Raw genomic sequence first — 72,089 nt, 5'->3', positions numbered from 1 at the left:
GTAGATTTCCTCTACACACAAAAAAACAAAAACAAAACAAAAAACAAAAATAACAAGTTGAGGAAGAAATTAGGGAAATGAAAACATTCATAATAGTCCCAAATAATATAAAATACCTCAGTGTGACTTTAAGCAAGCAAGTGAAAGATCTGTATGATAAGAACTTCAAGTCTCTGAAGAAAGAAATTGAAGACGGTCTCAGGAGATGGAATGATCTCTTCTGCTCAAGGATTGGCAGGATTAATACAGTGAAAATGGCCATTTTATGAAAAGCAATCTACAGATGCAATGCAATACCCATCAAAATTCCAATCTAATTCTTCATAGAGTTAGCAAGAAAAATTTGCAAATTCATCTGGAATAACAAAAATCCCAGGATAGCTAAAACTATCCTCAACTATAAAAGGAATTCTGGGGGAATCACTATTCCTGAACTCAAGCAGTATTACAGAGCAGTAGTGTTAAAAACTGTATGGTATTGGTACCGAGACTGGCAGATAGACCAGTGGAATAGAAGTGAAGACACAAAAATGACCCCACACACCTATGGTCACTTGATTTTTGACAAAGGAGCCAAAACCATCCAATGAAAAAAAGATTTGCATTTTCAACAATGGTGCAGATTCAGCAATGGAGATCAGCATGTAGAAGAATGGATATCGATCCATTCTTATTACCCTGTACAAAGCTTAAGTTCAAGTAGATTAAGGATCTCCACATCAAAGCAGATACACTCAAACTAATAGACGTATAAGTGGGGAAGAATCTCTAACACATGGGCACTGGAGAAAATTTCCTGAACAAAACACCGATGGCTTATGTTCTAAGATCAAGAATTGACAAATGTGACCTCATAAAGCTACAAAGTTTCTGTAAGGCAAAGGACACTGATGTTAGGGCGAAACAGCAACCAACAGATTGGGAAAAGATCTTGACCAATCCTTCAAATGATAAAGGGCTTTTATCCGAAATATACAAAGAACTCACAAAGTTAGAGTCTAGGGAGACAAATAACCGTATTAAAAAATGGGATTCAGAGGTAAACAAAGAATTCACATCTGAGGAATATCAAATGGCTGAGAAGTACCTAAAGAAATGTCCAACATCTTTAGTCATAAGGGAAATGCAAATAAAAACAACCCCGAGATTCCACCTCACACCAGTCAGAATGACTAAGATAAAAATCTCTGACAACAGCAGATGCTGGTGTGGATGTGGAGAAAGAGGAACACTGCTCCATTGCTGGTGGGATTGCAGACTGGTACAACCGTTTTGAAAATCAGTCTGCAGGTTCCTCAGAAAATTGGACATTACACTACCTGAGGATGCAGCTATACCTCTTTTAAGCATATGCCCAAAAAATGCTCCAACATACAACAAAGACACATGCTCCACTATATTCACAACAGCCTTATTTATAATGGCCAGAAGCTGGAAAGACCCCATCTGCCCTTCAACAGAGGAATGGATACAGAATATGTGGTACATCTACACAATGGAATACTACACAGCTATCAAAAACAATGGCTTCATGAAATTCATAGCCAAATGGATGGAACTGAAAAATATAATCCTGAGTGAGGTAACCCAAACACATAAAACCACACATGGTATGCACTCATTGGTATACGGATATTAGCCCAAATGCTCAAATTACTGAAGATTCACAGAACACATGAAGCTCAAGAAGGGTGACCAAAATGTGGATGCTTCACTCCTCCTTTAAAAGGGGAACAAGAATACTCTTAGGATGGTATAGGGAGGCAAATTTTAGTACAGAGACTGAAGGAACACCCATTCAGAGCCTGCCCCATATGTGGTCCTACATATACAGCCACCAAACTAGATCAGATGGATAAAGCAAAGAGGTGCAGGCTGACAGGAACTGGATGTATATATCTCCTGAGAGACACATACAGACTATAGCAAATACATAGATGAATGCCAGCCGCAAACCATTGAACTGAGAACGGCCGCCCTGTTGAAGGAATCAGAAAAAGGACTGAAAGAGCTGAATGGGCTTGAGACCCCATATGAACAACAATGCCAACCAACCAGATCCTCCAGGGATTAAGGCACTACCAAAAGACTATACATGGACTGACTCTGGGCTCTGAATTCATAGGTATCAAGGAATAGCCTAGTAGGGGCACCAGTGGAAGGGGAATTCATGTCCCTGCCATGGCCGGACCCTCAGTGAAAGGGATTGTTATGGGGATGGCGGTAGTGGGAGGATGATGGGGAGGGGACAGTCACCTATAAGGGGAGGGGAGGAGTGAGCGGAATGTTTGCCTATAAACAGGGAAAAGTAATATCTTTTGAAATGTAAATAAGAAATATATAATTTAATAAAGATGGTGGAAAAACTTAAATTTCAATATTGTTTCATTATATTAATCCCACACGAGAGATCTTTTTCCAGCACATTACATGAGTCATTTGGAGATGGAAATTTCTTCTTATCATATGTCCCATCCCTAATTTGTGACAAATAAAGGAAACCTAATTCTCATATGAATAAACAGTGGGGGACTTATTGACCACTATATACTTCCATTGATCTGAATCACGGAACCCGAATAGTCAGTATACTAGTATCGTATTTCATACTGATACTGGAATTATAAAGGAACTTGAGTCAAGTATCATTATATCAGAAAACACAATTATGTTAGCACAAAGCATTTAGATAATGCATAACATACCTTTGAAAATATTTCTGGCCGTTGAATCATCTGTTCAGATAAAGACAACTGTTGACCCTTGGGAGCATTTGAAAAAAAAGGATCCCATTTTCACTTCTAGTCCAAGACCCTTTGCTAAATCCAAAGGTTAAGAATATCATATTCTGCATCTATTGTCTGTCTCCAATCTAAACTCCTATTGTCTCTTACCTCAAGGTCCTTCAGGAAATTGTTAAGCTGAAGATAAACATAATTTTATATTACATTGTACCCAAGGGGCATAACGAGATGTGGGTTTTGGAATGTGCCTTACTGTTTTTAACTTCTGATGTGACCATCAACAATAATGAAGCTTCAAGTATTGTTGAGTAAGTGACAACCTGAGTGTATAGAATATCACTTTGCTTCTAGATTATTGATCTTTAAGTGAAAATTTTGAACCAAGCTCAAGTAAGCAATTGGTGACAAATGACCCATGAAAAGCTCAAATTTCTTGAAACCTACCCACGAACATTTGCTTTCAGAATACCTTCAGAGGTTCAGTGTCTAAAATTAGAGTGGTGATATTTAGAAATTAATTAAGGGCATCATTTAAGTATAAACCAACAGTGTTTCACATAAATGTTTCTGTTTCTATTTTACTTGTAAGAAATATATAAAGTGTTATTTTTATTGTAACCATTATCATGATTAAATTATAGAGTAATAATTGATGAAATGAACTTAAGGTTGAATAAGGAGATTTGCTTCTAGTAAATACACATCTTTTCACAGCAATGTATTATTGAAGCTGCATTGATGTCTAAATAAGGTTAGAAACACAAAATTTTCTGTAACTGTGGAGAACATAAACTGATTTTTTAAGACATAATTTAGTGTCATTGAAAATCTCATATGTTAGTGTGGTGCCAATAAAATACATAGCAGTTATTACCTGCCATAGGGGAAAAACATCCCTTCTCCATTTTCATATAGTTGCATTTGAACTTGATGAAGTCTCATATCATGGAGGCTGTGCACTACAGCATACACACCATTGTAAATACTAATGCTCTCTTCCCTCATGGCTACATCAAATATATGACTAGGTAACACATCCAAAGAAGCGTTGACTTAACAGTTGTCCAAGAGATGAAAATTAATATCAGAAAATGAGCACTTGAAGAACAAATTCCAAACTTCAGAAGACAAATTTCTTCTGGGTATCTATTAAGATTAACTGTTTGAATGAATTTGGTAAACTCAAATTTTCTCTACAATTGTGCTTAAAAATTAGGTTTCCATGGAATGAGTCAAACATGGAATAATCAGTAACTTCAGTAGCATGGTGATCAATGCTCATGTCCCAGACTTTCCATGGCAATAATTTTTGCCAATGGGACATGCTTATATGGGTGTACTTTTCTTGATATAGCAACATTTTAACGAACAGAATCTAAGTACATTGGTGAATTCAGTGGGTTCCTAATTGGATTCGCATGTAATAAGGGTACTATTCAACATACAGCAACTTTTTAACGAACTGAAACACTGTTTCTTTGTGAATTCAGGTAGTTCCCATTAGCAGGCTCTAGTAATATGTGTACTTTTAAAGATTTATCAAAATTTCGTGAGCCAAATCTAAGTAACTTGGTGAATTCAACTAGTTCCCAATAGGCCGCAATAGTAACAAGTGGACAGTTCGGGATATAGAAAAAAATTCAAGAATGGAATCAACATATCTAGGCAAACTCAGTGAGTTCCCACTGGGACATGCTTGTATGAGTGTACTTTTCAGGATATAGCAACATTTTAACGAAGGGAATCTAATATCATGGTGAATTCATTAGGTTTCCAATAGGATTCGCATGTAATAAGGGTACTATTCAAGATACTGCAACATTTTAACGAACTGAAACACTGATTCTTTGTGAATTCAGGTAGTTCCCATTAGCAAGCTCTAGTAATATGTGTACTTTAAAAGATTTATCAAAATTACGTGAGACGAATCTAAGTAACTTGGTGAACTCATTTAGTTCCCTATAGGCAGCAATAGTAACAAGTGGACTGTTCGGGATATAGAAACATTTTCACGAATGGAATCAAAATTTCTTGGTGAATTCAGTAAGTTCCCAATGGGACGTGCTGGTATGGGTGTACTTTTCAACATATAGCAACATTTTAACGAACGTAAAATAATTATCATGGTGAATTCAGTGGGTTCCCAAAAGGATTCACATGTATTAAGGGTACTATTCAAGATACAGCAACATTTTAATGAACTGAAACATTGTTTCTTTGTGAATTTAGGTAGCTTCCATTAGCACGTTCTAGTAATATGTGTACTTTTAATGATTTATCATAATTACCTGAGCCAAATCTAAGTAACTTGGTGAATTCAGTTAGTTCCCAATAGGCTACAATAGTAATGAGTGGATTGTATGGGATATAGAAAAATTTTCACGAATGGAATCAAAATTTCTAGGCGATTTTAATGAGATCCCAATATGACATGCTTGTATGAGTGTACTTTTCAAGATATAGCAACATTTTAACGAACAGAATCTAAGTATCATGTGAATTCAGTAGGTTCCCAATAGGATTCGCAAGTAATAAGGGTACTATTCAAGATACAGCAACATTTTAACGAACTGAAACATTGTTTCTTTGTTAATTCAGATAGTTCCCATTAGCAGGCTCTAGTGATATGTGTACTTTTAAAGATTTATCAAAATTTCCTGACCCGAATGTAAGTAACTTGGTGAATTCAGTTAGTTCCCAATAGGCCAAAATAGTAAGAAGTGGACTGTTCGTGATATAGAAAAATTTTCACGAATTGAATCAAAATTTCTAGTCGATTTTAATAAGAAACCCAATATGACATGCCTCTATGAGTGTATTTTCAAGACAAAGCAACATTTTAACGAAGAGAATCTAAGTATCATGGTGAATTCAGTGGGTTCCTACTTGGATTCACATGTAATAAGGGTACTATTCAAGATACAGCAACTTTTTAACGAACTGAAACACTGTATCTTTGTGAATTCAGGTAGTTCCCATTAGCAGGCTCTAGTAATATGTGTACTTTTAAAATTTATGAAAATTTCGTGAGCCGAATCTAAGTAACTTGGTGAATTCAGTTAGTTCCCAATATGCCGCAATAGGAACAAGTGGACTGTTCAGGATATAGAAAAATTTTCACGAATGGAATCATAATTTCTAGGCGCATTCAATTAGTTCCCTATGGGACATGCTTTTATGAGTGTACTTTGCAAGATATAGCAACAGTTTAACGAACAGAATCTAAGTATCATGGTGAATTCAGTAGGTTCCCAATAGGATTCACTGGTAATAAGGGTACTATTCAAGATACAGCAACATTTTAATGAACTGAAACATTGTTTCTTTGTGAATTTAGGTAGTTCCCATTAGCAGGCTCTAGTAATATGTGTACTTTTAAAGATTTATCATAACTATGTGAGCCGAATCTAAGTAACTTTGTGAATTCAGTTAGTTCCCAATAGGCTGCAATATTAATAAGATTACTGTTTGGGATATAGAAAAATTTTCACGAATGGAATCAAAAGTTCGAGGCGATTTTAATGAGTTCCCAATATGACATGCTTGTATGAGTGTACTTTTCAAGATATAGCAACATTTTAACGAACAGATTCTAAGTATCATGGTGAATTCAGTGGGTTCCCAATAGGTTTCGCTTGCATTAAGGGTACTATTCAAGATACAGCAACATTTTAACGAACTGAAACACTGTTTCTTTCTGAATTCAGGTAGTTCCCATTAGCAGGCTCTAGTAATATGTGTACTTTTAAAGATTTATCAAAATTTTGTGAGACAAATCTAAGTAACTTGGTGAATTCATTTAGTTCCCAATACGCCGCAATAATAACAAGTGGATTGTTCGGGACATATAAATATTTTCAGGAATGGAATCAAAATTTCTAGACGAATTCAGTGAGTTACCAATGGGACATGCTTGTATGGGTGTGCTTTTCAAGATATAGCAACATTTTAACGAACAGATTCTAAGTATAATAGTGAATTCAGTGGGTTCCCAATAGGATTCACATGTATTTAGGGTACTATTCAAGATACAGCAACATTTTAAAGAACTGAAACACTGTTTCTTTGTGAATTCAGGTAGTTCCCATTAGCAGGCTCTAGTAATATGTGTAATTTTAAAGATTTGATAAAATTACTTGAGCCGAATGTTAGTAACTTGGTGAATTCGGTTAGCTCCCAGTAGGCCGCAATAGTAATAAGTGGACTGATTGGGATATAGAAAAATTTTCACTAATGAAATCAAAATTTCTAGGCGAATGCAGTGACTTCCCAATGGGACATGCTTGTATGAGTATACTTTTCAAGATATAGCCACATTTTATCGAAGGAATCTAAGTATCATGGTTAATTCAGTCGGTTCCCAATAGGATTCCCATGTATTAATGGTACTATTCATGATATGGTAACATTTTAACGAACTGGAACATTGTATCTTTGTGAATTCAGGTAGTTCCCATTAGCTGGCTCTAGTAATATGTGTACTTTTAAAGATTTATCAAAATTTCTTGAACCGATTGTAAGTAACTTGGTGAATTCAGTTAGTTCCCAGTAGGATGTAATAGTAATAAGTGGACCGTTCAGGATATAGAAAAATTTTCTCGAATTTAAACAAAATTTCTAGGCGAATTCAGTGAGTTCCCAATATGACATGCTTGCATGAGTGTCCTTTTCAAGATATAGCAACATTTTAACGGACGGAATCCAAGAATCATGGTGAATTCAGTAGTTTCCCAATAGGATTCGTGTGTAATAAGGGTGCTATTCAAGATACAGCAATATTTTAACGAACTGAAACACTGTTTCTTTGTGATTTCTCCTAGGCCCTTATAGCAGGCTCTAGTAATATGTGTACTTTTAAAGATTTTCCAAATATCGTGAGCCAAATATAAGTAACTTGGTGAATTCAGTTAGTTCCTAAGAGGCCACAATAGAAACATTTGGACTCTTCGGGATGTAGAAAAATTTTCACGAATGGAGTCAAAATTTCTAGGCGAATTCAGTGAGTTCCCAATGGCACATACTTGTATGAGTGTTCTTTTCAAGATATAGCAACATTTTAACGAAGGGAATCTAAGCATCATGGTGAATTCAGTAGGTTCCCAATAGGATTCGCATGTAATAAGGGTACTATTCAAGGTACAGCAACATTTTAACGAACTGGAACATTATATCTTTTTGAATTCAGATAGTTCCCATTAGCAGGATCTTGTAATATGTGTACTTTTAAAGATTTATCATAATTACGTGAGCCGAATCTAAGTAAATTGGTGAATTCAGTTAGTTCCCAATAGGCCGCCTTAGTAATAAGTGGACTGTTGAGAATATAGAAAAATTTTCACGAATGGATCAAAATTTCTAGGCGAATTTAAGGAGTTCCCAATGGGACATGCTTGTATGAGTGTACTTTTCAAGATATAGCAACAGTTTAACCAACGGAATCTAATCATCATGGTGAATTCAGTAGGTTCCCAGTAGGATTCGCAGGTAATAAGGGTACTATTCATAATACAGCAACATGTTAACGAACTGAAACTCTGTTTCTTTGCGAATTCAGGTAGTTCCCATTAGCAGGCTCTAGTAATATGTGTACTTTTAAAGATTTATCAAAATTTCGTGAGCCTAATCTAAGTAACTCGTTGATTTCAGTTAGTTCCCAATAGGCCGCAATAGTAACAATTGGACTGTTCGGGATATAGAAAAATTTTCACAAATGGAATCAAGCGCATCTCATAGGGAACCTACTGAATTCACCGTGATACTTAGATTCGTTTCGTAAAAATGATGCTATATGTTGTAAAGTACACTTATACAAGCAGGTCCCATTTGGAAATCACTGAATTCGCCTAGAAATTTGATTCCATTTGTGAAAATTTTTCTATATTCAGAAAAGACGACTTTTTACTATCCCGGCCTATTGGGAACTAACTGAATTCACCAAGCAAATGAGATTCGGCTATTGAAAATTTGATCAGTCTTTAGAATTACACTTCTTACGAGATCCTGCTACTTGGATCTACCTGAACTCACAGAGAAATATGTTTCAGTTCGTGAAAATGTTGCTGAATCTTGGATGGTAAAAGCACATTATTACAAGCGCATTATTACAAGCACATCCTATTGGGAACCTACTGAATTCACCATGATACTTAGATTCGGTCCGTCAAAATGTTGCTATATCTTGAAAAGTACACACATACAAGCATGTCTTATTGATAACTCAATGAATTCGCCTAGAAATTTTGATTCCATTTGTGAAAATTGTTTTATATCCCCAAAAGTCCACTTATTAATATTACGACCTATTGGAAACTAAGTGATTCTATCAAGTAACCTAGATTCGGCTCGCGAAATTCTGATAAATCTTTAAAAGTACACATATTACTAGAACCTGCTAAAGGAAACTACCTGAATTCATCAACAAACTGTGTTTCAGTTCATTAAAATTTTGCTGTATTTGAATAGTACCCTTATTACAAGCGCATCCTATTGGGAACCTACTGTATTCACCATGACACTTATATTCGGTTCGTGAAAATGATGCTATATCTTGAAACATACACTTATACAAGCAAGTCCTATTGGAACTGAATAAATTCGCGTAGAAATTTTGATTCCATTTGTGAAAATTTTTCTATATCCCGAAAAGTTCACTTATTACTATCTTGGCCTTGAGTGAACTGAGTTCGCCAAATAACTGAGATTCGGCTCATGAAAATTTTGATAAATCTTTAATGTACACTTCTTACTATAGCCTGCTAATAGGAACGGCCTGAATTCACAAAGAAACTGTATTTCCGTTCGTCACAATTTTGCTGTATCTATATAGTACCCTTATTAGAAGCACATCCTATTGGGAATTCACTGAATTCACCATGATACTTAGATTCGGTTCCTTAAAATGATGCTATATCTTGAAAAGTACACTTATAGAAGCATGTCCCATTTGGAAGTCACTGAATTTGCCTAGAAATTTTGATTCCATTTTTGAAAATTTTTCTATATCCCGAAAAGACCACTTTTTACTATCGCGGCCTATTGGGAACTAACTGAATTCACCAAGCAAATGAGATTTGGCTAGTGAAAATTTGATCAATCTTTTGAAGTACACTTCTTATGAGAGGCTGCTAATAGGAACTACCTGAATTCACAGAGACACTGTGTTTCAGTTCGTTAAAATGTTGCTGTATCTTGAATGGTACCATTATTACAAGCGCATCCTATTGGGAACCTACTGAATTCACCACGATACTTAGATTCGGTTTGTGAAAATGATGCTATATCTTAAAAAGTACACTTATACAAGCATGTCTTATTGGGAACTGAGTAAATTCGCATAAAATTCTGATTCCATTTGTGAAAAATTTCCTATATCCTGAAAAGTCACTTATTTCTATCGTGGCCTATTGGGAACTAACTGAGTTCGCCAAATAACTGAGATTCAGCTCGTGAAAATTTTGATAAATCTTTAAATGTACACTAATTACTAGAGCCTGCTAATGGGAACTACCTTAATTCACAAAGAAACTGTGTTTCCGTTCATTCAAATATTTCTATATCTAAATAGTACCCTTATTACAAGCGCATCCTATTGGGAACCTACAGAATTCACCATGATACTTAGATTCGGTTTGTGAAAATGATGCTATATCTTGAAAAGTACACTTATACAAGCATGTCCCATTGGAAAGTCACTGAATTCGCCTAGATTTTTTGATTCCATTAGTGAAAATTTTTCTAATCCCGAAAAGAACACTTTTTATTTTCGCGGCCTATTGGGAACTAACTGAATTCACCAAGAAAATGAGATTCGGCTAGTGAAAATTTGATAAATCTTGAAAAGTACACTTCTAACTAGAGACTGCTAATGGGGAACTTTTTCTATTAAAAGTGTTTTATTTTATTTTAATAATATGCATGTGTATGTAGTAGCTGCTTGGAGGTAATGGTGGGTATGCACACATGTGAATGAAGTTGCTGGCATCCAGAGAGTGTGTCTGAGCTCTTGGAGCTGAGTCAATTGGTTGTTAGCTGCTAGATGTGTTTGCTTTGGCCAAACTCTGATCCTCTGCAAGAGTATTGTGTTCTCTTCTCTAGTGAAGCATCTCTTCAGTCCTGGAAAAAACTTTTTTGTTTATTTGCTTGTTTGTTATTTTTTTGTTTGTTTGTTTGTTTTTTCTTGGAAACAGGTTCTCACTATGTGTTAGTTTTCTGTCTAAGCTCCACCCCCGCAGTTAATGGTAACAGCCAGGTATGCCAGGCACTATAAAAGGAGCCGCTTGTCCCCTCCTCATTCTCTTACTCTCTTCCTTTCTTGCTTCTTGTTCTTGCCCTGCTTCCCCTCTTCCCCTTTGTCCCTTCTCTCCCCATTCTCCTTCCCCCTTCCCTCCACATGCTCATGGCCGGTCTTTACTCCTCTCCTCTTCTACTCTTCTCTCATTAAACATTTCTACAGGGAACCTTGTCCTGTTGTGGTTTGTCTGGACGTGAAATGAGATTTCTACCCCAATATTATGTAGTCCTGGCTGGCCTGAAACACTCTTTGCTACCCAATCACATGTACCGTTAATGGCAATTTAATATATTTTCATGATAATATTTGAGTATGTGAAACAAGATTCTTGTTGGTTTCAATGAAATATGAACGTGTACATATGAATATGCTCTCCATGTTTATGTCAGCTCAATCTAGGCTATAGTCATCATAAAGGAGGGAACCTCGATTAAGAAAATGACTCCCCATAAGATCAGGTTGTAATCAAACTTATAGGGTGTTATTTCAGTGATTTATACAGGAGGGCCCAGGCTGTTGTGGGTGTGGCCACCTCTGGCCTGTTGGTCCTGGGCTGTATAAGAAAGCAAGGTGAGGAAGGCAGTAAGCAGCACCACTGGTTGACCACTGTACCAGTTCCTGCTTCTAGGTTGCTACCATGTTTGGGTTCCTTTTCCAAGTTCTTTCAGTGATGGATTACCAAGTGGAAGTATAAGGCAAATACTCTCTTTCCTCTGCAACTTGCTTCAGTGTTTCATCACAGTGATAATAACCCTAACTAGGGCAATGAGTATCAATGCAAGTGTGGAGAAATGTATCACTTGCCTTGTATTTGGCCTTTTAGTAGAAATTTTCGGGGGTTTAATTTCCAGAAAACATGATTTGTTTACTTCTAGTTTGTTATTTCTTTTTTAAAATTAATTTATTTATCTTATGTATGTGATTATACCGTCACTCTCTTCAGACACACCAGAAGAGGGCATCAGATCTCATTACAGATCTGATCTGAGCTACCATGTGATTGCTGGGAATTGAACTCAGGACCTCTGGAAGAGCAGTCAGGGCTCTTACACACTGAGACATCTCTCCAGCCTCAGTTCTCATTGGTAATATAGAGATCAGTATATTTGGAAGATTCTTCAACTCCAGTTCTCATTCCTTTCATGAGGTGTTTGTTAAAATTATGGCTGCTCTTCAGCCACTCCTCTGGAGTTGACAGATTATTCTCAGAGAGAAAAGAATCCCATTGGGGAGAAGTAGCAGGTATTTGTAAATTTTGTTGTCTTCGGATATTTATTTCACTAATTTCCACTTCTTGGGAAGTGACTTTGCCTTGGGACAATTTTATATAGAAAACACAGTTTTAGTTTCTTGTGGGGCTTGCACGGTTTTGCATTTTTCATTAATTATTGACACCATACCCACAGCCTCTTCAATGACAGGCAAGTGCTGCACCCCTGATGCATATCCATAGCCTTAGCATCTCTCTCAGTGTCAGACTTGATACCCTCCTTTTTATAACATCAATAAGGATTTTCTCACTGGCTTTTCACAGCAGAAACTTTGGTGAGCATACCGTGCTCTTAAATGAATAATCAAATGAATTCTTACTATTTTTTATTTCTCACTTATTTTTCTTTTATTTGTTCATATTTTTAAGAAATGAGACTAGGGTTCTGTAGTTGAGGCTGGTCCTGAGTTCATTATATAGATGGGGCTGGCCTTGAAATTCTGATTCTTCTCATTGTACCTCCCAGACACTGAAATTAAAGGTGTAATACACCATACCTGACTTTAAGTTTGAAGATATTCTATTATTTGTAGACAAATGGCAGAACACTGTTCCCAGCTTGTCAGCTTGCAGGCAACCTAGGGTATATATCATCTAAGCAAACTGAGACAAAGTAAGCAGACTTTCTCAAGCAGAGAATCCTGGTGCTCTGCCAAGTAAGCTGCGAACCTGAGGAAGAGACCTTCCTGTTGCTTTTCCCATGAGAAAGTAACTTTGTTCATATTTTAATAGTCATCTTGATGGGAAGCATGGTGGTGAGCAGAAGCAGAGAGAGCAGACTGGATAAACAACATTCTTTACCTCTCAAATCTTCCCTCCTGGGACATCCTTCTTCCAGCAAGGCCATACCTCTTAATGCCTTCCAAACAGCACCACCAGCTAAGTTTCTAAATATCTGAGTCTGTGAGGACATTCTCATGCATATGACTACATGTTGTTACATTTAATGACTGCCACATACACATTAGCAGAATGTTCAAATCATTTGCTGATAAAAGTACGTGTATAGATTCAGAGTTTCTTTGAACCAGTCATTATGCAATAGGGAATTCTTTGGCTCTTAAGGGATGAAGACTAGCAAATAAACCTCTTAAGGAGAATTTATGAGATACATCTGGCAATTCTGGGCTTGATGAGGAACACACCATGGAACACCCTGTTATCTGCCTAGAGCAAATTTAAGAGCAAAGTCCACAGAATTAGTAATTTATTCTCAGGGCCTTTTACATATGCCCCTAAAACATTTAAATTGTCTTTCTCACTCCTAGGACTTAGGTGACAACGTCCATGTGTCTTTAGCCATTTTTCATGTATATAATATGTTGTTAATACAAATGTCAGAAAGAGAAACCAAGTCAAAAGGCATTTCAAAAACTAGGAGTCATGTGTGTGGGTAAAATATGTTTTAACATTAAAGATTCGTACAAATCTTACCAAACCTAGTTTGACTTTGATAGTGAAGGCTTCATATAATAGTCTTTGATATATTCTTAGAGAATTACAGAACGCAATGTAAGTGTTGCATTAATTTACGAAAGTTAACGCAGTGGTGGCCTAACTTGTACCTAGAAAAATTAAATGTGCCTCTTTTGATCCAACAATGACTTAACTAGCTGACTAGTTAGTCCCAAAGCTGGAAGCTTGAGACATGCAAGGATCTGGTAATCTTGGTGTTGTATAGTAGAGTTAAGTGTTGCATTAAGAATGCCAGTGTTTTCTGTCCTCTGACCTTGTCTTCCCTTCTCTGCCCTCATGGCTCTGCTCTTGTCTGCCTGCTTCTACCCAGTCTCCAGGCCCTCACCCCTCCCCAATCCTTCTTACCCCTGATCACTTGCATGTAATCATTTCTCAAGAGCACATCTTGGCATGGGTCTGCAGTAAGTAATACTCTCTTTATGTATTTTGTTTCAACCTCATGTATTAAATTTGTTATCACACTAACAAGTCCTTTATGTAGATCATTTAATGAACTTCTTGGGGGTGCATTTTATTTAGCAGATGTGTTATACTATGTGTGTTTTCTTCAGTGGCTTGTATGACACAGTTTAAGAGTCATTTTAGATCAGATGACAAAGGGAATATTTTAGTAGATTGTTTAACTACTTAATGGTAACAAGTAAGTGACAGTTGGATTTATTGATGTTTTATGCAAAGAGGATATTAAGTGTTATTCAGGAGCGCATACATTCCCCATTGACACCTCTTACAAGTAGAAAGTTGGAAAGTGTTTAAATATGAGACTAAAAGTGTAGGGAGAATGTTCTCTGGACAGACTGCACTGATAAAGCAACCTGAAAACAACACATTTTGATAAGGTTTACTTGGGATTATACTTTGGTCTTTCATTAATTGGACATTAGAGTTTTCAAATTTCCCATTTCCCTTGATAAAATATCAATGAAGAGTACGTTATGGTATAAAATTGACTTTTTTTTTCTCTCTCCATACAGAATCTCTGCCTACCATGAGGCAGTGCTGTTGGAGGATGAAATCTGAAAATCATGGATGGGGAAAAGGCTGTGTTTTTATGAATAAAGATATTTACATATCCAGATAATTTTTGTTCATTTTAGTTTACAATATGGCTTCAGGTAGAATATATTTTCACTGTTCAAAAATTCTAACCTTTATAGTTAATTTTACTCTCAAAAATTTGTTCAGAGGAAGTAGATATTCTTGCACAGAACAATTCAATATATTTTTGTTTAGCTCAGCATTGCTAGTAATTCTGAGAATTAGGAAAAACATATAAGTATCTAGTACATAGTGTTATTAGTTAATCTTCTGTACATAGTAAAACATATTCTTTTTATGTTTCTAATTTTTGAAAAATACAAAGAACAGATAAAATTTACTAATCAGTAAAAGTAAGTTGTTTGCAGTTTGGACAAAGTATACCACTAGTTGTCACCTATAACTTCACTTTAAAGGCAAACTATATTAATTACTATATTAATCCTGCCAATCCATGAGTTTGGGAGATCTTTCCATCTTCTGAGATCTTCTTCAATTTCTTTCTTCAGAGGCTTGAAGTTCTTATCATACAGGTCTTTCTCTTGCTTGGTTAGAGTCACACCAAGGTATTTTATATTATTTGGGACTATTATGAAGGGTGTCATATCCCTAATTTCTATCTCTGCTTGTTTCTCTTTTGTGTAGAGAAAGGCTACTGATTTGTTTGAGTTAATTTCATACCCAGCCACTTTGCTGAAGGTGATTATCAGGTTTAGTAGTTCTCTGGTGCAACTTTTGGGATCACTCAAGTATACAATCATATTGTCGGCAAATCATGATAGTTTGACTTCTTCCTTTCCAAACTGTATCCCTTTGATCTCCTTTTGTTGTCTGATTGCTCTGGCTAGAACTTCAAGAACTATATTGAATAAGTAGGGAGAGAGTGGGCAGCCTTGTCTAGTCCCCGATTTTAGTGGGATTGCTTCACGTTTCTCTCCATTTAGTTAAATACTAGCCACTGGTTTGCTGTATATGGCTTTTACTATCTTTAGGTATGGGCCTTGAATTCCTGTTCTTTCCAAGAACTTTATCACGAAGGGGTGTTGTATTTTGTCAAATGCTTTCTCAGCTTCTAATGAAATGATCATGTGTTTTTATCTTTCAGTTTGTTTATATAGTGGATTATGTTGATGCTTTTTCGTGTGTAAAATCATCCCTGCATCCCTGGATTGAAGCCTATTTGATCATGATGGATGATTGTTTTGATATGCTCCTGGATTCGGTTTGCAAGAATTTTATTGAGTATTTTGTGTTGATATTCATAAGGGAAATTGGTCTGAAGTTCTTTTTCTTTCTTAGGTCTTTGTATGGTATATGTATAAGAGTAATTGTGGCTTCATTGAAGGAATTCTGTAGTCCTCCATCTGTTTCAATTTCATGGAATAGTTTGGATAGTATTGGTATGAGGTCTTCTATGAAGGTCTGATAGAATTCTGCACTGAACCAATCTGGACCTGGGCTCTTTTTGATTGGGAGACTTTTAATGACTGCTTCAGATTCAATGAAATCCCCATCAAAATTCCAAGCCAATTCTTCATGTAGATAAAACAACTTTCAAATTCGTCCGGAATAACAAAAAAGCCCAGGGGAGCTAAAACTATCCTTAACAATAAAAAGACTTCCGGGGAAATCACTATCCCTGAACTCAAGCAGTATCACAGAGCAATAGTGATAAAAATTGTATGGTATTGGTACAGAGACAGACAGATAGACCAGTGGAATAGAATTGAAGGGCCAGAAGTGAACCCATACACCTATGGTCACTTAGTTTTTGACAAAGGAGGCAAGGAAAAAAGATAACATTTTCAGAAAATGGTGCTGGTTCAAATGGAGGTAAGCATGTAGAACAATGCAGATCTATCCATTCTTATCACCCTGTACAAAGCTTAAGTCGAAGTGGATCAAGGACCTCCACAACAAACCAGATACACCCAAACTTACAGAAGAAGAAGTGTGGGAAAACCTCGAACACATAGGCACTGGAGAAAATTTCCTGAACAAAACACCAATAGTTTATGCTCTAAGATCAAGAATCGACAAATGGGATCTCATAAATCTGCAAAGCTTCTGTAAGGCAAAGGATACTGTGTTGAGGACAAAATGACAGCCAACAGACTAGGAAAAGATCTTAATAATCCTACGACCAACAGAGGGCTTGTATCCAAAATATACAATGTACTCATGAAATTAGACTGCAGGAAGACAAATAACCGTATTGAAAAATAGAGTTCAGAGCTAAACAAAGAATTCACAGCTGAGGAATGCTGAATGGCTGAGAACCACCTAAAGAAATGTTCAACATCTTTAGTCATAAGGGAAATGCAAATCAAAACAACCCTGAGATTCCACCTCACACCAGTGACTGGCTAAGATCAAAAACTCAGGTGACAGCAGATGCTGGCGAGGATATGGAGAAGAAGGAACACTCCTCCATTGTTGGTGGGATTACAGACTGGTACAACCATTCTGGAAATCAGTCTGGAGGTTCGTCAGAAAATTGGATATTAAACTACCTGAGGACCCAGTTATACCCCTCTTGGGCAGATACCCAAAAGATGCCCTAACATATAACAAAGACACATGCTCCACTCTGTTTAAAGCAGCCTTATTTATAATAGTCAGAAGCTGGAATGAACCCACATGCCCTTCAATAGAGGAATGGATACAAAAAATGTGGTACATCTACACAATGGAATATTACTCGGCGATCAAAAACAATGACTTTATGAAATTCATAGACAAATGGATGGAACTGGAAAATATCATCCTGAGTGAGGTAAGCCAATCACAGAAAAACACACACATGGTATGTACTCATTGATAAGTGGATATTATCCCAAATGTTTGAATTACCCTATATGCACAGAACACATGAAACCTAAGAAGGATGACCAAAATACGAATGCTTCACTCTTTCTTAAAAGGGGAACAAGATAACCCTTGGGAGGGAATAAGGGAGGCAAAGTTTAGAATAGAAACTGAAGAAACACCCATTCAGAGCCTGCCCCACATGTGGCCCATATATATACAGCCACCAAACTAGATAAGATGGATGAAGCAAAGAAGTGCAGGCTGACAGGAACTGGATGTAGATCTCTGCTGAGAGATACACCCAGAATACAGCAAATACATAGGCGAATGCCAGGAGCAAACCACTGAACTGAGAATGGGACCCCCATTTCAGGAATCTTAGAAAGACTTAAAAAGCTTGAAGTGGCTTGAGATCCCATGTGAACAATAATGCCAACCAACCAGAACTTCCAGGGACTAAGTCTGTACCCAAAGAGTATACATGGACTGACCCTGTGCTCCAACGGCATAGGTAGCAATGAATAGTCTCGTAAGAGCACCAGTGGAAGGGGAAGCCCTTGGTCCTGCCAAGGCTGAATTCCCAGTGAATGTGATTGTTGGGGGGAGGGTCGTAATGGGGGGGAGGATGGGAAGGGGAACACCCATATGAAAGGTGAGTGGAAGGGGTTAGGGGGATTTTGTCCTGGAAACCAGGAAAGGGAATAACAATTGAAATGTAAATAAGAAATACCCAAGTTAATAAAGATGGAGAAAAAAAAAGCAAACTAATCAAAATAGTGTAAAAAAACATGAAATTTTATTTGTAAGTGTGCTGGGATTTTAAAGTTATTTTTGTGGCAGGGAGTTGTACCTACTGTTTATTGGAATGTTTTTTCTTGGTTGTAGGATGAGCACCTGACTGCCTTGTTCTAGAAGCTGGAGGAACCATTTGTTCTGTTAAGCAGGAGGATGGAACACTGCAATGTTTAGAGGAAGTGCTATCTATATTAATGGTTAGAAATGTTGAGTGCTTTTTACTGGTTTTGTGCCCAATTTTATCATGAACTTTTTAAGATTAAGAACATTTTATTTTAATCTTCAATAACTTATAATCTGACTTATTTGCTTTTCTGTTACTATAATGAAATAACATGACCAAGTCTGTTTATGGAAGAGTTTATTTTAGTTGTGCCAGTTTTAGGACTGGTACTATCATATTTTGGAACACCAGGGGCAATATTAGAAGTAATACTATTATAACGTAGTGTTATCCTAATAGTTGGGTTATAATAATCCTTATTAACAATCTCTGGTTATTCTAAGTCAGTAATTTTTCTTATGAGATAATATTTACTTTCACCTCCATAAATACAGTAGTCATGTGGCAAAAATAGTAACAGCTAATGATGAAAGAAGAATTCCCTGTGTATATAGACTTTGGTTTTTTTGTGAACTTCTTTTTGAAATATGTCGAATTATAACAGCAGTATTGTTGGTATCAGGAATTCCCTTGAGCCGCGACACCATGTGGTAACTGTTGACATGGAAACAGCCCTACATTCCCAGTATTCCTTTGGTCCAAATCCCAACTCCACGTTGGAGTAGTTATGTCATATTCCAAATGAAAGGCAGACTTCTTCTGCCCTCATGCTCTCTCTTCTCTTCATTCTTTTCTCTTCTTTCTCTCGCCCCTTTCCCTTGTCTTGTTCTCACATTAAATCTCGCCAAGTGGAACTGTGTTAGTTTTGTGTGGTTTATTTTAATGGGTGTGGTGGGTATTTTATTACAACGAGATTTTAATAACAACAAGTATGATAATTTAAGAGCTTGGAAATCAGACTGACTGGAAATAAATTCCAATTTGGGCACTCACCAGATGTTGAACTTATATTACTAAAATAAAAGTTGTGGGTGATAGAAATTTTTCCCTGTAGTGTTGTGAGAATTAATCTAACTCCTTGTAAACCTCTTGTGTTTTATTACTTATCAGGAACATTGGGTAGTAGTAGCCATTTTAATTGTTTCATGAAATAAAGTTTGTAGAGTTGTGGAGAATGGAGTTTATCAAAGCTAAACTACACATAACTACACATAACTAAATTGTATAATCAGATTTATCTTATAAAATTATAATCTTAAAGGAAGAAGGTTAGAATGTAGAACAGGAAATAATGCTATGCTATTGTTAGAAGTGATTTAACATTCTATCAGAAAACTGAAGAAATGGAAATTCATCTATTAAGGTGGCATACAGTCCACAATACATTCTATATAATGTTAACATTATTCTTAAATGTGATTTTTTAAAATGGACTAAATATGTTTTTAATGAGAAGAATTAGTTTGGGTTTGAATGCTCTTTTTTAACATTTAGGCAATATGTCAGTATTGAGGGCACCCAGACATCAGAGCTCTGGAAGGCATGTTGATACTGTTTTTTTCTTTGTCTCCTGGGTGTGAGAAGTATAACAGATCTTAAAGAGCTGTATTCTTGTTTGTTTAAAAAAAACTGATACATAAGAGAGTGTGTGTTGTGTGTGTATATGTGTCTGTGTGTTGTGTGTGTCTGTGTGTGTGTGTCTTTGTGTGTGTGTATCTGAAATTATAACAATATATTCTTTGGAAAGTATTTTGTTCTTTCTCAATTAAATTTATTCATTTGTTCAAATTGGCTACCCTTTATTGTCACAGGTATAGGGAAATTAGAATCCTACTGCTGTAGTGTACGTTGAAATATACAGAGAAGAGTATCTTAAATTGAGGACTCTGTTATGTCACATAGATGAGAGTTTCTGGATGTTTTCTATATCTTTTTATTGCTCATTAAGGGGAATTTTCTGCTATACTGTGTCTTCAGACTTTCTCTTCTGTTCAAATAACACTCCTCCCTTAATGTAGGTAAACATACTAACTTCTATGTTTTGGATAATTCTGTATCATTGAGTTGAGTGAACTGGGCAGTATGTTTTGCAAATGAAATTTCAGGTTTATGTGCGTATTACTTACTAGTATTAGAAGCATTTATTTAGCATTTTTCTTTAGTTCTTTCTGGACAAGATAGCTACATTTGCAGTTTCGTTTGAAAGTCAGTTTTTCTCTTATGTGAAAATACTAGAAAATTCTAGATTCCCAACAAGGCTTTATTTTTGTTCTAGGTAGTTTTGACTCAGCTCTGAAAGGGATTTTTTTTAATGTAAAGGAATTGATTTTAGGCTAGGGACACTTACCTACTGGTCTATTGTTCTTTTGTCTGGCTTATGTAGTGAGGCAGGAGAGCTTTATGTGTTCTGTGTTTCTTTGTTCTCAGCCCCCTGATCTCTAACCTATTTATACCTACTTATACCAGAATTACAAAAGTCTGATTGTAGTTTTATGTCTCATTTTCTTCTCCTACGATCTGAACCTGATATCTGAGTTGCCTGTTTTTCCTTGTAAGAAATCAAAGGCCACAGAAAACTGACTCTGCTGCTGTTAGATTGAGTCAGTTCATCAGAGCCATGTTTGGTGGAGCAAGCTTTTAATCCTAGCAGGTGAATCTCTATGAGTTCCTGGCCAGCCTGGTCTACATAGAACACCTTTTCATCCTGATGTTAACACCCAGCTGGAGTAGCATTATTACCAGAATAAACTGAAAGGAAAAGCAGGTGAACATAAGTTCTTTAAAGCAATAGTCCTCCCATGGATGGCCTCTGAATGTTGGTGTAGGTGGTGGTGCATTAGAAGTACAAGTAGAAGTGGAATAATTAGCTCTTTGAAGGCTTTAAGAATGCTAGTGACTGTAGAGAGAGTATCTTGTGTATTTGTATGGATATATCACCTTTCAGTTAAAAAAATGATGGCCTTTAGAAAAGGGTAGAATAGAAGGTGGGACAACCAGGAGGCAGAAAGAAATGAGACTCTTATTTTAAAAGTCCTTAAAATATAAAGGTTATGTAACTTCCTTTTAAAGCTTAATTCATGGTTGGAACTTTGGAATATAATGTATCATGGCTGTTGTCTTTGTTTAGTGACATTTTCTGTTGGTTTGTTATTGATGACCCTTAAATTCTTGCAGATTAAATAGTGGACTGTTGTGGAAACACTGGATAATCTGCTCACTTTGTCTTGAGTTTGTAAGAATGTGACACGTACTTACATTTTACCAGAAGCCATAGCTATGGGTGCTAGGATCTGAAAATATCTGTATGGGGTGTGTTTTGGGAAAATGTTGATGGTTATTGGTCAGATAAGGAAAAGTTATTGGTGGAGTTGGTGTGGTGCTGCTTGTATTTAAATGCTCCCTACATACTGGCTCCCAAGATCTGGAAGCCGTGAGGAGCAGATCCTCAGGTACCCCAAGTGATGCTTTGTAAAGTTTGCTTCTTAGTTCAACTCATCAAAAATGGATAGAGTCTGTGATTAGGCAATAGAAGAAGAAAGGTGGGACTTGAGGATGGAGTGGAGGGTCTCAAGAGGGAGGAGAAGGGGGAACAAGTGAGGAGACAAAGGGAGGAGGAAGCCACCATGTGAGGAGATGGACCCTGAGCATGTGGCCTGGAAAAACACCAAGTAACATGGGACATTATGGCATGGAAATAGGTTACTATAGCTGTAAACCTGCCCAATTAGGCTTATGACTTGTAAATAAAGTACCTGGATTGTGTGTCTTTTACTTGGACTAGTTAGAGTGCTTAATTCCTTTTATAATTGGTGCCCTTGACCCAGAGATTAAGTCTCATGGTCTACTGAAATGAAGTTAGGTATTGAACTGTGTATTTCTGGTGATGCAATAACTTTGTTGTTTTTCATAGAGCATTGAGGTGTTTCAATATGTTTGAAAAAGAGGCAGTGAGTAGTATTTTTAACTATGTGCTACTGCAGTGTACACAGAATAGCCATGTTTGAAATTAGCTAAAGTAATAGGTTTGGGTCCTGCTTTACTAACAGTGTTGTTTGTAGCAGAAAAAGTTCCATAAAAGCACACATCATGCTTCACCTAATAGTATTATCCAGAGATAAATACCAATTTCTTTAATATACTTATCCATTATTAGTGGACTTCTTTATGGTTCAGGTGCCGGGCACATTTATACATCTGGGTGAGATTGCAAATTTGATTTGGATATTACAAATGCTGGTAAGCTGTTTTTCTATCGAAACTCGAATTATGTTCTGCAAAGCACCTACTACTGACTAAAATTGATCTCAGGTTTTTTAGTTGAAGGTGCACTTGTTTCATGACAAGTAGAAAATAATGCTGTTAGACTGTTTTTCCCTGTGCGTAAAAGAAAAATTTTAATGTTTAAGATAAAGTGTCATTATAGTATATAAAACTATTTCTATAATGTGCATATATTTATGTGTGTGTGTGTGTGTGTGTGTGTGTGTGTGCGTGTGTTCACGCAGGCGTGCATGTATGGATGGATGTAGTGTATACAGATCACCTAGTTACACTGACTTAGTTTCTGGATATGGGAAACAGGAATCCAAACTTTCAAAAAATGATTAGTAAGTTTTTGTTTAATCAAATGGCTGGCAGAAACTTGAAATTTCTTTAACATATTAGTTTTAAGTTCTATAGAAAGTTCTTTAAGGAAAGAAAAAGTAACCATTCCAAGAAACGTCTTTTCTGTTTTTCCTATTATAGTGAGCTGCATAGTTCTCCTAAGCAAGGAGGTGGACTTCATCCTCCTTACCACTTTCACCCTTGCCTACCCCCATGGACTGTCTGACAAGGTAACAGAATGGTTTACATTTATTAAAACATGATACCGTGAGTTTATTGTGACTCGTTTTTGTCTGAACACTGCTGAAGAATAAAAAAAGAATTTTACTAGTTTTTGTACTAAGTATAGAAATAATGCCCATTCATGCAGGTGTTTGGAACCTAAATATTTGCACCTGACAATAATAGAAACCATATTTCCTTAATAAAATTTAAGGAAAACATATTTTAACATAATGATTAAATCTTATTTTAATGCAGATCTTATATCAGATTATCATTGAGTAAGAATCCCGATTCTACGCAAAGAAATTGAATTGGTTCTGTTTTTTTCAAGAGATGAAATTGGTTCTTGTGGTTATGAAGGCAGGTATGGAGAAGCTAAGTGAGTCCTATTTCTTAATGGAGGTTGATTTCTTTTATATATTTTTAGAAAGATTAATCCTCGCAAGTCAGTTCTACTATTTCCACATATGAAATATATATTACAAAAGGAAATATTTTAGTCTGAGTCTTTCATCTATACTACCATGTAAAGAATTGTAAATAACATAATAGTCCCTAGTGATCCTCCAGTAAAAACCAAAATAATAATAATAATAATAATAATAATAATAATAATAGGCATTGTCACGTTTATCTTCCTTCAGGTATAAAATGGCAAGAAATTGAAAGCTACATTTTCCTTTTTCTTTTTCTTTTTCTTTTTTTATTTGAATGGCATTGGTGGGGCCTTATTTGTCAGTTTTTACAAATAAGAAAAACTCGCTTCACAACTGTTCATAACTGCAGTTCTGGGCAGTCCGTCTCTTCAAGGACACAGTCACATACATTCAAGAAAACACACAGAAAATTAAGCTGAAACTCGATTTCCTTCTAAATTAAAAGTAAACTATTTTCTACCATTGCTGATGACCAATATTGGCATCTGTGTGGTGGGTAAAATGAGGCAGGCAGCCGTTGGGGGTCAGTGCTTAGAGCATTGATGAGGGTGGATCCAGACACCTATGGGGATGCTGTCACAGGCAGCCAGGGACTAGAGATGTTACTCAACAGACAGTTTTCTGAGGGAGCAAAGATTAAGTTACTGGGGGGTTGGCACTCTCTATGATCAGCGAAAACCTATGAACTCTTAACTCCTTGGGGCCAGTGAGAAACACAAGGGAAGAGAGAAAATTCACACACACACACACACACACACACACACAAACACACACACACACACACACACACACACACACAGAGTTGATGGTAGAAGGAACAGTGTTCCAGCCCATCATACACAAGCTTTAACAGATACACATAGTTGATGGATGCCCTAACCTTTGTGCTTTATTCTTTGTTCCATCACTTATATGTCCCAGCCAAATCTTTCAAGCAGCATTAAAATACAATGTAATTGTTTTAGTTTTCTTCTAGACAAAGACAGGAGTAATTATTTCATTATTTATCCTTAAAAAGTATTCTTAAAAGACTCACAGATCTAACCACTTATATAAAAATCAGTCATATCTACTTTAATTCCTCAGAATGAGTATCTACTCAAGAGCAATTCTTAATAAATCTCATCAGGAAGCTGAGGGCAAAATGTGTATAAGAAATCAATTGTTAGTGCCAGAGATGTTGGCCAGTGAGTGATTTGAGGCCCCTTACAGTTTTCCCATAATTCTTAGATTATGAGGAATATGCTGGAAGTGAACAGAGCAGAACTCCATAACAGCATAACAGCATCAAGTCCTCAGGACACATAGCTCTCAGGACACATAGTCCTTGGAGCTGTCAAACTGAGTCGCACCCACACGACTGTGGTAATCGGGGCGGGGGTGCATACTAGATCCTATCTCCATTTTAAATTTGATACTTAAATGGTTTATTTTATTTACATGAAAAATGCATGAAGCTTGGGATTTGCTTCTCAATAACTTAAGAGGTTTCTTAGTTGTTTGTAGTTCTCTGTGGTGATGTGAATGTTAGGAAAATCCCAGAAGCCACTGATTACTAACAGAGTATTATTTATTCTTCTGCTCTTAGCAAGAGAGCAAGAAACACCTGTAGCTGTTTCTTAAGCAGGAATATGTTCAGTGAATTTCTCTATTGTTTTACAGTTTTCATGGCACCCATTCCTTCGTCATATTAATTTCAAGTATTTTCTTGTTGTTTTGTTTTGATTTAGTTTATTGAGAGTAGTATTTTCCCCTTGCTTTCTGTGTTTGTCTTTTGTATATAAAAAGGATACTGATTCCTGTGCTTTAACTTTGTGTTTTTCAACTTTTATCAATATTTATCAGCTCTAGGAGTTTTTTAAAGATTTAGTTTTTATGTATAGAATCTTAAAACATGAAAATAAACATATATTGATTTCTTCCCTTCTCATTTGTATTTGCTTCATTACCTTGACTTGTTTAATTGCTTGACCTAACACTGTTAGAAGTATGTTGAGAAGTGAGAAGAGAGAACATCCTTTTCTTGGTCTCGATTCCAAAACAAGTACTTTGAATTATTCTCTCTCTCTTTTGGATGACTTTTGCTGTATATTGCCTTTATCAAGTTGAGATAAATCCCTTGTATCCCTATTCTCTGCAAGACTTTCCTCACAAATGGAGGCTGTATTTTATCAAAGGTCTTTTATGTATGCAATAGGGTGGTACTTGTACTTATGTGGTATATTATGTTAATTCTCATGTATTGACGCTTTCCTCCATCTCTGGGATGAAGTTGCCTTAAGCCTAATGGGAAATCTGTTTGTGTTACTGCATTTGGTTTACACATATTTTATTAATGCCTTGTGCACCTATGGTCATCAGAGATGTTGGTGTATGACTTTCTTTTCTGGTTGTTTGGTTTCAGCATCAGGATTAGACTCCCAGTAAATATTTTCTAACTGTTTTGGGAATATCTTACCTTTTCAACTTTGAGAATGTGGTGGCCGCCATTTTCATACTTTTCTTCCCCTACCTTTATATTGGCTCAAATAGGATTCAGGAAGTAATATTGACCTATTGTCAATACAGACTACAATACTGAGCACACTCAAAAAGTATACTTCTTGGTTCTGAACCATGTATGATCTTGGTTCCATTACTATAGGCGGAAATATTTTCAGAACGAAATCTGCTTCCTAAATTTCATAGTGTAGGGCTCACCTGCTTTGTTTTGCAACATAACCCTGTTTTTGCTTTTTGTTTGTTTGTTATGTTTTGTTTTTTGAAAAACTGCTTTTATTTGTTGTAGCACAAAACTGTTATTTAGCCTATTAATTTAAAATTAATAATTTGTAATTACATCCTTGATTTATATGAAAACAAGTCTCTATACCATTTATTTCACTTCTTAGTGTGTTTTTATTGAATTTCACCAGGTCCATTAATGAACGTAAGAGGAAGGACCATGGAAAGGAGTATATCTCTTACATATTCACAGAAGATTATGCCAAGCAGGAATACTGTGTATAATACCTAAATTTCATTGGAAGAACCTGACTGAGGAAGTGAAAAGGAAAGGATGGGAAATAGGAAAACATTTGAAAATAAGGCTGTTGACAGGCTGGAGAGGAAGGAGGAGATTGAAAATTTAAAGTGTGCTACCTGAAACAATGTATTTTCATGGATACAAATATGTCTTTGCCTATTTAAAAAAGTACTAGTTACTATGAGGTAGGATTTATCCATGTCAGTTATGGTACAATATGCTTTAGGAATTTAATTCCTGGGGACTTAAATTGAAAGTTAGTGGTATGGTTATTTAAAAACTCATTAAAAACAATTTAAAAAGAGATAATTTCTCACTGTAATCGTGTACTTTATTCCATTTCCATTGTTTATATAAATACTTATTACTTCTTACCATCTTGTAAATGATGTTTAGTTACTTATAATAGTTTTTCTTTATGTGAGCATAGTTATAAACACATGATAGTGAAAGAGTGTACCCCAAAATGGGGAGCTGCGTCTCTCGCTCCGATCGCGGGGTGGGGTGCCCCCAGGAATCACGAGTAGTCATTCTTGATGTAACAGCAAGAGGTAGCTTTTATTAACGAGATCCCGGGTCTTAGCGGGATCCCGGGTCGACACGTATCTCACACTGGAGACAGAGGAATCGACCCCGAGCCTCCAAACTCGGGTTTATATAGGGGAGGTAAGGGGCATTCTCGTGGTTACACATGATTGGTCAATTCAAAAGGTGCACGGTTACTTTCGGCGCGAAATGACATCAGCAAGGAGTATGTGTTATCTAGCAGCTCGGCAGGCAGGTAGGGTGGCTCATCTCACTCAGGGGGGTGAAGGAAGGGGAGGGGTGGCTACGGATGGTCAGTGTCCTTGGGGCTGATAGCTGGTTTGGCAAATACTATCATCTCTGGCTCTCCCTCAGGCACGTCCGTCCCTGCAAATCCGGACTCTGACAATGAGCAACCTTTATGAAACTCTAGTTCTCCACATTCGGGTTCTGACAATGGGTAACCTTTATGAAACTCTAGTTCTACAATAGTATAAAATAATACAAAGAATAATGTACTCTATCTTACTTATCTGTTTGTAAATACTCATTTGTGTGTGTGTGAATAAATGTGTGTGTGTGTGTGTTTGTACTTTTAATGTGAGTGAGGCATGTGCCTTGAGAGTGTGGTGGTTGCCGTGGCAACAGAAGCAAGCAGGTCTTTGTTACCTATAGATGATGTCATTGCTGGATTCATAGGCTAGCTGTAAACCACTTCTGATGATAACATACCTCCCCTTTTCTTATCATAGAGAGAAGAAAAAAGGGAAAAAGGGGAAGCCGATGCTAAAAGGTAAATAGGGGCTTTAGACCTCTTAAACTGCTCCCTGCTGTCTAGGAGCATTATCAGTTTTGGGATGTAGCTGACTTTCACCATCCGGGCCCACGTGATAGTTGTGTAAAAGGAACTGTTTGACTTTTTGGTTAGAAAATTTTGAAATTGTCTTTGAAGGAATATGGAAACAAGATTAATGAGGCAGGAAGGAAATAGTATCTCCAGGAAAATGGGGAGAAGAGGCATTAAGAAGGGCAGTATCCTATTTCCATGTAGGGTTTTGAAAAACCCAGGAATTGGAGGCCTCATGCTTTTCCCTGCATTTCTGGATGTCTGATTGCAGCTGGTGGAATGTATTTCTTACTGCCCCAGATTCGTTGACATAGAAACAGCATTCTTCCTGGAGAAACAGACAAGGACCACCTTCTTTAGGTTTCAGGACATCTAGTCCCTGTCTGTTCTGAAGCACAATTGCTGCCAAAGATTCGATCTTTTTCTGGATGGTGAGCATGGTTTTATAAATTCCTTGGAAACTGTTGTCAAGCTGGGATAAGAACTTCTTGTACATGGTTAGGAAAGTCGTCGGCCCTGCAGTTCCAGTGCCAGCACCTGTAGCTACTCCTGTAGCAACCAGGAATGGCACAACCTGCAGTGCCCTCTTATGCTGGACAGGTATATGTCAAAAACTAGAATTGGTAGAGATTCTTTGCCATGTATTACTCCTAGTTCAGGGAAGGAACACCAGTGTGTAAACTCTTCCTGACCAGCTGGCAGGTAGGTGATGATATATACCAGTGCCACACAGAATTGACGTGTTTTTGGCTGCAGGGCCCTGCGGCAGAGATGGCGTATCAAGGATTGTGGTGCTATTGCACTCTAGGTAACTGAGTTTTCCTTCAGAACATGTCCTGGATGTCCTAAAACTGTCACGCCAATAAGAGGGATATAAAAAAGTATGGGGCGATGGCAGCATCGGAGTCAGGGCAGCTGATAAAAGCTGAGGTAAGGTTATTGGGCAGTATCACTAGAGAGGCTGTAATTGGCAATTGTGAATTAGTTTCAGGAGGGATACTGCATAGCTAGCAGTCTTTAAAGTGACCAGGTTGGGTGCCCTAAGGAGTTGGTACACTAAGGTCAGGGTCTGAATCAAAAGGGTAAATGATAAGTTAGTACCATTTGTGAGGGGAGATGTCAAGGACGTAAGGACTTTGGAAGACTGTTTGATTATTTCTCCTATTTTTCCAATATCTAGAGTTTGGGAAATTGGACAAAATTTCTCTGGATGTGGATAGTACTCTGGATGTGGAGGCCCTGCTTGGGATTTACATTAGAGCTTACCAACAACTCCTGTTTTCTTTTTTTTTTTTTTTTTTTTTTTTTTTTTTTTTTTTATTAACTTGAGTATTTCTTATATACATTTCAAGTGTTATTCCCTTTCCCGGTTTCCAGACAAACATCACCCTCCCCCCTCCCCTTCCTTATGGGTGTTCCCCTCTCAAACCTCCCACCATTGCCACCCTCCCCGCATAGTCTAGTTCACTGGGGGTTCAGTCTTAGCAGGACCCAGGTCTTCCCCTTCCACTGGTGCTCTTACTAGGATATTCATTGCTACCTATGGGGACAGAGTCCAGGGTCAGTCCATGTATAGTCTTTAGGTAGTGGCTTAGTCCCTGGAAGCTCTGGTTGCTTGACATTGTTGTACTTTTGGGGACTCGAGCACCTTCAAGCTCTTCCAGTTCTTTCTCTGATTCCTTCAACGGGGGACCTATTCTCAGTTCAGTGGTTTGCTGCTGGCATTCGCCTCTGTATTTGCTGTATTCTGGCTGTGTCTCTCAGGAGCGATCTACATCCGGCTCCTGTCGGTCTGCACTTCTTTGCTTCATCCATCTTGTCTAATTGGGTGGCTGTATATGTATGGGCCACCTGTGGGGCAGGCTCTGAATGGGTGTTCCTTCAGTCTCTGTTTTAATCTTTGCCTCTCCCTTCCCTGCCAAGGGTATTCTTTTTCCTCATTTAAAGAAGGAGTGAAGCATTCACATTTTGATCATCCGTCTTGAGTTTCCTTTGTTCTAGGGATCTAGGGTAATTCAAGCATTTGGGCTAATAGCCACTTATCAATGAGTGCATACCATGTATGTCTTTCTGTGAGTGGGTTAGCTCACTCAGGATGATATTTTCCAGTTCCAACCATTTGCCTACGAATTTCATAAACTCGTTGTTTTTGATAGCTGAGTAATATTCCATTGTGTAGATGTACCACATTTTCTGTATCCATTCCTCTGTTGAAGGGCATCTGGGTTCTTTCCAGTTTCTGGCTATTATAAATAAGGCTGCGATGAACATAGTGGAGCACGTGTCTCTTTTATATGTTGAGGCATCTTTTGGGTATATGCCCAAGAGAGGTATGGCTGGATCCTCAGGCAGTTCAATGTCCAATTTTCTGAGGAACCTCCAGACTGATTTCCAGAATGGTTTTACCAGTCTGCAATCCCACCAACAATGGAGGAGTGTTCCTCTTTCTCCACATCCTCGCCAGCATCTGCTGTCACCTGAGTTTTTGATCTTAGCCATTCTCACTGGTGTGAGGTGAAATCTCAGGGTTGTTTTGATTTGCATTTCCCTTATGACTAAAGATGTTGAACATTTCTTTAGGTGTTTCTCAGCCATTCGGCATTCCTCAGCTGTGAATTCTTTGTTTAGCTCTGAACCCCATTTTTTAATAGGGTTATTTGTTTCCCTGCTGTCTAACTTCTTGAGTTCTTTGTATATTTTGGATATAAGGCCTCTATCTGTTATAGGATTGGTAAAGATCTTTTCCCAATCTGTTGGTTGCCGTTTTGTCCTAACCACAGTGTCCTTTGCCTTACAGAAGCTTTGCAGTTTTATGAGATCCCATTTGTCGATTCTTGATCTTAGAGCATAAGCCATTGGTGTTTTGTTCAGGAAATTTTTTCCAGTGCCCACGTGTTCCAGATGCTTCCCTAGTTTTTCTTCTATTGGTTTGAGTGTGTCTGGTTTGATGTGGAGGTCCTTGATCCACTTGGACTTAAGCTTTGTACAGGGTGATAAGCATGGATCGATCTGCATTCTTCTACATGTTGCCCTCCAGTTGAACCAGCACCATTTGCTGAAAATGCTATCTTTTTTCCATTGGATGGTTTTGGCTCCTTTGTCAAAAATCAAGTGACCATAGGTGTGTGGGTTCATTTCTGGGTCTTCAATTCTATTCCATTGGTCTATCTGTCTGTCTCTGTACCAATACCATGCAGTTTTTATCACTATTGCTCTGTAATACTGCTTGAGTTCAGGGATAGTGATTCCCCCTGAAGTCCTCTTATTGTTGAGGATAGCTTTAGCTATCCTGGGTTTTTTGTTATTCCAGATGAATTTGCAAATTGTTCTGTCTAATTCTTTGAAGAATTGGATTGGTATTTTGATGGGGATTGCATTGAATCTGTAGATTGCTTTTGGTAAAATGGCCATTTTTACTATATTGATCCTGCCAATCCATGAGCATGGGAGATCTTTCCATCTTCTGAGGTCTTCTTCAATTTCTTTCCTCAGTGTCTTGAAGTTCTTATTGTACAGATCTTTTACTTCCTTGGTTAAAGTCACACCGAGGTACTTTATATTATTTGGGTCTATTATGAAGGGTGTCGTTTCCCTAATTTCTTTCTCGGCTTGTTTCTCTTTTGTATAGAGGAAGGCAACTGATTTATTTGAGTTAATTTTATACCCAGCCACTTTGCTGAAGTTGTTTATCAGCTTTAGTAGTTCTCTGGTGGAACCTTTGGGATCACTTAAATATACTATCATGTCGTCTGCAAATAGTGATATTTTGACCTCTTCTTTTCCGATCTGTATCCCCTTGATCTCCTTTTGTTGTCTGATTGCTCTGGCTAGAACTTCAAGAACTATATTGAATAAGTAGGGAGAGAGTGGGCAGCCTTGTCTAGTCCCTGATTTTAGTGGGATTGCTTCAAGTTTCTCTCCATTTAGTTTAATGTTAGCAACTGGTTTGCTGTATATGGCTTTTACTATGTTTAGGTATGGGCCTTGAATACCTATTCTTTCCAGGACTTTTATCATGAAGGGGTGTTGAATTTTGTCAAATGCTTTCTCAGCATCTAATGAAATGATCATGTGGTTCTGTTCTTTCAGTTTGTTTATATGATGGATCACGTTGATGGTTTTCCTTATATTAAACCATCCCTGCATGCCTGGGATGAAGCCTACTTGATCATGGTGGATGATTGTTTTGATGTGCTCTTGAATTCGGTTTGCCAGAATTTTATTGAGTATTTTTGCGTCGATATTCATAAGGGAAATTGGTCTGAAGTTCTCTTTCTTTGTTGGGTCTTTGTGTGGTTTAGGTATAAGAGTAATTGTGGCTTCATAGAAGGAATTCGGTAGGGCTCCATCTGTTTCAATTTTGTGGAATAGTTTGGATAATATTGGTATAAGGTCTTCTATGAAGGTTTGATAGAATTCTGCACTAAACCCGTCTGGACCTGGGCTCTTTTTGGTTGTGAGACCTTTAATGACTGCTTCTATTTCCTTAGGAGTTATGGGGTTGTTTAACTGGTTTATCTGTTCCTGATTTAACTTCGATACCTGGTATCTGTCTAGGAAATTGTCCATTTACTGAAGATTTTCAAGTTTTGTTGAATATAGGTTTTTATAGTAAGATCTGATGATTTTTTGAATTTCCTCTGAATCTGTAGTTATGTCTCCCTTTTCATTTCTGATTTTGTTAATTTGGACGCACTCTCTGTGTCCTCTCGTTAGTCTGGCTAAGGGTTTATCTATCTTGTTGATTTTCTCAAAGAACCAACTTTTGGTTCTGTTGATTCTTTCTATGGTCCTTTTTGTTTCTACTTGGTTGATTTCAGCTCTGAGTTTGATTATTTCCTGCCTTCTACTCCTCCTGGGTGTATTTGCTTCTTTTTGTTCTAGAGCTTTTAGGTGTGCTGTCAAGCTGCTGACATATGCTCTTTCCTGTTTCTTTCTGCAGGCACTCAGCGCTATGAGTTTTCCTCTTAGCACAGCTTTCATTGTGTCCCATAAGTTTGGGTATGTTGTACCTTCATTTTCATTAAATTCTAAAAAGTTTTTAATTTCTTTCTTTATTTCTTCCTTGACCAGGTTATCATTGAGTAGAGCATTGTTCAATTTCCACGTATATGTGGTCATTCTTCCCTTATTGTTATTGAAGACCAGTTTTAGGCCGTGGTGGTCCGATAGCACGCATGGGATTATTTCTATCTTTCTGTACCTGTTGAGGCCCGTTTTTTGACCAATTATATGGTCAATTTTGGAGAAAGTACCATGAGGAGCTGAGAAGAAGGTATATCCTTTTGCTTTAGGATAGAATGTTCTATAAATACCCGTTAAGTCCATTTGGCTCATGACTTCTCTTAGTCTGTCTACATCTCTGTTTAATTTCTGTTTCCATGATCTGTCCATTGATGAGAGTGGGGTGTTGAAATCTCCCACTATTATTGTGTGAGGTGCAATGTGTGTTTTGAGCTTTAGTAAGGTTTCTTTTACATATGTAGGTGCCCTTGTATTTGGGGCATAGATATTTAGGATTGAGACTTCATCTTGGTGGATTTTTCCTTTGATGAATATGAAGTGTCCTTCCTTATCTTTTTTGATGACTTTTAGTTGAAAATTGATTTTATTTGATATTAGAATGGCTACTCCAGCTTTCTTCTTCTGACCATTTGCTTGGAAAATTGTTTTCCAGCCTTTCACTCTGAGGTAATGTCTGTCTTTGTCTCTGAGGTGTGTTTCCTGTAGGCAGCAGAATGCAGGGTCCTCGTTACGTATCCAGTTTGTTAATCTATGTCTTTTTATTGGGGAGTTGAGGCCATTGATATTGAGAGATATTAAGGAATAGTGATTATTGCTTCCCGTTATATTCATATTTGGAAGTGAGGTTATGATTGTGTGCTTTCATTCTCTTTGTTTTGTTGCCAAGATGATTAGTTTCTTGCTTCTAGGGTATAGCTTGCCTCCTTATGTTGGGCTTTACCCTTTATTATCCTTTGTAGTGCTGGATTTGTAGAAAGATATTGTGTAAATTTGGTTTTGTCATGGAATATCTTGGTTTCTCCATCTATGTTAATTGAGAGTTTTGCAGGATACAGTAACCTGGGCTGGCATTTGTGTTCTCTTAGGGTCTGTATGACATCTGTCCAGGATCTTCTGGCCTTCATAGTTTCTGGCGAAAAGTCTGGTGTGATTCTGATAGGTCTCCCTTTATATGTTACTTGACCTTTTTCCCTTACTGCTTTTAATATTCTTTCTTTATTTTGTGCGTTTGGTGTTTTGACAATTATGTGACGGGAGGTGTTTCTTTTCTGGTCCAATCTATTTGGAGTTCTGTAGGCTTCTTGTATGCCTATGGGTATCTCTTTTTTTAGGTTAGGGAAGTTTTCTTCTATGATTTTGTTGAAGATATTTACTGGTCCTTTGAGCTGGGAGTCTTCACTCTCTTCTATACCTATTATCCTTAGGTTTGATCTTCTCATTGAGTCCTGGATTTCCTGTATGTTTTGGACCAGTAGCTTTTTCCGCTTTACATTATCTTTGACAGTTGAGTCAATGATTTCTATGGAATCTTCTGCTCCCGAGATTCTCTCTTCCATCTCTTGAATTCTGTTGGTGAAGCTTGTATCTACAGCTCCTTGTCTTTTCTTTTGATTTTCTATGTCCAGGGTTGTTTCCATGTGTTCTTTCTTGATTGCTTCTATTTCCATTTTTAATTCCTTCAACTGTTTGATTGTGTTTTCCTGGAATTCTTTCAGGGATTTTTGCGATTCCTCTCTGTAGGCTTCTACTTGTTCTCTAAGGGAGTTCTTTATGTCTTTCTTGAAGTCCTCCAGCATCATGATCAAATATGATTTTGAAACTAGGTCTTGCTTTTCTGGTGTGTTTGGATATTCCGTGTTTGCTTTGGTGGGAGTATTGGGCTCCGATGATGCCATGTAGTCTTGGTTTCTGTTGCTTGGGTTCCTGTGCTTGCCTCTCGCCATCAGATTATCTCTAGTGTTACTTTGTTCTGCTATTTCTGACTGTGGCTAGACTGTCCTATAACCTGTGTGTCAGGAGTGCTGTAGACCTGTTTTCCTGTTTTCTTTCAGCCAGTTATGGGGAGAGAGTGTTCTGCTTTCGGGCGTGTAGTTTTTCCTCTCTACAGGTCTTCAGCTGTTCCTGTGGGCCTGTGTCTTGAGTTCACCAGGCAGGTTTCTTGCAGGGGAAAAATTGGTCCTACCTGTGGTTCCAAGGCTCAAGTTTGCTCGTGGGGTACTGCCTAAGTCCTCTCTGCTGTGGTAGCAACCGGGAAAATCTGTGCCGCTCCTTCCGGGAGCCTCCGTGCACCAGGGTTCCAGATGGCATTTGGTGTTTTCCTCTGGCGCCTGGATGTGCACAGAGTGCAGTCTCTTCTGGTTTCCCAGGCGTGTCCGCCTCTCTGAAGGTTCAGCTCTCCCTCCCTCGGGATTTGGGTGCAGAGAACTGTTTATCCGGTCTGTTTCCTTCAGGTTCCGGCAGTGTCTCAGGCGCAGGGGTCCTGCTGCTCCCGGGCCCTCCTCTACGGGAACCCAGAGGCCTTATACAGTTGCCTCTTGGGCCAGGGATGTGGGCAGGGGTGGGCAGTGTTGGTGGTCTCCTCCGCTCTGCAGCCTCAGGAGTGCCCACCTGATCAGGCGGTGAGGTCTCTCTCCCACGGGGTTTGGGAGCAGAGAGCTGCTGCGGTCCGGGATCCGCCGGTGTGGGACTTCCGGTAAACACAGGAAGTGCCCGGCCTTAGAGGAATTTTGCCTCTGTGTGTCCTGAGTTCACCAGGCAGGTTTCTTGCAGGGGAAAAGTTGGTCCTACCTGCAGTTCCAAGGCTCAAGTTTGCTCGTGGGGTACTGCCTAAGTCCTCTCCGCTGTGGCAGCAACCGGGAAGATCTGCGCCGCTCTTTCCGGGAGCCTCCGTGCACCAGGGTTCCAGATGGCGTTTGGTGTTTTCCTCTGGCGCCTGGATGTGCACAGAGTGCAGTCTCTTCTGGTTTCCCAGGCGTGTCCGCCTCTCTGAAGGTTCAGCTCTCCCTCCCTCAGGATTTGGGTGCAGAGAACTGTTTATCCGGTCTGTTTCCTTCAGGTTCCGGCAGTGTCTCAGGCGCAGGGGTCCTGCCGCTCCCGGGCCCTCCCCTACGGGAACCCAGAGGCCTTATACAGTTGCCTCTTGGGCCAGGGATGTGGGCAGGGGTGGGCAGTGTTGGTGGTCTCCTCCGCTCTGCAGCCTCAGGAGTGCCCACCTGATCAGGCGGTGGGGTCTCTCTCCCACGGGGTTTGGGAGCAGAGAGCTGCTGCCAACTCCTGTTTTCTACCTGGGATTCCATGGGTTTTGTATATAGAAGAACAGGGTCTTGCATTGCTGACAGAAGTGATTGGTCCTTGATCCTAACATATGTATCTGGAACGACCAATATGGGCAGCCCCCATATTTATCTGGCCATTTTTTGCAATCATCTGGTCAAAGAGGAATGAGACAAAGAGAACATAATATGTAGAAGGAATGACAGATATAGGGATGACAGCAATTTGGAGTGGCTCCCAGCATGGAGTGGTTTCCTGATCCTATTGGGAAAGTCTGTTTGTTATCAGTGGGGATTCCTTGAACCTCGAATCTCTAGATGTAAGTGATACCATGGATGGAAACGATCAGATAAGCCCAGGTCTAATCCAGTGGAGTGGAGCGCAGATGCTAGAATGGTGTCTCATTCTTCTGGGATTGGGCACAAGGTGGGTGGTCTCAACATCTTGTGGAGCTTAAGAGAGCAGGGTCCATGAAGGGCCCTACCATTTAGGAAAGAAAGCTAAGAGCTGCTGATCTGGAGCGTACAGAAGAACTTGGTCTCAAATGTTGATAGGTAGTGGACAGGGGACAGCATGTGGACTTAGTCAGTGGTGGTCAGTAAAGATCCATAGGAGAGAAAGGGGGAGAGAAAGTAATGGGGTAAGTAAATGGTCTAGGAGGGGAGTGCATTTAGTTGAAAGACCAGGAATTAGTACTGACATCCATACATGAGTTTGAAAGGTGAGACAAAGAGAAGTCACTTGGGGATAGCTTGTAGCATCAAATGAGCAAGAGGTAGGAATTTTTCCCAATCAAAGTTCCTGTGACAGTTTGACAAGAGTGGCTTGTAGGGAGCAGTTAGTTCTTTCTACCTCACCTGAAGATTGAGGGTGGTATAGAATATGAAAATGCCAGGTGATGTCTAGGGCCTTAGACAGAATTTGAGAAATTTGGGAAGTAAATTAGGGACCATTGTCTCACTGAAGGGAGGCTGAGACACCAAATTGGGATGATCTCTTGGAAGAGGAACTCAGAAACTGTCTGAACCCTTTTGTTAGTTGTGGGATATGCCTCCACCCACCCTGAGAATGTGTCAATCAAAACTAGGAGGTAACTGGCACATTTGGCATGTGGGTAAAGACAAGTTGCCAGTCAGTTCCAGGAAGGGAACCTCTGGCCTGATGGGTAGAAAAAGGGGTGCTACAATACCAGAGGTTGAAGTCTGACACTTGACAGACTTTGGAAGAGGCAGTGATGGATTTAAGAAACTTAAGTCCTTAGGAGTAGGCTTCTGGTGGGTTGTAACAAAATAAGACAATGCCTTGCTGTTAGGATGAAAGATGTGGCTAGGATAGGACAGATTTTGATGAGTGTTAGGGAGTGAGAGTGGGGATGTGGGTTGCAGTGTAAGAATGTCCTGGGGAGGGTGAGACATGTGTAGGCCCCAAGGGCCGCAGCTCTGGCTGCCTCTTCAGCTCCGTTGTTTCCCTTTGAGACAATAGAGTCATTCATCAAGTGGGATCTGCAGTGGACAAACCCAATAGGTATGTGGAGATGGGAGGCCTTTAGCATGGCCATAATTTTGTTTGCATTAGTTACTGATCCTCCTTTAGTCATAAGTACCCCATGCTCCTTCCAGTTAGGGGCATGGGTCAGGATGATATGGAAAGCATGTTAGAATCTGTGTAGATGTTGAGGGATTGTCCCTGTGCTAGTTGAAATGTGTGGGTAAGGACTACTACTTCAGCCTGTTGACTGGTGGTGTGAGCAGGAAGGGCCTGTGCCTCAGTGTCTGTGACTATGGGGCAGCTGACTCTTATGGCTCCTTCACGTAGAAAGGAGCTTCCATCTGTATACCTGTATACACTCCTGTATGTGTGAAGGGTGAGGTAATAATTCCTCTAAGGTTTTAGTGCAGGGATGAGATAAGGAGTGGTTAGTATTTGGTGGAGAAAGAAGATTAGAAAGGCAGGTGTGATTGAAAGGGAAGTGTGAAGTCTTCTATTAGTGCTACCTGAAGGGAAAGAACCTTGCAGGGAGGTAGATTCTGTAAACCTTTGAAAGGTAGGAGCTGTGACATGTTATAAGAGGAGAAAACCATTATAGGCAACGCAAATGTTAGGTTTTCTTATTCTTAAATAAGGAGTTCAGCAGCTGCTAAGGTACAAACACAAGGTGCCATCCCTGCATGGTTAGATCTAGTTTTTTTGACAGGTATGCTACAGGTACAAAGGAGGGTCCCAGTTGGTGACCTACATTTCTAAATGTTGGTATCAGGAACTGCTTTTACCTCCAGCAATGATGTCATCTGGTCACCTGAGCATCTGTTGTCAAGGCAACTGTCATCCATTTCCAGCATATATTTCATGTTATGGTTACACCACATTTCACATAAAAGGCAGATCCTTTCTGCCCTCTTCAACTTCTCTCTCCTCTCTTCCCTTTTTTCCTCTCTTTCTCTCCTACCTCTCTTCACCCCTTTGGCCTTTGTCTCTTCCATTCCAATAAACCTCTCCACGTGGAGCCCTGTTGGCCTGGTGTGGTTTGTCCAGACGTGAGCCATAGAGCCTCACTGCAAAAGACAATGTAAAAGGTGGTATGTGTATGGCTACTTAAAAAGACAACCAAAAACCATCAGTGGCTGAACAAAAAGGAAAGTGAAAGGAAATGGATTCATGGGAGTTCAATCCCATTTTACATTTTATGCCCAGGTTTGGTGCCATAGGAGAACAGCCTATAGTATAGTTGGTGACCTCCAAAGGAGCTTGGAGTTTGGTTGAATCTTGTGAAAAGATCAAATGCAGAGAACTCATTCTGAACCGTACAGATCCCATAGGATGCTTTATGCTAAGAAATATAATATCAGTGCTGGAATATTGTTATTGGTTAAACTTAGGCTTTAATACCAAAGTACTCATTTTGGTTCAAACTGAATTTGAACACCTGCAGCGTGAAATACCGAAGAGGGCACCATCCCATATTACCCCATGTATCAGCAGGTCACATGGCACCAATGGGTCATTTGGCCCTGGTGGGCTGTTCTCATCTTGACAGACTTTCTGTTCTGTAGATCCAGAAATCTCTTCACCCAATTTGCTAAGGTACCTTAGAAGGTCACTACCATGACAATCCTCAGACTCGAGCATCCAAATTTATCAGCTGGCGGGGGTGGGGGTTTGGGGTGGGAGATTGGCTGTACCTATCTCTGGAAATCAGTTGAGAAGCTGTGTAATGGCAAACACCATACAAACTTAATTTAGAATCAACAGGTAATTCAATCACTGGGTACAACTACTAACATCATTATTAGTAAGCCATAGTAAATGAAATCCTTCAGTGGCTGATCCTGAGTGATCAGAAATCTAAGTGGGAGGCTCTAGTTCATTATATCACCTACCCCAAGTTCTCCCACAATCCAACAATCCACAGGTCCCTTTTCTCATCCTCTCTTTCTCCCTCCAACCTGGAAGTCTAACCTGGAAGTATATGTCCAGTGATTGGTGCCCTGAAATCTTTATTCATTAAGGAAAAGACCTTGCCACAAACAGCCACCATATCAAAAACTAATCCATATGAAATAAGCATGGGCATGGTTGATGTGGATACCACAGGTCATATGGTAAGTTGGAAAGAGAAAAGAAGATAAGTCTTGGATGCTTCTGATCAAGGTAGCCTTGACTACTCAGTGGTAGTAGCAATAGAGTCTGCCCAGGACAAGATAAGGGGTGAGAACCTACACATGAACTTTTCCTCTGACTTTCACATGTGTTTCCACACAAATGGGTGTGCATTCACACATAAATATATACACATCACACACATGCCACACACACAGAAACACACACACACACACACACACACACACACACACACAGACCACATACATTTATAAAGACAGATGTGCAAAGAAGACACCTAACCCATGGGTATATACCAGCCACACTTGTATATGTGTATATATGTAGGCATGTGTGTACATATGTCTACTTGAATATTGTAAAATGTTTTTGAGTAATTTAGTAAATATGTAACTTATTTACATGTGTATGTAGATGTCTGTCTGACACACAGATACACATAATAAATGCATAGGTTCTTTGTATATTTGGTTTTGTCATGGAGTATATTGGTTTCTCCATCTTTGTTAATTGACAGTTTTGCTGGATAGAGTAGCCTGGATATGTGTTCTCTTAGGGTCTGTATGACATCTGCCAAGGATCTTCTGGCTTTAATAGTCTCTGGTGAGAGGTCTGGTGTAATTCTGATAGGTCTGCCTTTATATGTTACTTGATATTTTCCCTTACTGCTTTTAATATACTTTCTTTGTTTTGTGCATTTGGTGTTTTGACTATTATGTGATGGGACAGATTTCCTTTCTGGTCAATCTATTTGGAGTTCTGTAAACTTCTTGTTTGTTTATGGGCATGTCTTTCTTTTCTTTAGGGAAGTTTCCTTCTATAATTTTGTTGAAGGTATTTACTGGACATTTATGTTGGAAATCTTAGTTCTGTTCTATACCTACTATCCTTAGGGTTGATCTTTTCATTGTGTCTTGGATCTCCTCAATATTTTGGGTTAGGAGCTTTTTGCGTTTTACACTATCCTTGATGGTTGTGTCAGTGTTTTCTGTTATCTTCTGCCGATGAGATTCTCTCCTCTATATCTTGATTTCTGATTGAAAATACTTGTGTTTCTGACACCTGATCTTCTTCCTTCTTTTTCCATCTCCAGGGTTGTCACCCTTTGTGCTTTCTTTATTGTCTCTATTTCCATTTTTAATTCCTGGATGACTTTGTTCAATTCCTTTACCTGTTAGTTTGTGCTTTCCTGTAGTTCTTCAGGAGATTTCTGTGTTTCATTTTTAAGGGCTTCTATTCCTTACCTGTGCTGTGCTGTATTTCTTTAAGATAGGTATTTATGTCCTACAAAGAATAATAGATTGAAAACTCAAACACAAGGAGAAAAACTAACCCTAGAAAAAGCACAAAAGTAATCTTCTTGCAACAAAACCAAAGGAAGAGAAATACACAAATATAATGCCACCTCTAACAACAAAAAGTAACAGGAAACAACAATCCTAATCTTTAATATCTCTTAATATCAATGGACTCACTTCTCTAATAAAAACACATGGACAAACAGAGTGGATACTTAAAGAGGACTAAGTATTTGCTGCGAACAGGAAACCTGCATAGGTGACAATGACAGACATTACCTCAGAGTAAATTGCTGGAAAATAATTTCCCAGGCAAATGGTCAAAAGAAGAAAGCTAGAGTAGCCATTCTCATATCGAATAAAATCAACTTTCAACTAAAAGTTTTCAGAAAAGACAAGGAAGGACACTTCATATTCATCGAAGGAAAAGTCCAACAAGATGAACTCTCAGTCCTGAATATCTATGCTCCAAATGCCAGGGCACTTGCATTCATAAAAGAAACCTTACTAAATCTCAAAGCATATATTGCATGTCACACAGTAACAGTGGGAGATTTCAACACCCCACTTTCATCAATGGACAATTCATAGAAACAGAAATTAAAAAGAGACATAGAGAAACTAACCTAAGTTATGAGCCAAATGGACTTAACAGATATTAATAGAACTTTTCATCCTAAAACAAAAGAATATACCTTCTTCTTACAACCTCATGGTACCTTCTCCAGGACTGACCATATAACTTATAACAAGACAGACCTCAACAGATATAAGATTGAAATAATTGCATGCATCCTATCAGATTACCATGGACTAAGCCTTGTTTTCAATAACAACAATAGTGACAGAAAGCTCACATATACATGGAAGCTGAATAACACTCTACTCAATGGTAACTTGGTCATGGAAGAAATAAAGAAATAAGTTAAAGAATTTTTAGGATTTAATGAAAATAAAGGTACAACGTACCCAAACTTATGGAACACAATGAAAGCAGTGCTAAGAGGAAAACCTCACAGCTCAAAAAGAAATTGGAGAGAGCATACATTAGCACATTGACAGAACACCTAAAACCTCTAGAACTAAAAGAAGCAAATGCACCCAAGAAGAGCAGAAGGCAGGAAACTGAATTAAACTCAGGACTGAAATCAACCAAGTAGAAACAAAAAAGGAATATACAAAGAATCAACAAAAGTGGGAGCTGGTTTTTTGAGAAAATCAACAAGATAGATAATAAACCCTTAGCCTGGCTAACCACAGAGTATCCAAATTAACAAATCAGAAATGAAAAATAAGACATAACAAGAGAATATGAGGAAATTCAGAAAATGATCAGATCCTACTACAAAAGCTAATATTCAACAATACTGGAAAATCTGTATTGAGTGGATAATTTTCTAGGCAGATACCAGGTAGAAAAGTTAAGTCAGGATCACACAAAGCATCTAAACAGTCCCATAACTACTAAAGAAATACAAGCGGTTATTAAAAGTCTCCCAATCAAATAAAGCCCAGGACCAGGTGTGTTTAGTGCAGAATTCTATCAGACCTTCATAGAAGATGTCAGACCAACATGGTGCAAACTATTCCACAAAATAGAAAAATAAGGAACACTACCCAAATCCTTCTATGAAACCATAATTATGCTTGTTGTTGTTAAATGTTGACTGCGCCTGTCCAGAAAGAGCACACGAAACCAATAACAACACGGTTTCTTGTGGTGAGATTTAATAATCCCTTATTGAATACAAGGAGAAGGGGCCAGAGAAAGAACAGAAAAGAGAGTGAGGGTGGAGGGAGTCTGCTTTTATTTGTACTATGAGGTAAAGATGCCTAGGTAGAGGTGAGACTTGAGCCAAAACGTCTTCTGGGACTGTACGGTGTTACTGCTAAAGGCAACACTTGATACCAACAATGCTTATACCTAAACCACACAAAAAACCAAGAAAGAAAGAGAACTTCAGAGCAATTTCCCTTATGAATATGAAAGCAAAAATACTCAATAAAATTCTTACAAACCAAATCCAAGCGACCATCAAAATGATAATCCATCATGATTAAGTAGATTTCATCCCAAGGATGCAGAGATGGTTCAATATATAGAAATCCATCAATGTTATTCTCTAGAGGGGCAGGCAGTGAAAGATACCCTGATTCCTGCTGGAGATAGGTTGAATCCCCAGGACACTTTAAGGGGACTGACAGTGCCTTCCCAATTTCCAAGGATAACAGGTCCCCCCAAAGACCCCTTTACAGAGGTTGGAGACAGACCAGTCATATAGGGCAATGCTGCAAGCCCCTTCAGCACAGGTCATGTAGGCTCAAGACAGATCAGAGGTGGAAGCAGGACCACACCTACAAATAAGTATATGAGGAGGTCTTCCCAAGCTCTCAGGACAAACCAATAGGAAGTACCTTCTGTCAGACACTGACCCATTCACAAAACTATTTAAGCACAATGAAAGGCGTGCAGGAATTATTCCATTGTCTATGAGCTTCTGTTATAAGAGCTGTTACTCTGCCACTAGGAGATGAGATCTGCTCTACAGAAATCATCACTGCCATAATCTCCCTTGCACTCCTCACTGGCTAGTCAGTCCCCTGCTGGTTCAGCCCAGCCCAGGTAACCAAAGTGGCAGGCAGTGGGGGTAAGGAGAAGGACCAGCACATGGGGTGGCAAAAAAAGGTTCCCTCTCCCTGACTGAGATCTTTCTCCCTTTGCCTTGAAAGGAGAATTATACGAATTCTGGTTTCAGTTTGGTACCGAAGCCACGTGGCGCGTCTGTTTGTTACTTGTTTGACTGTTGGAATTGTTTGTCTTCTTTGTGACCTGACTGTGGTTTTCTGGATGTGTTGGTGTCTGTTAGTGTCTTTTTGACTTTTGTTTCGTGTTTGAATTTGGACTGACGACTGTGTTTAAAATCTTGGACTGACGACTGTGTTTGAAATCATGAAACTGTTTGCTTTGTTCCTCAAAGAGTTTTACTTGGTCCTGTTGGTGCTTAAGTTAAAAGTTGAAAATAATTTGCTTGAGAGAAATTGTTTTCTGCCAGGAGTTTTATCTTTCTCTCTTGAGCCTCCTCCCCAAGGAGAGATGCCCCAGGTTTGGGGGCAGAGAAGCCCCTAAAATAGTTTCAAAAAGAATCTACAACTGTGAAAAACTTTGTTTTGCCAGTCAGGATTAATGTTTTCTTTTCCATGGGCCTATAGCCCACTGAGACAGTTTGGTAAAGGGCTGCTACTAAAGTCCTGAAAGCCCCAGGTGAACTGGTTACAATTCTTTTGTCAGCTGCTTAGTATCTAGCACCCAGGTTCTAACGTCTTTCCATCCTTTTGTTATTAGTTGTTACTAGAAGCCTAGTGTCATTTGGAGGCTGGTTCTCTTGAGAGACAAAGCCACCAAGCTGACACTGAAGGGAGGTACTCCTTAAGGGAAAATCTAAGTCCAGAGAGACAGCCGGTAACAGATAGGCTGCCTTTTTTGGCCTTTTTTGTCCAAGAAAGCCTCCTGGTTTAGCTGTGTGACTAAATGCTGTTTGCCCTCTTCAGTGGACCTCTATTCTCAAGATTCTCTTGTTTTCTCACCATCCCATTTGAGGTGCTTGTTAGTAACTGTGACAGGTCTTCTTTACCACTGAGGAAAGACAGAATCCTACTAGAGGCCAGAAAGAATGTTCCAGACATGGGTGGAAGGCCCTCACTCCCGACTGACTTCAATACACCTGAAGGTAGGGAGTGCTCCGGGTCTGCCCCCAGGCTCCAAGGGTGGGTCTCCTAGGGGCTGGAAAATGCCCCACCAATCTGGCTAAGATAAGGAAAGGGTATGAAGGGAAAGTTACAGAAATTTGAAGGGTTAAGCTAAGTTGCTGAGAGTTAGTATAAGTTACAGAGAAAGTAAGGTTAAACACAGAGAAAGAGAAAAGAAGATAAAAAGAGCAGGAAGCTAGGGAAGAAAAGAGACTAAAAGAAGAGGAAGCTAGAGAGCTAAAGAGAGGTAAAAGACAAGAGAGGAGCATATACTGGCCACAGTAGTTAGGGAACCTAGGAAGACAGTACCTGGCAACAGAAGATAATTCCTGGCTAAAGATCAGTGTGCATAATGCAAAGAATAAAAAAGACACTGGGTCAGGGACTGCCCCAGAAAGAACAAGAGGGGACACTGGAGAGCCTCTCGGTCCTGGAGTGCTGGCTATGTGCAGAGATAGGAGGGAAGCCTGCCCATTTGTTTTATGGATACAGGGACCCAATGCTCTGTGCTCCTAGGCTCCAGTGGGCCAGTATCCAAAGACCTTGGGTACAGAGGGATACTGGCAACAAACAACACTTATGGACTGCCCGAAGAACAGTGGACCTTGGCGTGGGCCAGGTAACCCACTAACTCATGGTCATCCCTGATTGCCCCTATCCCTTGCTCATGAGAAAATTGCTCTCCAAAATGGCTTGCATGGGCTAAAATGGCTGGGTGAGGCCATGTGTATGCATATCTACAGACTGTGAATGTGGAGCTTAAGACCTGTCTCAGTGCACCAGTACCTGATGCTGGGAGATGTGTGGCTCAGTGCTTTTCTGCCTGGAACACGTCACTCCTGCCAGCTGGGCACTAACAATTATCACCCAATCCAGGACTTAAAGTGTGATAGAGTGGTTGATGTTTTGCCTTTGAATAGAATGTCCCAAAAGATGGGACCACTGGTCAGCTGCGATGGACTAGATTCTCCACTGGTTGGGGACAATCTGGTCCCCTTGCTGCCCAATCCTGACCTGGAGCCACTGCAACATGAGTGTCAAGCACTGGCAGAAGCCCATGGGTGGAGGAAAGACCTCTGTGACTGGCTGATTGACCCCTGCTGAAAGCCGAGGCTACCTTGTCTACAGACGGGAACAGTTCTCTTCATGAATGAAGGTTAGAGACAAGTGGATGCTGCCATGGTGGACAACACAATGTCTTCTGGATGGCTGAACCTCAACCCCCCCTCCCCCGTACATCAGTGCCGCAGATGCCTTTGCCATCTCTTGGATGCCCTGGTGAAGCGAACAACTGTGAGTACTATTCATTGCCCAGGACATCAGGAAGGAAGAGATTCAGTGGCATGGGGCAATAACGAAGCAGATAAAGTGGCTCGGGAAATGGCTATGCAGGAGCCTATCCTGGTTGCAGGCCTGCAAGAGACAGCCACTGGGAACTGTGATTGGACTAAGGGATGGCCTCACTTAGAAAAGGCCCAAATTGCTTAAAAGATAAAGGACAATGGCACACTTGAGGGGAAAGCTATACTCCCCAGAGAACAAAGAAAAGACTCACTTTGCCAAATACAGAAATGGACTCATTTAGGAGATAAAAAGTTTGTCCAAGTAGTTAAGTGTATGTAATAGACTTTAAGATTTTAGCCAGAGAGGCAGTAGAAAGTATAAGGTATGTCAATAAGTGAATGCTTAGCAAGCAAACAGGGCAAAGAGACCTAGAGAGTTTAGTGAAAAGTCGAAGTGAACTTCACTGAGATAAAACCAGAAAAATATAATCACAAGTATCTCCTAGTGCTTGTAGATACTTTTTCAGGAATAGATGGAAGCTTTCCTCACCAAACGAGAGACTGCCTCTGCAATAATCAAGAAGATACTGGAAGAAATCTTCCCCCGATTTGGAATGCCCAAGGTAATCTAGTCAGACAACGGCCCTACTTTCGTTGCCAAGGTAAGCCAGGGTGTGGCCAAGTATTTAGAGGTCGATTGGAAATTACATTGTATTTACAGACCTCAAAGTTCAGGACAGGTTGAGTAAATCAATAGAACTCTAAAAGAGACCCTGAGTAAATTGACCATGGAGACTGGCACAGACTGGGTGGCACTCCTTCCCTCTTGCTCTCTTCAGAGCAAGAAATACCCCTTCCAGATTCAGCCTTACCCCCTTTGAGATCTTATATGGGGCCTCAGCCCCCCTGACTGTATTAGATGATGTTACTGAACCAACATGTCATAGTGCCATAGTAATAATGATTTGTGTGCCAGGCTAAAAGACCTACAGGTGATACGGAAAGAAATCTGCTCACAGCTGACAGCAGCCTATGCCCCGGAGACCCCTGAGTTCCAGGTCGGAGACTGCAGCTACACTGAACCCAGACTTTCGAGCCTCGCTGGAAAGGACCGTACCTGGTGCCGCTGACCACCCTGACAGCTGTCAATTCTCAGCCCTCACCAGCCGTGTACTAGCTGTTGGTGCTGAGAGCTGGGACCTAGAGGGAAATTCAGTAAATTCAGTCATGTTTGTCCTGGGTTCTATCAAGATAGGTGTGGGATAGGCTTGATTTCTATTACAAATGATGTAACATTGCATATGTTAGTACTCCTAACATTTCTTGGGACTGTGCCTCAGGGATCACAATCTGTATAAGTTTAGAAGTTCTAAAAGCTAGTCATGACCTTGGTGTGTAGGTTTAGATAGTGTCCAGATTGGAATCCTGATGCTAAAGACTTAGTAAGAAAAAAAAAAAAAAGAGTTGAGAATTACTTAAGGCTATCTAGGTGCTGCAAGGGAAGCACAAGGACATCTGCCATTGCCCTGAAATGCAAGGCTTATAGAGAATTCAGAACTGCCATTGACTCAGATATAAAAAGAGTGAAAGACTTTTTAGCTGACCTCCAAGAATAACTAACCTCCCTCTCAGAGGTAGTCCTTCAGAATAGGAGAAGATTAGACATGATATTCCTTAAAGAAGGAACCTGTGTGCTACACTGAAAGAATGTTGCTTCTATGCAGACCATTCAGGAGTAATTAAAGACTCCATGAATAAACTTAGAGAAAGGTTAGACAAAAGACAGAGAAGCGTATCAGGGATGGTTCGAGAGCTGGTTTAGTAGATCTCCTTGGATGACTACCCTGATATCTTCCCTTATGGGACCCTTCTTAATTTTGCTTCTGCTTCTGATTATAGGTCCATGAGTGTTAGAGAAACTAGTTAATAGGTTTGACTCCTACAAAAAGTTAGAGACGTTCAACGTTTGAGTCTTGGCTCACTCGGTCTCCCTGGATGACTACCCTACTCTCTGCTATATGGCTGGGCCATTACTAATAATTTTCTTGGTTTTAGTTTTTGGACCCTGCGTGACAAACAGGTTAATTGCTTTTGTTAAAAATCGAGTGGGTGCTGTGTGGTTGATGGTTCTGAGACAACAGTACCAGTCAGTTAGGACAACTGGTGAGACCAAATACGAGACTTGAGATCAAAATTCTAAGATTAGAATTATTTAGTAGAAGGAGAAGAGAATGAAAGGAGTATTATATGAATTCTAGTTTTGGAGATACAAAATTAAAAGAATAAACCCCAAAAGGCCACAGATACAAAATTAAAAGAATAAACCCCAAAAGGCCTCAGACTGAGGGCTAAGCCCTACAGCCAGGACTAGCAGGCCATAAAGATAAAGGAGCACAGGAAACACTGTCTAGGCAGGACTGGCAAGCCATAAAGATAAGGAAAGGAATGAAGAACAGACCAGGAGTACCGGATCTGACTCACAAGCCACCTGGCAGGAAGAGATAAGCCCCCAGCCCCCAACATCCAGGATGCCCCAAACCTGCCAATGTGTGTAGCTCTACCTTATTACCTCATGATGTGAAATAGCCAATCATATGTGAACATGTCTATGTGCCTCGTTTGAATCCACCAATCCCCATAACTATGCATGTGCTTCTGTATGCCCGCTTCTGCTTCCCCAATCCCTATAAAAGCCCCATGCTGGAACTGCTGGGCGCGCAAGTCCTCAGAAGAGACTGTGTGCCCGCAGGTACCTGTGTTTTCCAATAAACCCTCTTGCTGATTGCATCCGAGTGGACTCGGCTCGGTCATTGGGCGCTTGGGACTACTCCTGAGGGAAAGGTCCTCTCCGGGGGTCTTTCATTATGGGGGCTCATCCGGGATTTGGAGACCCTCCGCCCAGAGATCACCGACCACCCACCGGGAGGTAAGCCGGCCGGTGTTTGTCTTGTCTGTTGTGTCTTGTCCTGTGAACGATCGATCAATAGGCTCAGATCTGGGGACTATCTGGGCGGGCCAGAGAAGGAGCTGACGAGCTCAGACTTCTCCCCCGCAGCCCTGGAAGACGTTCCAAGGGTGGTTGGAGGAGAGGTAGATCCGGATCCGTGGCACCTCCGTCCGTTTTCGGAGGGATCCGCACCCTTGATGACTCCGTCAGAATTTTATTGGAGTAGAGGATCGAAGACCCTCGCTGACTCCGTCTGAATTTTTGGTTTCAGTTTGGTACCGAAGCCACGTGGCGCGTCTGTTTGTTACTTGTTTGACTGTTGGAATTGTTTGTCTTCTTTGTGACCTGACTGTGGTTTTCTGGATGTGTTGGTGTCTGTTAGTGTCTTTTTGACTTTTGTTTCGTGTTTGAATTTGGACTGACGACTGTGTTTAAAATCTTGGACTGACGACTGTGTTTGAAATCATGAAACTGTTTGCTTTGTTCCTCAAAGAGTTTTACTTGGTCCTGTTGGTGCTTAAGTTAAAAGTTGAAAATAATTTGCTTGAGAGAAATTGTTTTCTGCCAGGAGTTTTATCTTTCTCTCTTGAGCCTCCTCTCCAAGGAGAGATGCCCCAGGTTTGGGGGCAGAGAAGCCCCTAAAATAGTTTCAAAAAGAATCTACAACTGTGAAAAACTTTGTTTTGCCAGTCAGGATTAATGTTTTCTTTTCCATGGGCCTATAGCCCACTGAGACAGTTTGGTAAAGGGCTGCTACTAAAGTCCTGAAAGCCCCAGGTGAATTGGTTACAATTCTTTTGTCAGCTGCTTAGTATCTAGCACCCAGGTTCTAACGTCTTTCCATCCTTTTGTTATTAGTTGTTACTAGAAGCCTAGTGTCATTTGGAGGCTGGTTCTCTTGAGAGACAAAGCCACCAAGCTGACACTGAAGGGAGGTACTCCTTAAGGGAAAATCTAAGTCCAGAGAGACAGCCGGTAACAGATAGGCTGCCTTTTTTGGCCTTTTTTGTCCAAGAAAGCCTCCTGGTTTAGCTGTGTGACTAAATGCTGTTTGCCCTCTTCAGTGGACCTCTATTCTCAAGATTCTCTTGTTTTCTCACCATCCCATTTGAGGTGCTTGTTAGTAACTGTGACAGGTCTTCTTTACCACTGAGGAAAGACAGAATCCTACTAGAGGCCAGAAAGAATGTTCCAGACATGGGTGGAAGGCCCTCACTCCCGACTGACTTCAATACACCTGAAGGTAGGGAGTGCTCCGGGTCTGCCCCCAGGCTCCAAGGGTGGGTCTCCTAGGGGCTGGAAAATGCCCCACCAATCTGGCTAAGATAAGGAAAGGGTATGAAGGGAAAGTTACAGAAATTTGAAGGGTTAAGCTAAGTTGCTGAGAGTTAGTATAAGTTACAGAGAAAGTAAGGTTAAACACAGAGAAAGAGAAAAGAAGATAAAAAGAGCAGGAAGCTAGGGAAGAAAAGAGACTAAAAGAGGAGGAAGCTAGAGAGCTAAAGAGAGGTAAAAGACAAGAGAGGAGCATATACTGGCCACAGTAGTTAGGGAACCTAGGAAGACAGTACCTGGCAACAGAAGATAATTCCTGGCTAAAGATCAGTGTGCATAATGCAAAGAATAAAAAAGACACTGGGTCAGGGACTGCCCCAGAAAGAACAAGAGGGGACACTGGAGAGCCTCTCGGTCCTGGAGTGCTGGCTATGTGCAGAGATAGGAGGGAAGCCTGCCCAGTTGTTTTATGGATACAGGGACCCAATGCTCTGTGCTCCTAGGCTCCAGTGGGCCAGTATCCAAAGACCTTGGGTACAGAGGGATACAGGCAACAAACAATACTTATGGACTGCCCGAAGAACAGTGGACCTTGGCGTGGGCCAGGTAACCCACTAACTCATGGTCATCCCTGATTGCCCCTATCCCTTGCTCATGAGAAAATTGCTCTCCAAAATGGCTTGCATGGGCTAAAATGGCTGGGTGAGGCCATGTGTATGCATATCTACAGACTGTGAATGTGGAGCTTAAGACCTGTCTCAGTGCACCAGTACCTGATGCTGGGAGATGTGTGGCTCAGTGCTTTTCTGCCTGGAACACGTCACTCCTGCCAGCTGGGCACTAACAATTATCACCCAATCCAGGACTTAAAGTGTGATAGAGTGGTTGATGTTTTGCCTTTGAATAGAATGTCCCAAAAGATGGGACCACTGGTCAGCTGCGATGGACTAGATTCTCCACTGGTTGGGGACAATCTGGTCCCCTTGCTGCCCAATCCTGACCTGGAGCCACTGCAACATGAGTGTCAAGCACTGGCAGAAGCCCATGGGTGGAGGAAAGACCTCTGCGACTGGCTGATTGACCCCTGCTGAAAGCCGAGGCTACCTTGTCTACAGACGGGAACAGTTCTCTTCATGAATGAAGGTCAGAGACAAGTGGATGCTGCCATGGTGGACAACACAATGTCTTCTGGATGGCTGAACCTCAACCCCCCCTCCCCCGTACATCAGTGCCGCAGATGCCTTTGCCATCTCTTGGATGCCCTGGTGAAGCGAACAACTGTGAGTACTATTCATTGCCCAGGACATCAGGAAGGAAGAGATTCAGTGGCATGGGGCAATAACGAAGCAGATAAAGTGGCTCGGGAAATGGCTATGCAGGAGCCTATCCTGGTTGCAGGCCTGCAAGAGACAGCCACTGGGAACTGTGATTGGACTAAGGGATGGCCTCACTTAGAAAAGGCCCAAATTGCTTAAAAGATAAAGGACAATGGCACACTTGAGGGGAAAGCTATACTCCCCAGAGAACAAAGAAAAGACTCACTTTGCCAAATACAGAAATGGACTCATTTAGGAGATAAAAAGTTTGTCCAAGTAGTTAAGTGTATGTAATAGACTTTAAGATTTTAGCCAGAGAGGCAGTAGAAAGTATAAGGTATGTCAATAAGTGAATGCTTAGCAAGCAAACAGGGCAAAGAGACCTAGAGTGTTTAGTGAAAAGTCGAAGTGAACTTCACTGAGATAAAACCAGAAAAATATAATCACAAGTATCTCCTAGTGCTTGTAGATACTTTTTCAGGAATAGATGGAAGCTTTCCTCACCAAACGAGAGACTGCCTCTGCAATAATCAAGAAGATACTGGAAGAAATCTTCCCCCGATTTGGAATGCCCAAGGTAATCTAGTCAGACAACGGCCCTACTTTCGTTGCCAAGGTAAGCCAGGGTGTGGCCAAGTATTTAGAGGTCGATTGGAAATTACATTGTATTTACAGACCTCAAAGTTCAGGACAGGTTGAGTAAATCAATAGAACTCTAAAAGAGACCCTGAGTAAATTGACCATGGAGACTGGCACAGACTGGGTGGCACTCCTTCCCTCTTGCTCTCTTCAGAGCAAGAAATACCCCTTCCAGATTCAGCCTTACCCCCTTTGAGATCTTATATGGGGCCTCAGCCCCCCTGACTGAATTAGATGATGTTACTGAACCAACATGTCATAGTGCCATAGTAATAATGATTTGTGTGCCAGGCTAAAAGACCTACAGGTGATACGGAAAGAAATCTGCTCACAGCTGACAGCAGCCTATGCCCCGGAGACCCCTGAGTTCCAGGTCGGAGACTGCAGCTACACTGAACCCAGACTTTCGAGCCTCGCTGGAAAGGACCGTACCTGGTGCCGCTGACCACCCTGACAGCTGTCAATTCTCAGCCCTCACCAGCCGTGTACTAGCTGTTGGTGCTGAGAGCTGGGACCTAGAGGGAAATTCAGTAAATTCAGTCATGTTTGTCCTGGGTTCTATCAAGATAGGTGTGGGATAGGCTTGATTTCTATTACAAATGATGTAACATTGCATATGTTAGTACTCCTAACACTTCTTGGGACTGTGCCTCAGGGATCACAATCTGTATAAGTTTAGAAGTTCTAAAAGCTAGTCATGACCTTGGTGTGTAGGTTTAGATAGTGTCCAGATTGGAATCCTGATGCTAAAGACTTAGTAAGAAAAAAAAAAGTGTTGAGAATTACTTAAGGCTATCTAGGTGCTGCAAGGGAAGCACAAGGACATCTGCCATTGCCCTGAAATGCAAGGCTTATAGAGAATTCAGAACTGCCATTGACTCAGATATAAAAAGAGTGAAAGACTTTTTAGCTGACCTCCAAGAATAACTAACCTCCCTCTCAGAGGTAGTCCTTCAGAATAGGAGAAGATTAGACATGATATTCCTTAAAGAAGGAACCTGTGTGCTACACTGAAAGAATGTTGCTTCTATGCAGACCATTCAGGAGTAATTAAAGACTCCATGAATAAACTTAGAGAAAGGTTAGACAAAAGACAGAGAAGCGTATCAGGGATGGTTCGAGAGCTGGTTTAGTAGATCTCCTTGGATGACTACCCTGATATCTTCCCTTATGGGACCCTTCTTAATTTTGCTTCTGCTTCTGATTATAGGTCCATGAGTGTTAGAGAAACTAGTTAATAGGTTTGACTCCTACAAAAAGATAGAGACGTTCAACGTTTGAGTCTTGGCTCACTCGGTCTCCCTGGATGACTACCCTACTCTCTGCTATATGGCTGGGCCATTACTAATAATTTTCTTGGTTTTAGTTTTTGGACCCTGCGTGACAAACAGGTTAATTGCTTTTGTTAAAAATCGAGTGGGTGCTGTGTGGTTGATGGTTCTGAGACAACAGTACCAGTCAGTTAGGACAACTGGTGAGACCAAATACGAGACTTGAGATCAAAATTCTAAGATTAGAATTATTTAGTAGAAGGAGAAGAGAATGAAAGGAGTATTATATGAATTCTAGTTTTGGAGATACAAAATTAAAAGAATAAACCCCAAAAGGCCACAGATACAAAATTAAAAGAATAAACCCCAAAAGGCCTCAGACTGAGGGCTAAGCCCTACAGCCAGGACTAGCAGGCCATAAAGATAAAGGAGCACAGGAAACACTGTCTAGGCAGGACTGGAAAGCCATAAAGATAAGGAAAGGAATGAAGAACAGACCAGGAGTACCGGATCTGACTCACAAGCCACCTGGCAGGAAGAGATAAGCCCCCAGCCCCCAACATCCAGGATGCCCCAAACCTGCCAATGTGTGTAGCTCTACCTTATTACCTCATGATGTGAAATAGCCAATCATATGTGAACATGTCTATGTGCCTCGTTTGAATCCACCAATCCCCATAACTATGCATGTGCTTCTGTATGCCCGCTTCTGCTTCCCCAATCCCTATAAAAGCCCCATGCTGGAACTGCTGGGCGCGCAAGTCCTCAGAAGAGACTGTGTGCCCGCAGGTACCTGTGTTTTCCAATAAACCCTCTTGCTGATTGCATCCGAGTGGACTCGGCTCGGTCATTGGGCGCTTGGGACTCCTCCTGAGGGAAAGATCCTCTCTGGGGGTCTTTCAACCTTTACCCATACAACTAGCCAGCCTGGTCAGAGATGACTGCGGAGAGCACTCAGGCACCATAGCCCTACAATGTAGTGCTCGAACAATGATCAATTAAACTGCAGTGCAGGAAGGTGAGTCACCTCCCCCATCTCTGGAGACTAGCAACTAATCTTTTCCTGCTGAGTTTTCAGTCAGCACCATCTCAAGCTTAGGTCAAGCTGAAGGGGCAACTGAAGGCTCCTGGCCAGAGATACTCTCTGGAGTTGGCTAAAGGTCCCTCTAGCCCCTGTCTAAATCCTGACAGCCTGCAAAACAGCCTGCAATCAGTTTTGGCAGACTCCCTATCTTACTTGGTAAAGCAGCAGACACTTTAAGCAACAGGGCACCTGCTCATTCTTTAATCTGCAGGAAGGCTTAACCTTTTGGACTCCTGTGGAATCCACCAAGGTGGATAGGCCAAGGGAATGTTCCCATTGGACAAACCATTTCTCCTCTTTTCTGTAACAGACAGTTCACCAACACACACAAAAACACAACATTAAAAAAAAATTCCTCAGTTCCTGCACCACCACCACCACCACCACCCCCACCAAACCTCTGGCAGTGTTCTTGCAGCCTTCCACAACCCAACATCTACCCTGTGGCAGTGTGGGGTAAGTGTGGTCAAACTTCTAAGTTCTGTATCACCTAGGGGATGTGCTCTGTGGCTCAGCTGATGCAGAAAACCCCCAAGGCTTCAAATGAGACACTAAACAGTCTGTCTGCTCCTCCCTCTCCCCCAGCCCCCAGGGTAGGTCTCCATTAAAAAAACAAAGGAGCTTCCACCTGCCTCTCCCTTTACTCCACCTTCCCCCATCCAAATAAGGAGATCTCTCCTTAGAGGTAGTGGTTAAAAGAGCCAACCAGATAAAGACCACAGTAGGACAGAAGATATCACCTATAAAGACAATGGAATACCCAAGGAGACCCAAAATGCCCCCTCCAAGTCACCCCCAATTCGAAGGGCCACTGTTGACAGCACACCTAAAAGCTCTAGAACAAAAAGAAATAAATAAACCCAAGTGGAGTAGAAGGCAGGAAATAATCAAAATCAGAGCTGAAATCAACCAAGTACAAAAAAATTAGTATACAAAGAATCAGAAAACCAAGAGCTGGTTCTTTGAGAAAATCAACATGATAGATTAACCCTTAGACCAACCAGAGGTCACAAATAGGGTATCCAATTAACAAAATCAGAAATGAATAGGGAGGCATAACAGCAGCATCTGAAGATATTAAAGAAATTACATCCTACTACAAAAGCCTATATTAAACAAAACTTGAAAATCTGGAGGAAATGGACAATTCTCTAGACAGATAGCAGATACCAAATCTAAATCAGGAACCATTAAAACACCCCCATAACTCCTAAAGAAATAGAAGCAGTTATTGTTAAGAGTCTCCCAACCAAAAAGAGCCCAGGCCCAGATGGATTCAGGTCTGAATTCTACCAGACCTTCACAGAAGACCTCATACTAATACTGTTCAAACTATTCTACAGAATTGAAACAGATGGAACACACCTAAATTCCCTCTATGAATTAATAATTGTATAATAAGATTATACAATTAATCTTATACTGAAACCACACAAAGACCCAATAAGGAAAAAGAAGTTCAGAATAATTTCCCTTATGATTATTGATGCAAAAATACCCTTGAAAGTCTTAAAACAGAACTCAAGAACACATCCAAATTATCATCCATCATAATCAAGTAGGCTTCATTCCAGAGATGCAGGGATTGTTTAATATACAAAAATCCATCAATGTAATCCACTATATAAACTAACCCAAAAATAAGAATGACATGGTCATTTGATTAGATGCTGAAAAAGCATTTGACAAAGTTCAACACCCCTTCATAATAAAAGTCCTGGAAAAATCAGGAATTCAAGTCCCATATCTGTATATATTAAAAGCAATATACAGCAAACCAGTAGCTAACATCAAACTAAATGGAGAGAAAATTGAAGCAACCCAACTAAAATCAGGAACTAAAAAAGACTGCCTACTCTCTCCCTACTTATTCAGTCTAATATTCGAAGTCATAGCCAGAGCAATCAGACAGTGAAAAGAGATCAAAGAGATACAAATTTGAAAGGAAAAAATCAAATTATCACTATTTGCAGATGATGTAATTGTATACTTAAGTGACCCCAAAAGTTCCACCAGAGAACTACTTAACCTGACAAACAACTTCAGCAAAGTGCCGAGGTATGAAATTAACTCAAACAATTCAGTACCCTTCTTCTACTCAAAGGATAAACAGACTGAGAAAAAAATTAAGGAAATGACACCCTTCACAATATTCCCAAGTAATATAAAATATCTTGGTGTGACTTTAACCAAGCAAATGAAAGATCTGCATGACAAGAACTTCAAGTCTCTTAAGAAAAAAATTGAGGAAGAACTGAGAAGATGGAAAGGTCTTCCATGCTCATGGATTGGCAGGATTAATATAGTAAAGATGGCCATTTTGCCAAAAGCAATCTATAGATTCAATACAATCTCAATCAATATCCCTACTCAATTCTTTATAGAGATTAAAAGAGCAGTTTGCAAAACCCAGGATAGCGAAAACTATACTCAACATTAAAAGAACTTCTGTGAGAATCACGATCACTGATTTCAAGTAGTATTACAAAGGAATCATCATAAAAACTGTACGGGATTGGTACAGAGACAGACTGATAGATCAGTGGAATAGAAGTGAAGACCCAGAAATAAACCCACACACCTATAGTCACTTGATCTTTGACAAAGGAGCTAAAACCATCCAATGGCAGAAAGATAACATTTTCAACAAATTGGAGGTCAGCATGTAGAAGAATGCAAATTGATCCATTCTTATTACCATGTACAAAGCTTAAATCCAAGTGGATCAAGGCCCTCCACATCAGACCACATACACTCACACTAAGAGAAGAAAAAATGAGGAAGTGTCTCGAACACATGGGCACTGGGCAAAATATCCTGAACAAAACAACAATGGCTCATGCTCTAATATCAAGAATCGACAAATGGGACCTCATACAGCTGCAAAGCTTTTGTAAAGCTAAAGACACTGTCAATAGGATGAAATGGCAACCAACAGATTGGGAAAACATCTTTACCAATCCTACATCTGATACAGGGCTAATATCTAAAACATACAAAGAACTCAAGAAGTTAGAATCCAGAGAGTGAAATAACCCTATTAAAAATGGATACATAGCTAAACAAATCATTCTCAGCTGAGGATTATCGAATGGCCAAAAAACAGCTAAAGAAATGTTTAACATCCTTAGTCATCAGGGAAATGCAAATCAAAACAACCCTGAGATTCTACATCACACCATTCAGAAAAGCTAAAATAAAAAACTCAGTTGACAGCAGATGCTGGGGAGGATGTGGAGAAAGAGGAACACTCTTCAATTGTTAGTGGGATTGCAAACTGGAACAACCACTTTGGAAATCAGTCTGGAGTTTCCTCAGAAAATTGGAGATTGCACTACCTGAGAACCCAGCTATACCTCTCTTAGTCATATACCCAAAGATGTTCCAACATACAACAAAGACACATGCTCCAATATGTTCATATCAGCCTTCTTTATAATAGCCAGAAGCTGGAATGAACCCATATGCCCTTCAAAAGAGGAATGGATTCAAAAAAGTGGTACATCTACTCAGTGGAGTACTACTCAGCTATCAAAAACAATGACTTCATGAAATTCATAGGCAAATGGAATGAACTAGAAAATATCATCCTGAGTGAGGTTACTCAATCACAGGAAAACACATTTGGTGTACACTCATTGATAAGTGGATATTAGCCAAAAAGCTCGAATTACCCAAGATGCAATCCACAGACCACAGGAAGCTCAAGAAGGATTACCAAAATTCAGATGCTCCCACTCCTTAAAAGGGGATATATATGTGTGTATATATATATATATGTATATGTATATGTATATGTATATGTATATGTATATGTGTATATATGTATATATATATGTATATATATGTATGTATACTAGATACAATTGATGAAGTAATAAAATGCATATTGAAAGGAACCGGATATCGATCTCTCCTGGGAGACACATCCAGAGGATGTCCAATACAGAAGTCAATGCTAGCAGCAAACCACTGATCTGAGAACAAGACCCTTGGAGGGAATTAGACGAAATATTCAAACAGTTGAAGGAGCATGCAACCCCATCAAACCAACAACGCCAAGCAAACAGAGCTTCCAGGGCCTAAACGAGGATCGAAAGGCTATACATGGAATAATCCAGGACTCCAACCGCATATATAGCAGAGAATAGACTTGTAGGGGCACCAGGGGAAGGGGAAACCCCTGGTCTTGCCAAGGTTCGACCACCAGTACAGGGGAATATGGGGGGTGTAAAGTGGATGTATAGGGGGAATACCTGTATGGGGGAGGGGGATGGGAGGGAATGGGGGCTTATATACAGGAAATTGGGAAGGGGAATAATGTTTGAAATATAAGTAACGAAATATATCCAATAAAAATTTTAAAAAAATTATAATTTAGGAACCAAGAAGATTCCAATGCCAGTTCTAGCTATAATGTTTAGGACCTGAGATGGAGAAGGGGAGTTAACAAAAGTGAAGTCAGTAACCATCTTTTGATTTTCAGGCAAGTGGCCACAAATAACTTGAGCCTTCTATATTTATACAATGAAAATTGTGCTTAACCAAGCAGTGATATCATTGCTTACATTATTAAAAGAAATCATAATATCCACATTTCAAAAGCTCTATCTTTACAGAAATCCCCCAATAGTTCCCCTTCCTCCTTCTCCCATTCCTTGGATCAGTCACCACCTAAACTTATTTTGCATTAAAAAGCGCAATTTCAGCAAGACAAAAGAGATGTCTGGCCAGGCTTGTCCTGTGAACAGGAAGACATACCTGTCTGGTAGCAAACTTGGTTACATATTTATGCATGGTGAGACACCGAATTAAACATTTGTTGGTAAACTATCTCTAGTTATTATCTCCTATCATAATTCCCTTTTAATTGCAGACAGACAAGTTCATTTTACAAAGCAGATCTTCTAGACATCTTTTTAATATATAGATCTTTGTAAGATGTAATCATTCTAAGAGCCATTTTCAAGTCTCTATTAATCCAACATAATCTCTGCATTTTCTGTGTCTCCACTGACCAGATATAGCTTCTTAAAAATAGTTATGTAAGCAGGACCCACCTCTCTCCACAACTGACACAGACTTTCTCAGTGTGACTGGGTACTTCTCTAAAGATATGATTATAAGTCTCAAATTCCCAGGATTTATGGTAACATCTGGAGGATTGATAGATACAAAAAGAGGTGAAGAACATTTTATGCTTTGAAAGAGTTTTGAGAAAAATGTAGAATCATCCACAGTGACTTAGTCTGTGTGACTCCAGATGGCCTTGTCCATGACTGATGAAGTGCTACAGTTTTGATAATGACTTTATGCAGTACAATGAAGGAATGGAGAGCTTGTAGGGCATGCAAACTTGGTACTAAATATTAAGGCCACCAAATTTACCTTGTCAACTGAGAAGTGGTTTCCATGGACTTGCCATAGTAGAATCCTGTCATTGAAGCACTCATATGCTATTCCTTGCAGCAGCTACATGGCCACTGCCAGAAAGAGGTAGCACCCCTGCTAAATTATTTCTGATACATGCATGAGGATCTAAGTGCGGTCTCCAGAGAACATGTAAAATGTCATGGGACTGTGTTCCAAGCTAATCATCCTGGTGCCTGTGAAATGGAAAAGAAAGAAACCCTGTGGCTTGACAGAGCCCCAGTCTACCTAAATTGGTAATTCCATGGTCAGCTTGAGACCACATCACAAAATCAATACAGTAGAGAGTGACTGAGAATGATACCCAGTATTGACCTTTGACCTCCTTATTCACACCTGTGGACATGCAACTGCAGACACATGTGCCCCCACACAAACATGTACACACAAAGTACTGTGACCTTCTAAGCAGACTCAAGCCTCTTTAGAAAGTTTCATGTCATTCTTTACCCTGCAACATCTCTCATACAGCACACTGTTCCTTATTGTTTGCACTTTATCTTTTCTTAGTTTTAGATATATTATGCCCATTGTCTATCATAATGAATTTCATCTTTAAAAATAACATCAGTATCATTATATTCATTCAGCCTCCTTGTCTTTAGGCAACAGAAATCATTTTTTTTAACTTATTTTTACAGGAGACTGGAGAATTGACGGAGAAGTTAAGAACATGTTCTACTTCTGAAGAAGACCCATGTTAGATTCAAAGAACAAGATGACTCATAATCACTGGTAATTTCAGTTTCAGGAACCCAATACCCTTCGTTTTCTAGCCTCCACAGGCAACCCTATGCAGGCAAATATTCACACATAATTTAATAAAGAAACAGCCCCCACACACACGTTTACAATTTAAATTATTTTCTGGCCTTATTTTTTTTTTTAACTAGGACAAAGCGGGTAAAATTATTCAATCTACTTCATATTTCTGAAGGGGAACAACATTTTGTCTTCTCAATAGGAGACAAACCCCTCCAGATTTAGAGGCATCTAAATCCAAGTTGACAAAAGTGTCCATCATATACACTAATGTGCCTTTTGAATTGTCTTTTACTTTTCCATAATGGGTATTGTTTACAATTGTGTTGCTGCAGATTTGGTTTTACCACAGGCTTCTTCGATGCTCTGAGCTGCTTTGATTTTAATTTCTGCTCCTCTCTCAATTAGCTTCTAAACCTACATTGTTATTCTATCTTATCATTCATTTTATAACATCCATGCTCCATGAATTTGAAGAAGATAACAATGGCTGCTTAAAGTGTACTTCTTTTCCTTATAGTCACTCTATTGAAAAACATAGACTTTTGCCTTTAATTGTTGTTTTGTTTCTTTGACACAGCTTTTTCCTTGAGTATAATAATTCTGTTTTACTCTTTTAAATTTATTCTTTCCAAGTAAGACAATAGAAAACTCATGGGGGTGCCTTGTAAATGAATATGAGAATGATCCCTATTGTCTATATTTTGATGTCTTCTACATTTGAAAAATGAGTGCTGATTCAGTTACTAAATCCTGCACAGGCAACCACTGTGTAGAGTCCAGTGGAAGTATTCCAGGACTCCTGATGGATGTCAGATCCCCTTGGACTCATACACCTGACATTTTTAACTAGTATATTACCCTAAACCCAGGTTGTTGGGGTATTGTCTTTCATGCTCTACCTCATATCTCAGAAAGAATGAAGAATATCATATTGGAACAAGGTCACTCGATTCTATTTCACGATGTGACTAAGAAACCTGGAATCTCCTAGTCGTAGTCCTGATTTGGTTATAAAGGAGAACATTTTGTTTTATTTCTCTAGTTACATACAGTACATTTCAGTGTAGATGCCTATTCCTCTACCATGCAAGGAAATGTCCCTATAAATCTAAGTGATACAAATAGAAGTGCTATTGTCTGGTCACCCTGGTTACAGAATTCCACAGTGGAAAAGTCTCTGGAAACCACATGCCCCATATTTAAGTTTTTTGATTCACCAATCTGAGTAATACATGTTCATGAGTCTGAACTTATTTTATCCAGGAGTTGTTTAGTTTATCTCTGTAAGACCAAGTTGCCTTCATATGAACTATGTTTGTATTCTTTTGTTAATTCTCAATGTTATGTTCTGTTGCTCTGTAATACTAGGCAGAAATTCCATGTATGTAATTTTTTTCTTGCTTCAGAAATGGGAGAAACGGAACACACATATGTACAGGGATACAGGATGACAGAGTACAATTTATGGCATTCATTTCCTCCTTCCATTGTGTATGTCCCAAGGACCAAACCAAGGTTAACAGCCTTGGCAAGAAATATCTTTACCTACTGAGCTATTTCACTCTTCCTAGTATATTTCATAATTTATTGTTGCAAGCCCAATTGCTACCCCATGCCAAAAAAAGGAATGTTTTCTTGCTGGTGTGTGCTATAATCTAAAGCATTTCTTTAGATTAAGTCATTGTCCTCTTTAATACCCTATTATGATACATATAATATCTGTGGGCATGCAGAAACACATGTACACACATAATTTCACTGACATACACTGTCGGTGCCCAATGCCCTCACTGACATGGTACTGAGAATCAGGCGAAAGCCTGCGGGATTAAAGAAACACACACACACACATACAAACACACACACACACACACACACACACACACACACATACACACATACACACACACACACAGAGGTTATTATTAGCCATTCTTTTGTAAAATTTTTAATGATATCACTTCAATACACAAGCTTAGAGATATACATCCACAAACTCTCAACTACAAACTATATAGGAAGGTTTTTTATCAATGTGATATAAAACTAAAGATAACTTGGAAGAAGAAATCTTTACTGAGAAAAAATTCTTCATAAGATTGTCCTATGAAAAAGCCTGTGGGCACTTTCTTGATCAATAATTTTGTTGGAGGGCCCAACTCCCTGCAGGTTGTCCCACTGCTGGGTGTATTGTTCTAGCTTTTATAAAAACACAGGCTGAGCAAGTGATAAACAGAGACCAATAAACAATCTTCTTTCCATGTCTCTCTAACATTTCCTGCCTGCTTAATCACTGGGATATCTTCCTACCCTACCTCATGCAACTAGGATTTGTTTTAGTGATTTTCTGTTTTGGACTGATGGCTGCTAATGTGATCATAAAATAAGACTTAAATTGAATCTTTCAACCTTCTAGAAAATGTGTAAAATAATTTTATTCTAATACCCTCATCTTTCAGACACAGGACATCATATATGAAAGGTCAGAAAGATTCTGCCATAAATATAGGCATCCTGAAAGGTTAATTCTTTACAACCAATAGGTCCAGGTAAGAACTAGGTAGATAAATATTAGCAAAATGATTGTACATTGTAAGGTTAGTTTAAAAACTGACAGAATGTATCACAGATAAAATGTGCCCAATTCACATGAGAACAGCTTAGGAATAAGAGAATGCATAAGAGTAGAGAAAGAGAGACAAAACTAAACAAAAGAAAGACAGAGAGAAGTAGAGCAAGAAAGAGAAGTTGTGGTGTGTGGCATGGGTTTACGGAAGTTTTCTGGACATGTTTTTACAGATTCAGGTTCTGAGAGAACAAACTATTCACTGGGGAAAACAGAAAAAGCTGGAGAATTAGAAGGATCCAGAAGATTGTAACACATTGTCCAAGTTAATGTGAGTCCAAGCAGAACATCTCATGAAGATGCCAAGAGAAACCATATTGAATCAGTCAGCTTGGAAGGTTGGATTACATGGAGGCTAGAAGCTCCTAGTATTATGTCTATAAATAGTAGAACAGAGGGAAAAAATACTCTGGCCTCAGCCTAAAGGACATATTTGAATAGCTTGGGTAAGACTCTTATCTCATCACTTTATTTAAGAAAAGAAAAGTGACATTCACTTAGAAAGACATACAGACAGACAGACAGACAGACAGACACACACATACACAGAGACACACAAACACACAAACATACAAACATAGAGTGGTGTGGGGAGGGAGGGAAGAAGAGAGGGAGGGAAGAAGGGAGAATGCTTGCAGTCAACCATTGAACTCAGAACAAGGTTCCAAAGAGAGGAGTTACAGAAAGAAGTGAAGTAGTTGAAGGGGTTTGCCACCCCATAAGAAGAACAATATCAACCAAACAAACCCCTGCCCTTGATCTTCCATGGACTAAACAACCATCCCAAGAATACACAAGGATGAGCCTGTGGCTCCATCTGCATATGAAGCAGAGGATGTCCTTTTCAGGCACCAATGGGAGCCAATGTCCTTGGTCCTGTCAAGGCTTGATGCCCCAGTGTAGGAAACTGTCAGAATGGGCAGGTTGGAAGGAGTGAGTGGGTGACTGAGGAACTGCCCTCATAGAACAGGAGGCATGAGCGGAAATAATAGCTGGTTTCTAGAGGACAAATCAGGAAAGAGGATAATATTTAAAATGTGAATTAAAACAATCCCCTCCCCTAATGAAAGAAAAAGAAAGAGAAATGGAGAAAGAAAAAGTAAAACAAATGGGGGTACATAACTAAACAGATGCCGCCTGGGTTCATGGTGGTGTTATTCCCTTGATAGTCAAGCATCTTCTGAGAATCCAAAGTCTTTGTGTTCCGGTGGAGTATGGTTGCAAAGTAGAAACTTAAAGGAATTGACAGAAAGGCACCACCAAGAGTGGAGCCTGCAGCTTAATTTGACTCAACACGGGAATCCTCACTCGGCCTGGACACAGACAGGATTGACAGATTGATAAGTCTTTCTCGCTTCCGGGTGGTGGTTCATGGCTGTTCTTAGTTGGTGGAGCGATATGTCTGGTTAATTCCTATAAGGAAGAAGACTCTGGCATGCTAACTAGTTACGCGACCCCCTGAGCGGTCGGCGTCCCCCAACTTCTTAAAGGGACAAGTGCTGTTCAGCCACCTGAGATTGAACAATAACAGGTCTGTGATGCCCTTAGATGTCCTCGGCTGCATGTGCACCACACTGACTGGCTCAGCATGTGCCTACCCTATGCCTGCAGGCACGGGTAACCCATTGAACCGCATTCGTGATGGAGATCTGGGATTACAATTATTCCCCATGAAAGAGGAATTCCCAGTAATTGCAGGTCATAAGCTTGCTTTAATTAAGTCCCTGTCCCTTGTACACACAGCCCTTCGCTACTGCCGATTGGATGGTTTAGTGAGGCCTCATCAGCCCATGGTCCTGTGGGAGGGCTGAGAAGATGGTGGAACTTGATTATCTAGAGGAAGTAAAAGTCTTAACAAGGTTTCTGCAGGTGAACCGGTGGAAGGATCATTAATGGAGAAGGCCGAGGGGGTGTCTGGTCCTTTCTTGGGCCTGTGTGAGTCCCTCCTCTCACCGGGAGGGGTGTCCCTGTGTCCTGGTCGCCATTGTGGCCCTCGCCACAGCCTACAAGCCAAGTGAGCTTTTCGGGAAAAGCAGGGATTGTTATGGAGCGGTGCGGAGAGGGTGTCAGGTCTGGTCCATTGAGGGATCTCCTCCATTCTCTCTCTCTCCCTCCCTCCTCTGCCTCCATCCACACCTCCCTGTGCCCTAATCTGCCTCTGCCGCCGCCTCCAGCACCTCCCTTGCCCAAAGCCGCCGGGTGCTGGGTTAGCGGCGTCCCATGTCCCTTGTTTCCCCGTCTTTCCGATCCCGACCCTGTCTTTTTTTTCTTTTCACGTGTATCCTTTAGTTTCCTGCTGGCCGGCCTGAGGTGGAACCGCCTCGCCATTGGCCCCTCTCTTCCAGTGCAGCAGGGGCGGGCGGGGGAGCTTGTGCCAGTGTTAGCACCCATACAAGGCCGCTCACACCCCACATAGCCATACAACTCTTAGCGGTGGATCACTTGGCTTGTGCGTCGATGAAGAATGCAGTTAGCTGCGAGAATTAATGTGAATTGCAGGACACATTGATCATGGACACTTCAGATGCACTTGCAGGCCCGGGTTCCTCCCTGGACTACACCTGTCTGAGAATCACTTGAGGATCAATTGCTGCCCTCTTGTGGTTTCGCTGCCGCTGCGGGAGGGGGGGTTGGGGGATGGGCGCATCGCGCGGCTTGGACTCTGCTCGCAGGGCCTCTCCCCTTGGCCGTCCGTCTCCAGAAGGACAGACATGGGCAGTGTCCAGCGTTCGTCCACGCCTGGTTGGTGTGAGCGGGCCTCATCCTCCCCATCCACTGGCACCGCGCGCCGGCCAACCTCCTTGTGGCTCCTTCCTGCTTGCCCCGCCGCTCCCGCTCCCGTCCTCGCCCGCTCTCCCCACCATGTGGACACGTCGGCATGGGCCAGTCGGGTGCCTGGGCGCCAGAGGGGCTGCGTCTCCGGGGTCGGTCATCCTGCCTCTGATCTGGTGGGAGGCAGGCCCTTCCCATGGGGTCGGTGCATCCACCACCACTGTGCACCCGCCAGTGCACACAGAGAGAGTGACCTGCAAGCATCGGATGGGGTGGGGGCCATACCTCACCCGCGGGGGCCTGTCTCAGGTTCCTCTCCTCCCCCCTCCCTCTGCCGGGGGCCGACCACTCGGGCGCCAGCCAGAGGGACACCGTGGGGTCCCTGCGCTGACCCGACTTGCCCCCGGGATGTGGGAGCTGGCCGGGGTAGAGAGGTCGCAAGCCCCGGCCTGGGACCCCGGCATCCTCTCGCTCTCCTCTCCGTCCATCTGCCCGCGACAGCACACGCGCCCTACTTTCCTCCTTCCCCTCTCGACAGTGACCTCAGATCAGACGTGAGGACCCGCTGAATTTAAGCATATTAGTCAGCGGAGGAAGAGAAAGTAACCAGGATTCCCTCAGTAATGGTGAGTGAACAAGGAAGAGCCCATCGCTGAATCCCTGCCGCGTGCCGTGGCGCGGGAAATGTGGCGTATGGAAGACCCACTCCCAGGCGCCGCTGGTTGGGGGCCCAAGTCCTTCGGATCGAAGCCCAGCCTGTGGATGGTGTGAGGCCGGTAGCGGACCCAGGAGCTCCGGGCGCGGGTCTTCCCAGAGTCGGGTTGCCTGGGAATGCAGCCCAAAGAGGGTGGTAAACTCCATTTAAGGCTAAATACTGGCAGGAGACTGATAGCCAACAAGTACAGTAAGGAAAAGTTGAAAAGAACTTTGAAGAGAGAGTTCAAGAGATCGTGAAATCGTTAAGAGGTAAACTGGTGGGGTCAGCGCAGTCCGCCAGAGGATTCAACCCGGCTGCACATGTTCGGCTGGGCCAGTGAACCCAGTGGATCTTTCCCGCTCCCCGTTCCTCCCGACCTCTCCACCTGTGCGACTTTCTTCCCCCTCCACGCGTCCAGCTGTCACCATCCCCGCTCCTCCCAATGCGGGGTAGGGGGGGTCGGCGGGCGCTCCCGGGAGGGCGCGGGGTGCGGTGTGGGCGCCTAGGTGGGACCTGGGGTAGGGTTGGTGGGTAATGCCTCCCCCCACCCCCGCGTCGGTGGCTCGCCACGCTGGGCGTCCTTCCACTGTGGTGGTGCACCAAAACCCGCTACGGGACCTCTGGGAAGGCCATGTGGGGAAGGCACTGCGGGGAAGGTGACTTGGGAGGCGGTGTGGCAACACCCCTGGGCCCTGGACCACCCTGCCCCGAGTATTACAGCACATCCTCTCCATACAGAAGACACTGACAGACAGACAGACAGACAGACAGACAGACACACACACACACACACACACACACACACACACACACACACAGGCACTCACACACACAGAGACACACACACACAAATACATATTTAAATATTTAAAATGATGTTTACAAAAACCAGTCTTCCTGTTTAACAGAGGTTTAAAGGGAAGTTGGCTGACAGAATGTTTTTGTGGGTTTTTATTCTCTTTTCTACCAAATAGAAAGTATATCTGTTGGCCCTTTTATTAAAAGCCAAAGTATTAAGTGGGGAGCCGATGTTTCAAATTTTAACATTTTGTTCCTTTCACGAAAACCAGGTAGTGTTGTTTCTTTGACTTTTCCTTTTTGAAACAAAATGGAAGGAGCTCTACCAGTTGGCCTAGTTTCCCTGTTCCTTTTACCTCTTCCACTGTATGCTCAATGAAATAAAGGAAATAAATGAAATTTCTAGTCATTTATTTGTTTGGGAGACCCGAACTCTCTCTCCAGAGATATTTCCATCTTCACCCCCCCCACACACACACACAGGAGGCCTACTCCCTGTATGTGGGGGAAGGGGGAGGGGTGGACAGGAGCTAGCTAAGAGGGGGTGGGGTGGGGCTGGAGAATATGCATGTCCCTGAAGGTCTGTCAGGGAAATACTGCTGCTGTCCTAGCATGCTTTGCTTCAGTGCTGAGCCAGGCACACACACACACACACACACACACACACACACACACACACACACAGAGAGAGAGAGAGAGAGAGAGAGAGAGAGAGAGAGAGAGAGAGAGCAATCAATCTGTTAATCTGTTTGTCTCCCTCCCCTAGTTTTTCAGACAGGGTTTCTCTATGAATTCCTCTGTAGACTGATGGCTCAGAGGGCAAAGCTGCTGGCTCTTAGGGTCTAGGGAAAACATGAAGGCCTAGATGCAGTGTGTAGGCCTGAGGGAACTGTTAAGGCCTAGATGCCCTGTGAAGGAGGCCTACATCATATATACATATATACACACATATTCATATATATGAATATGTATGTGAATGTGTATACACTCAGGTATCCTTTATTTTATTGGCTTATTTTGAATATAATTTCCATGCTAATCAAAAAGAGGAAATTTTCTTGGCATCGGATTCTTCTTCAACAAAAAATGGAAATAAATAATCACATATTCAGATGTTATGTCTAATATTGAGAAGATATTCCCAGATATGGTGTTAATCCATCATAGTCCATGTGTGAACACAAAACAGACGTAGTAAGAATTTTGGCAAGTGGATTTTAAAAACTTATATAGGGTTATTAAGAGCAGTGGTAACATTTTTTAATTTGATATTTTATATATTTACATTGCAAATGTTATTCCCTTGCTGAGTTACCCACTCTCCCAGAACCCACCCCCTGCTTCCATGAGGATGCTTTTCCTCCCATCCACCTACTTGCACTTCAATAGCATACCATTCCCCTGCACTGGAGAAAGGAACATTCACAGGACCAAGGGCTTCTCCTCCTATTGATGCCAGACAATGCCATCCTCTTCTCCATATGCAACTGAAGCAATAGGCTTTTACATGAGTACTATTTGGTTAGTAGTTTAATCCCTGGGAGCACTGGTAAGTCTAGTTGGTTAATATTGTTGTTCTTCCTATGGGTTTGAAAACCATTTCAGGTCTTCCTTCACTCCTTCATTGGAGTCCCCATGGAGTCCGATGGTTGGCTTCAAGCATGCTTGTCTATATCAGTGAGGTTCTGGCATAGTCTCTCAGGGGACATCCACATCAAGCTCCCATCTATAAGGACTTCTTGGCATCAGCAATACTGACTAGGTTTGGTGGCTGCATATGTGATAGGTCCCCAGATGGGACAACATCTAGATGACCTTTCCTTAAGTCTCTGCTCCACTCTGTGTCCCTATATTCCCCTCCCTCTTGAGTGTTTTGTTCCCCCTTCTAGAAAGGACTGAAGTGCACACATTTTGTTCTTCCGACTTCTTGAGCATCATATGGTCTATGAATTGTATCTTGGGTATTCCAAGCTTTGGACTAGTATATACTAACTCTGTTAATTCACTCAGGATGATATTTCCTAGTTCTATCCGTTTGCCTAGGAATTTCATGAAGTCATTGTTTTTAAAAGCTGAGTAGTACTTCATTGTGTAAATATGCCACATTTTCTGTATCCATTCCTCTGTTCAAGGGCATCTGGGTTCCAGCATCAGGCTGGAGGGCCTTTGCACTAGAACTCTTCCAGTCTGATGTCTCTCTCTCAGACATGCTCAAAAGTTTTTGTCCTGGGTGATTCTAGAATCCCATAAAATTACAAAAGCATTTTAATTAAATTAAAATATAGCAAAAGTAAAAACTATGGATAAACTCTCTTCAGCTTAATCTTTTCTTGATTATTATCAGTATATAAGATACATACTGGGTGACAACAGCAAATTAAGAATTACCCTGCAGTCCCTTAACCATTTTCTATGTATCTGTGGTGTTGTGTGTTGTAAGAATGTTGGAGGATGTTAGTGTGTGGTGCATGCCTGTAACTGTGTGGCTTTACCCATCTGTGGATGTGTTTTTGGAGTTCTGAGAAGGATTTCAAGCGTCTTCTTTAGTGCTGTTCACTGTTCTTGACATAAGTTCTGTTGTTGAACTAGAAATTCAGTGTGGGATTGGAGAACTGGTCTGTGAGCCCTCAGGATTCAGAGGTAATAGTTATGTGTAGCTATCCCCTATGTTTGGCATTATTTATACGTGCTGAATATTCACACCCAGGTCCATATATTTCTACCCTCTGAGCAATTTCCCAGTCCTAGAGTGATGAATGTTTGCTTAAGATTTGATAACAGACCTTAATTGTTTTCTGTTTTTGCTTTTGTTTGTAATTTTACATAGGTAACAAGCAGGTGGACATTATAAAAGAGACCTGAATATACCAGAAAATAAAAATAGGAGTAGATGCATTACAAGCAATTCTATAAAATCGTATTTTGCATACTTACCTTGTGAAGCAAAGTTGATATTTCTGGGTTTGCCTGTTATATAAACAGCATAGTTTTATATAAGGACAATTTAGACTCTTTAAATAGAAAAGAATAAGAGAGATAAATCTCTTAAAATAGCATAGAGAATGTGATACTTTATCACATGAGAATTAAAACAGAGCCACATAACCTTCAGCAGAGGAAATGAGGGAGAAGTGTGTATATACCTTTTGCAGCACAGTCTCTGGAATAAAACAAACAGGGACATTTAAATAAATATATAGCAGTATTTAAGACTTCATTTCTCTTCCAATATTTGCAATTACATAGTCAAACATTATATCTGGAGTCATAGATCTCTGTGCTATCTAGGGTTGCACGATGAGGATGGCATAGTGGTAGTATAGCAATATAACTGATAGGAAAAGCAGAGCAGTCACCCCATTAGGATTCATATGAATTGCATTCCCTCCATGCTGGGAACTAAGCAACAATGGGTGAAACTGTACAAGTACCTCTGTAGTAATTTGGTGTCTTGGGGTTATGTCCAGAGGATATACAGCTGGAGCACATGGTGTTCAATTTATTTTTAGTTTGTCTGATTTAAAATGTAACTGCTGTTAGTAAACATTTTTGTGATGATTGCTTGAAATTTATTTGCACTTTATTAGAAATTGTAGAATCATATTTATAATTTGCAGTCCTGGGGGTACTGGTGGTTGTACATGGGGAACAACTAAGTCAGCAAATGAATAAGTCAGACAATGCTGACGAAAAGAATATGGGATACCACAGTTACAGCTGCCTAAGAACTGATAACCACAACCTAAGAGTAGAGTCTCTTCCCTCAACCTTGACTCCTTTAAGACATTGGCTTCAGCATTAGACAGGCCTTGACAAATTTGATCCTGGGTAAAGGCATAGAACTAGTGTTCCAGTTATTGTTTTGGCCAGGTCTTTCACACAGCCTAGGGCAGTACTGGCTCCCCACATTAATAGGTACTTCATAGTATTCATAAGACTTTCCAGCTGGATGAGACTTTTGAATTTTCTTTCATAAGCAGGGAAGTGTTAGATCACAGTCCTGTCTAACTGGCTGCTTTCCTCAAACCTGCCATTTCCTTTGTAACCTCTCAATATAATTGATAAGCAACATA

General features: G+C 40.5%; 1 long non-coding RNA gene and 1 other non-coding gene across 2 annotated transcripts; both read left to right on the top strand.

The window, feature by feature from the left end:
• Positions 1 to 28,004: 28,004 nt before the first annotated feature.
• Positions 28,005 to 47,628, top strand: LOC134485810 (uncharacterized). The gene is made up of 2 exons (XR_010064025.1): positions 28,005 to 28,098; positions 47,373 to 47,628. It is a non-coding gene; the product is annotated as an uncharacterized LOC134485810 (long non-coding RNA).
• Positions 47,629 to 66,171: 18,543 nt separating this feature from the next.
• LOC134486019 (5.8S ribosomal RNA) lies at positions 66,172 to 66,324 on the top strand. Its single transcript, XR_010064549.1, has one exon. It is a non-coding gene; the product is annotated as a 5.8S ribosomal RNA (ribosomal RNA).
• Positions 66,325 to 72,089: the final 5,765 nt, after the last annotated feature.

The sequence above is a fragment of the Rattus norvegicus genome, chromosome 2 (genome assembly GCF_036323735.1).
Source record: "Rattus norvegicus strain BN/NHsdMcwi chromosome 2, GRCr8, whole genome shotgun sequence".
Lineage (NCBI taxonomy): Eukaryota > Metazoa > Chordata > Mammalia > Rodentia > Muridae > Rattus > Rattus norvegicus.
This window is presented reverse-complemented; position numbering and strand designations above follow the sequence as displayed.